Below are 72089 nucleotides of genomic sequence, written 5' to 3'. Positions count from 1 at the left end.
TACTTGATGTGTTGATGTTATGCCTTCAACATAGCATGATGGAGTGTATATATCATCAGATCTACAAATCGATGTCTCTCAACATTGGAAGATGGAGTAGTGGACGATATGACTCTAACATTGGAAGATGGTGTAGGTTCATAATTCAATTCTCTTCTTGAGCGTAACAGTCTCATTCGTTCTCTTTTTCTTTCCAATTCTTCCTCTTTGTTTTTTTGTACTGGTGGTTCTTGATTCTCTTTGAAAGTCAATTCTTGATTATTGATTTGCAATTTTCTTTGCTCACATAGTAATTTCATTTTATCTCTTTTAATTTCCAAATCTCTCTCCCTATCTTCATTTGTTTGAGTTTTTGGTTTCTTCCTTGGCATGATGATGATTTCTACATGTCAAATTATTCAAACATATGAATTACTTAAAATGTGTAAATTACAAATTATTCAAATACATATAAAAATTATAATTATTTGAATGAATACACAACATATATCAAATGACTTGTCAAATTTCTAACCATTTCAAAATAACATTTCATTCAAACATACAAATTTCAATGAATTCACTATATATTAAACATGTCGAATTATAATCAAATTTGTATCTATATATCAACAAACAATATTTAAAATAGATTGCACTAACCTTTTCTATACAAGGAATATTCAAAAAGTTTTTAAATCACGTATCCAATGATTGAATTTGGAGTTTGCTATGTTGAAAGTTGTGATTTCTATCAGAATAACAGAGTGCATAACAAGTCAAAAGCAAAAAAATGGATGAAATTGGCCCCAAAGGTTCTTTTTTACCCTTTTTAGGTGATTTCACATAGTGTGTACGCACTATAGCACGTATGCACTATAAAGCGACATCACTCCCCATCATCCCTACTCTCTCCCATCCCCTACCCTCTCTCTCTGCCTACTCTCTCTCTCCCTCTCCCTCTCCCACTCCCTCTCCTACTGCCTACTATATATCTCTCAAGTTCTCTCTCTCTCTCTCTCTCTCTCTCTCTCTCTCTCTCTCTCTCTCTCTCTCTCTCTCTCTCTCTCTCTCTCTCTCCTCTCTCTCTCTCTCTCCCATCCTTTACGAGCTCTCTCTGCCACCACCTACTCACTCTCACATTCTCTCCCATCCCCTACTCTGTCTCTCTTACAAACACATTCCCATCCCCCCTCTCTCTCTCCCTCTCCCACTGCCTACTTTCTCTCCCTCATCCCCTACTCTCTCTCTCCTCTCCCATCCCCTACTCTCTCACACTCTCTCCCATCCCCTATTCTATCTCTCTTACACACACACTCCCATCCCCCCTCTCTCTTACCCTCTCCCAACACCTACTTTCTCTCCCCCATCGTCGTACTCTCTCTTTGCCACCCCCTACTCTCACACTCTCTCCTACTACCTACTATCTCTCTCTCTCTCCCTCTCCACTCTCACTCTCTCTCCCATCCCTTACTCTCACTCTCTCTCTCTCCCATCCCCTACTCTCTCACACACTCGCCCTTCCCCTAATCTCACACTCTCTCTCCCATCCCCATACGAGCTCTCTCATCCACCACCTACTCACTCTAACACTCTCTCTCATCCCCTATTCTATCTCTCTTAAACACACACTCCCATCCCCCCTCTCTCTCCATATCCCACTCCCTCTCCCACTGCCTACTTTCTCTCCCCCATCCCCTACTCTCTCTCTCCTCTTCCATCCCCTACTCTCTCCCATCCCCTACTTTGTCTCTCTTACACACATTCCCATTCCCCCTCTCTCTCTCTCTCACTCCCTCTCCCATCGCCTACTTTCTCTCCCCCATCACCGTACTCTCTCTTTGCCACCCCCTACTCTCTCTCACACTCTCACACTCTCACCCATCCCCTACTCTTTCTCTTTCATAGACACACACACTCTTATTCCCCCCACTCTCTTCTCTCCCATCCCCTACTCTCTACATCTATCACACACACTCCCATCCCCCCTATCTCTCTCCCTCTCCCTCTCCCACTCCCTCTCCTACTACCTACTATCTCTCTCTCTCTCAAGTTCTCTCTCTCTCCCTCTCTACTCTATCTCTCTCCCATCCTATACGAGCTCTCTTTGCCACCACCTACTCACTCTCACTCTCTCTCCCATCCCCTACTATGTCTCTCTTTTACACACACTCCCATCCCCCCCTCTCTCTCCCTCTCCCACCGCCTACTTTCTCTCCCCCCATCCCCTACTCTCTCTCTCCTCTCCCATCCCCTACTCTCTCACACTCTCTCCCATCCCCTACCCTGTGTCTCTTACACACACACTCCCATCCCCCCCCCTCTCTCTCCCTCTCCCACTCCCTCTCCCACTGCCTACTTTCTCTCCCCCATCCCCTACTCTCTCTCTTTCATAGACACACACATTGTTATCCCCCCACTCTTCTTCTCTCCCATCCCTTACTCTCTATATCTATCACACACACTCACATCCCCCTTATCTCTCTCCCTCTCCCTCTCCCTCTCTCTTTCCCTCTCCCACTCCCTCTCCTATTGCCTACTATATCTCTCTCTCTCAAGTTCTCTCTCTTCCTCTCTACTCTCTCTCTCTCCCATCCCTTACTCTCACTCTCTCTCTCTCCCATCCCCTACTCTCTCTAATTCTCTTCCATCTCGTAATCTCACTCTATCTCTCTCTCCCATCCCATATGAGCTCTCTCTGCTACCACCTACTCTCTCTCACACTCTGACACTCTCTCCCATCCCCTAATCTCTCTCTCACCCCCATCTCATACGAGCTCTCTCTGCCACCTCCTACTCTCTCTCAAACTCTCACACTCTCTCCCATCCCCTACTCTATCTCTCTTATAAATAAATACACATTTCTATTCCCCCCCCCCTCTCTCTCTCACAGTCCCTCTCCCACTACCTACTCTCTCCCATCCCCTACTCTATCACTCTTACACACTTCCATTCCACCCATCTCTCCCTCCCACTCCCTCTCCCACTGCCTACTTTCTCTCCCTCGTCGATGTACTCTCTCTTTGCCACCCCCTACTCTCTCTCACACACTCTCCCATCCCCTACTCTCTCACTTTCATAGACACACACACTCTTATCCCCCCACTCTATTCTCTCCTATCCCATATTCTCTATATTTGTCACACACACTCACATCCCCCCTATCTCTCTCTCTCCCTCTCCCACTCCCTCTCCTACTGCTTACTATCTCTCTCTCTCAAGTTCTCTCTCTCCCTCTCCCATACTATATGAGCTCTCTCTGCCACCACCTACTCACTCTCACACTCTCTCCCATCCCCTACTCTATCTCTCTTACACGCACACTCCCATCCCCCCCTCTCTCTCTCCCTCTCCCATTCCCGCTCCCACCACCTACTTTCTCTCCCCCATCCCCTACTGTCTCTCTCATCTCCCATCCCCTACTCTCTCTCTCCTCTCCCATCCCCTACTCTATCTCTCTTACACACACACTCCTGTCCCCCCCCCCCTCTCTCTCTCCTTCTCCCATCCCCTACTCTCTCACACTCTCACACTCTCTCCCATCCCCTACTCTATCTCTCTTACACACACATTGCCATCCCTCTGCTCTCTTTCCCTCTCCCACCTACTTTCTCTCCCCCATAGTCATACTCTCTCTCTGCCACCCCCTACTCTCACACTCTCTCCCATCCCCTACTCTCTCTCTTTCATAGACACATGAACTATTATGCTCCCACTCTTCTTCTATCCCATCCCCTACTCTCTACATCTATCACACACACTCCCATCCCCCTTATCTCTCTCCCTCTCCCTCTCCCCCTCTCTCTCCCTCTCCCTCTCCCACTGCCTACTATCTCTCTCTCAAGTTCTCTCTCTTCCTCTCTACTCTCTCTCTCTCTCTCTCTCTCTCCCCCATCCCTTACTCTCACTCTTTCTCTCCCATCCCCTACTCTCTCTCACGGTCTTCCATCTCATAATCTCACACTCTCTCTCTCCATCCTATACGAGCTCTCTCTACCACAACCTACTCTCTGTCATACTCTCACACTCTTTCCCATCCCCTACTCTCTCTCTCTCTCTCACCCCCATCCTATACAAGCTCTCTTTGCCACTTCCTACTCTCTCTCAAACTCTCACACTCTCTCCCATCCCCTACTCTATCTCTATTATAAATAAATACACATTCCCATTCCCACCCCCCCTCTCTCTCTCACAATCCCTCTCCCATTGCCTACTCGCTCCCATCCCCTACTCTATCTCTCTTACACACTTTCATTCCACCTCTCTCTCCCTCCCACTCCCTCTCCCACTGCCTACTCTCTCTCTCTCTCTCTCTCTCTCCTCTCTCTCTCTCTCTCTCTCTCTCTCTCTCTCTCTCTGCCATCCCTCTGTCATTGCCTACTCTCTCTATCTCTCTCTCTCCCCTCTCTCATTCCCTACTCTCTCTCTCTTTCACGCACACACACACACCCATCCCCCCTCTCTCCTCTCCCATCCCCTACTTTTCCTCTCACTCGCTCTCCCTCTCCCACTCCCTCTCACACCACGTACTCACTCTCACTTTCACTTGCACTCTCTCTCCCCCTCTCTACTCTCTCTCTTCTACCCCCTACTCTCTCTTACATTTTCACAATCTCTCATATCCCCTACTCTCTCTCTCTTTCTCTCTTACACACATTTCTATCCCCCCTCTCTCTCCCTCTGCCACTCCCTCTCCCATCACCTACTCTCTCTTCCATCCCCTAATCTCTCTCGAGCTACTCTATCTTCCCCCTCTCCCATTCCATACTCTCTCTCTTTCACACACATGCACTCCCATTCTCCTCTCCTCTCTCTTGCTCTTCCTCTCCCACTTCATATCCCACTGCCTACTCTCTCTCCCCCATCCCCTACTCTCAATCTCTCTATCCCAACTTGTACTCTCTCTCACACTTCCTCTCTCTCCCACCCCCTACTATCAATCTCTCTCCCCCATCTTGCACTCTCTCTTTTCCACCCCTACTCTCTCTCACACCTACTCTCTCGCATCTTGTACTCTCTCTGCCACCCCTACTCTCTCACACTTCCTCTCTCTCCCATCCTCTATTGTCAATCTCTCTCCCCTATACTGCACTCTTTCTTTTCCACCCCTACTCTTTCTTGCATCCTATACTCTCTCTACCACCCCTACTCTCTCTTGCATCTCGTACTCTCTCTGCCACCCCTACTCTCTCTTGCATCTTGTACTCTCTCTGCCACCCCTACTCTCTCATACTTCTTCTCTCTCCCATCCTATACTCTCTTTGCCACCTTTACACTTTCTCACTTTCTCTCTCCCATCTTGTACTCTCTCCCCTCTCTCATCCCCTACTTTCTCTCTATCTTTCACACACACACACATATAGCTATTCCCCTGCCCCCCCACACCTAGTTCTTCTTTTAAATTTAGGTGTTGATAATGTGTGCACCCTATAGTGTATATGCACTATAGCGTGCACGCACTACTTAACGCAAACTTAAATAGTGTGTGTGTGTGCTATAGGGTGCACACACTATTGAAAGCTTTGCATTAAACCCAAGCCTAAGGCTTGGTTTTGCCTTGGAGATCCAACCCACAAGTTTGGATTTTATAAACAGGTCCGAGACGTGTTTTCCAGCAAACATACCAAAAATGATTGCTTTTTCTTGTGTGCTCCCCCTCAAGATTCCTCATGGTTGGGTATCGATAAGATCAGGTTACATAGCATTATAGGTCTCTATGTTAGCTATCTAACAAAATGATTTATTTTTAATTTGAACTATTTCAAACCTTCCATCTATAATTTCTTTTGAATGTATGTTCATTTTTTGTTAAAAACCACCATGTACTAATTAGGCTATAGATTTTAGCTCGTTCATCGAATTTTGGAACAACTTAGTTTTTTAGAAAGTAGACTCCATTCTACACACTTTGAAAGAAAAGTTTTGATTTTAGGTTAGTTTTCAATTATTTCTAGGAGGAGCACACAGATATTTCATGTTTTTTGGATGTGTCTAGTTAAAAAAATTCATTTAAAAAAATACACATTATAAAATTACTCGAAAAATCTAGGATAAACTACATAGTGTTAAGTAACTTTTGATCAGAGCGATTAAAGAATTTCAAAAAAAAAAGTTAAAATTTTAGGGGGGCCACACTTTGTACTGTGCTATGTTTTTTTGTAATAAATAGTACCACTTTTTGTGGCCCCCTTTTTTGAAGACCTAAAACTAAACCATTTTGAAAAAAAATTAGTAGTTTAGAAACTAGATTCAAAGGACTACGACTTTTGTTTTTTGTCATATCTTAAAATTTTGAGCGTAACTATCTTCAAATTCTTGTTGAAGTTCAAAATTTGCAGATTTCAGGAAAAAGGTGTCCACTTATACCCCCCTTTTGGAACCACAACTTGATGCACTTACCCTAATACAATATTATTTATTATTATTTTTCTATTTTAAATGCATTTTAACTGTTTTCAGCTTTCTACTAATGACATTACACATCACACCATCAAATATATCCTTCTTAGTAGTAAATACTAATGATTGGTTAAATTACACATAAGTATTTTTACTATATACACACATTATTGTATCAATACATTCTTGTGTGTGTGTGTGTGTGTGTGTGTGTGTGTGTGTGTGTGTGTGTGTGTGTGTGTGTGTGTGTGTGTGTGTGTGTGTGTGTGTGTGTGTGTGTGTGTGTGTGTGTGTGTGTGTGTGTGTGTGTGTGTGTGTGTGTGTGTGTGTGTGTGTGTGTGTGTAAGAATGTACTGATACAATAATGTGTGTATATACTAAAAATACTTATGTTTAATTTAACCAATCATTAATATTTACTACTAAGAAGGATATATTTGATGGTGTGATGTGTAATATCATTAGTAGAAAGGTGGCGAGAGTTAGAATGAATTTTAAATAGGAAAATAATAATAAATAAAATTGTATTACATAAACCTAAAGAAACCAAGTTGTTAGTCCCACCTATCTATAGGTCGAGTGTAACAACTAGCATGCCAAGTAATATTCAAAACATGAAAAAGATGCAAATTCATTTAGTAGGTCACAGGTTGATGATAAATATGTATTTAAATTATATCAATAATAAACAGTTCCCTCTAACAAGAGATATTATATTATTATCATACAAAAAATTCAACCAAATTGTTGAATACAATAACTATTATTTGATAAGAGATTTTGACAAATTTGTTGAATATTTTCATATGTGCATAAGGTAACAAATAAGTCAAACAAGAATTTGAATTGTGTGCACTTTTCACTAAACTAGATCATTAGGTCAATTAGAACAAATCATAGTATACCAAATGAGAAGAAATTCATGACAAGAACTCTAGACACATGTTTCACAATCGATAAACAAAATATGATAAACAAAATCGATTTCTTTACTAAAATTTCATCCTTCAAGAGACAACTAATTGGTAGAACAATTCTCCTAACTATCAAATTGTTCCCATTTATATCCTCTCAAATGGGTCACTAACTAAATTATTAGTTTTATACACACACACACACACACACACACACACACACACACACACATAAATTTATTTATTTTAGTTATTTTTTTATTTAAGTTATCATTTTTATTTCCTTTGGTCATTATTAGTATTAAAATGACTATTTAAAATTTAAGTTACATGTATTTGATAATGTATCTTCTTAAGCTATATTAATTTGATATGTGTATTCTATGCACTAAATATTACATAATATGATTTCATATAGATATGTGACATATAACTACATAACGATATAGTTATGAACTCCTTCAATAAATTATTATTATTATTTATTTTATCTTATCAATTGATATTTATTTACTAACTACCTTATTTCTAACTACTAATCTATCCCTTACCTTTCACCTACTAACTACCTTTTATACTAACACCCATGCTAACTACCCTACTAACTAACTCCCTTAACATTCTTATTAATTTTCTAACTCATTAATTAAATCTTGCATTTATCCCTCCCAAGAAAATTTCTAAGATCCTCATCCCTAGACTCACGCACCCATTTGCTCTTCCCAAGGTAAAAGACAAAGAGGCTATCCTTCTATGGCACCAAGTGGAATGTCATGTCAAGGAAGCTTATACCTCAAGGTAATTCGACTTAGGCTTCATTTTATACTTGGACACACTTTCTCTCATCCTCTCCAATGGGCACCTAAAATCAAGGTTTGAGTAGTGTCAGATCAGCAAAAGTCTTGTCATGTATGTAACATGTGCTCACGTAACCCAAGGGATAAGACCATCTAGTGGGTCCCATGACCACTTTCCTTGCGAGTTCCCTTGGTCTTACTTGACCATAATACTAAGGTGACGCCCAAGTAGGATTTGGTTACCAATAAGGAAGTTGGTAAAGTATATCATCTTTTTTATTTTTTTATTTTTCCATTTACGTTATTTTATTTTGTTTGGGTTCTTTGTTTTATGATTATTTAATTTTTTATTCTTTTTCGTTTGTAAGGTGTTATTAGTGGCTTTAGTACAACCCCTTAGGATGATGTGGATTTTCTTGGGGTAAGGATTAGGAGTCGTATGATTTCTAATCTACATGATAACCCTTCAACTCATAGGCTCCTACTAGGGATCCAAGGCATATTCCTATAATATATTGGTCTAATGGGAATGGATTTATTTTCCATTCACATACATTTTCCAGAGAGGAGATAATACACCTACAACAACTCTCTTTTTTTGTGGGTTTGTTTTAAGCCATGTCATATATGGATTTTTTTTTCTTCTATTCTCATAATAGGATCTATTAGTGCTTGACACCCAAATGAACTAATCTTCATGCCTATAAAATGAACTATCAACTTGCTAACTTTCTTCCATTTCATAATATATATCTTTAAAATACAACCATTTAAGCACTAAATAAAATCAACTATATCAAAGGGAGCCAACAACTATGAAATTTATTTCACCAATTGAATTATATGGGAAAATGTCCTATTTTTATGATGCTTACTACTACATCAAATTACAAAATGTAAAATTTTGAATTCAATTTCTCTTACAAGTAACTATTTGCAATTTCACAATCACTCAATGTAAAGACTTACAATGGATCTTTCTTATAATACAACTTCTAAATCAATCCTTACATTTTTTAACAAAGTACAATAATCTAAAAAATTTATGTTACATCACATTGAAATAACAATGGAGACTTGAAATCACAACACATTTAAGATTACATGAATAATAATCTCTCTTTGCACATTTGAATCATTTCAACTTTATCAAGGGTGAAACCCTAATGTCTCCAAACAATGCATCTTCACACAACCTGCACATAACACACAAACTAGGAACCACAGAGGCACACCTCCCATCCTAGGCTTCTATGAAGCCACCCATTGAGTAGGGGAAACAAGAACCAAATGGGTTATACACATACATCACTTGCAAATACATGAGAACACACCACATAACACTAAACAATCCGTCCCATGGCTTGCAAATTGATTCACTATAAGAATCATAAGAACATTGGGTAGAGGTGGGCTCTTCAAGAGGAGATATGCCATGTCAATACAACTCACACACACACACACACACACACACACACACACACATTGAATTTCACCATGCCTCAACAAGGCTTGCATCATACATGATTCTCTCCACAATTTCTACTTATCACCCCCAAATTCATATCTCAACCTATCACCCCCAAATCATAATATCAGGACAATGGCTTCAATGGAGCCCTTACTTCATGAAAAATTTTCCCTTCTCTCCAAGAGAAGTGTCTCTCTACTACATTGTTGATCCCAACTAAGCCCTTCACCCAAGGCTTCTCTTCCCTCCCAAGGGTGAGTGAAGCCTTCACAGCCATGAAAAACATTCAACATTCACATTCAAACAAGAAAATCAAGAAGAAAACAAAACCTCAAAGAAAATCCTCAAGAACACATAGCACACTCACATTTCCACAACACAATGCCAAAGTCCATAATGCAAGATTCACAACACAATGCATACTCCATTGACAAATCCTTCACACTTGCAAATTTACTTTGCCATGCTAAAAGAAAGAAAGGAAAGAAACATATTTTGAGACACCAACCTTGGTATAAGCTAAGGTAATGATGGTTGTAGTAGAGCTCCCTCAATCTCCCTACAAAACCTAATTGTCTCTAAACTTAGAGAGTGGGTGAAAACCCACTAATTTGACCAAGCCTCCTTAATAAGGACTTCCCACTAGCTATTTTTAGCAAGGACATCAAGCCACTTCCTCTTAAAAACTTGTCTCCCTCTAAGTTTACTATATTTGGATTAGTGGAACATGGGAGAAACACATGTGATAACTCAAATTTCGAATTGATGGAAGAATGCATGGGTAAAGGGGACCCCTAGGCTTTCTAGGTACTCACATGGTCAAAATTAGGTCCCTAACATGATGTACTATCATATGGGTAACTTATTTTTACCTAAAAGACACTTTGGGACCACATAATGACCCCTCAAAACCCTAGCCAAGTCCAATTTCGAATTTCCTTTGATTATGACCCATCCTACCCCTTGTCAAGTGGGTTTACTCACTTATTAACAAGGTACTTAATTTTAGGGTAAATTGCCACCATGATCAACACCCTAAATGACATGTCAATGCACACAAAATCCACAAGTGTCAAGTGACACATAAAAGCACATTCCACATATAGTAAAACTTACATTTATGAAATAAAATACATCACAACAAGGCTTTTGAATCTTCCAAAAATTCGCCTTGGTTAAACTATGTTCACATAGGTTTGGAACTTGTTTCAACCAAGAATTTCCATGGTTCCACTTCCTGGACATTAAACTTGACCATCAGTAGTCCAAGGAGGTCATATAAAACATATACATATAATTTCAAATGTTACAAGACCTGTATTAACATAATTCAATTAAATTTCCTTTCCTAATCATTCCAACTATTAGAATGTCAAAATCTGCATATCATAAATCATCATAATCAAAACTACATATCACAAATCATCATAATCCAATTAACATCTATCTACATATCATAAATTATCATAATCAAATTAATATTTTGCATCACATCATAATCTAATTCTATCATGTCATAAAGTTGCATCTGTATGTGTTTGATCATCCCATTCACAATATTAGGTTCTATTGCATAACAAAATCTATCCTTTGACATTTAACATTATAATTTGACATTTTAAACATTTCTACAAATTTAGTTTCTATTAAAGTAATTGAAATAATTTAGAACATGAAATGGAATTATTAATTAAATCAAGTAGATCCTAATGTGCAGATCATTAAAATGCAGATATTAAAATAACATAACCCTATAGTCTCGAAGTATATCAAAACATCAAATTAGAAGTATCATAATGCAAATATGTCATCTATACTATGGCAGACTAGGTGAGGCCTTACAATTATATTTAATAATAATATAATACTATATATTTTAATATAATAATAATATATTAATAGATTATATAATAATAATAATCATATATATTACTATATAATAATAATCATATAATATTACTATATATATTTAATAATAAAAATTATAATATTTATTACTAGATATTATATTTAATAATAATAATAGCCATATATATTACTATATTATATTTAATAATAATAATCATATATAATAATAATAGTCAATAATAATAATGATGTCCACACTTCCCAAATTTTGGTTTCCCTCCAAAATTTAAGCTATAAATCTTTGGGAAAAAATTTGGCTGCCACTTTTTGAATACCCTATTTCATATTTCATATCGGGTACCTAATTAGGCTTGGTATTTACAAAACCTATTTGGTCAACTCAAAAAATGTGTTTAAGATAGGTTTCAGTGACATTTAGACTTTGAGTAGCTATCTGACAATATTTTTTCCATCAAAATTCAATGAAATGAAAAGGATTTTTTATAACACTCAAGATATCATCGATATAATTTCCATTATATTCCAAGTATTTATTAGTTAATTTTTAATGAAGATGTATGTAAACTGTTGATTAACATACTGATTGAAAAATAGCTATAACTTTCAAATGGTATAACATTTTTGAAAAATCAAAAGTTGTGTCACATTCTATGCTTTGCCTAGTATAAGAAAAAAAATTGAATTAATTTTTTAAAGTTTTCAATTATTTAAAGTGGTTAGACATGAAATTTTTTGTTATTCTGGAAAAGTTATAGTAGAAAATTCATATTTAATTATTTATTTGGAATAAAAATACCCAAAAATATGCATCACCTTTGGGCATGAGTCTACTTTTTTTATCTATAATTATATTTAAAAATATTATCATTTGATTTTTATTAAGGTTGTCAGACATACGCTTACTTTTTATTTTCGCCCTGACATTTTTGTAGTATTGCATTAAAACCCAAAATTTTGATAAATTAAATAATTTTTTCTCTAAATAAGGTCTAGAAGCTTATAAACTAAATTCAATTTCCTAAAGTGTTACAAATTCTTTAGAATAACTTAGAGGGGGAGGAGGGGGGTGGGGGTTGGGGGGTGTGAATCAGTTATCCAAGGTCCAATGATGTCCAATACAACTTTTTCTACAAATCCTTGATGGCACTTAACTGAAATTATCATGCATGCAATTGAACATTAAACAACCATGAAAAGTAAACATGCATCACACCATAACACTAAGGATTTGATGACCCAGAAACCCTCCAAGAATAAGAAGGTAATATTGGGGTGGGGATGATACCCACAAAATAATTGCGCATTTGATTTCAACCACTTCTGATGGTCTGCCCTATTAAAGGCTATAATACATTGTTAAATGTGACCTTGTTAAAGGATTTAAGAACATTCAACTTGGAATGTCACCCTATTAAAGGATTTACATAGAGCTATTAGGCTAACCCAAGTCCATGGGATTTACAGTCACCTTCTCAAAAGAATCTTTCATCCCTCTCTAAGGATCTCCTATCCTCCTCCTAAGGATCTCTTTATCCTTCTCTTAAGGATCTCTTTATCCTTCTCCTAAGGATCTCTTTGTCCTTCTCTTGGGGATCTCTTTATCCTTTTCCTGAGGCTTATCCACCTAGCTATTAAGCTAACCTAGCAATGTAGGGTTTCAATATCTAATACAATGATAAGAAAGTATTAGAAGGGTTTCGACCTAATACATATTGCAACTTCAACCTTGCAGATTTTAGATCGCTCTTCAATCCTTTTCTTTTCTTGGCTTTCCTCCCTTGCAATGCTGACAACTTGTTCACCCTTCAAGATCTGTCTCCTTGAGTTCTTCCACTCATTATGCCAAAGCACTGTATGGTCACTTGATCAACTCAGAGTCTTGATGCTCTGTTCTTACTCCTCTTGGCTTCTTTGCATGACCACACTTATGACCAACTCCCTCTCATGCATGTGCATTTGATCTCTGACCTATAACTCCTTATAAAGAAATTCTATTCTTGTTTTCCCACTCAAATCTTAATTTGTTCTTGAGAAAATGATATTTTTTCCCTCCAAATTATTTCTTCTAGAAACTTCATGATAAATCCATTAGCATTCGCCTTGAAAATGGTTTGCATGGATTACATAGAATTCTGTGACATCTACTCATCATCCTTATCACAAAATTTGATGTAACAAACTTATCGCTACTGATCTGGCAAATCTTTGACTTTAACAAATAATGCAGCAACTTGGCATCATTGGTTTACTGATGCTCGGCTCCTTCTTTGTTACTTGGCTTCTATTATTATTTATTGGCACTCAGCACCTATAGTATTTTTTACTTTGCTCGGCACTTGAAGACTTACTCGGCATCCATTATCTTTTTTTGCTACTCGGTACCTAAAGAATTTTGTGTTACTCGGCACCTAATCTTCACTCAGCACCTCAAGACTGCTCGGCACCTAAAGATCACTTGGCACACACTAAGTTAAACATGCTCGTCTTTAACTGAGAATCTGTTCGGCACTAACTAGAACTTAGTTAATCCTTACATCTTTGATATGTCTTAGTGTGTCCATCCTCTGTGTCTTAGAGTATGTCATCAATACACTAATTCATCAATGGCTTAGCTGATCCTTATACTTCATTACGACATCATAACTTCAACCTTTCTCTAGGTACTCTAGCTACATCTTATTGATTGCCACCTACTTGTCAATCAACTAATCAATAGTATTTGGATCACTAAAGCAATTTTCATTCCTGTAAGTCACAAGTTTGACATTAATGACAAATAAATGATTGAAAACATTCTTTACCAGTTCCATTATTCTTTTCAATCATTTCCAACAATCTCCCTCTTTGGCATTGATGGCAAACCAAACTGATCAAATGATTAAGCTGATCAACTTAGTTACCACCAAAATTTGAATCCTTTGTTTTGCTTCTCCCTCTGGGCTACTGCATCCTTACTCTGTATTCCTGATCCTTCATATATATATCTCACTTTTACTTTATATTGATCATTTTCTCATATATCTCCCTCTTTGACATAAATGCCAAAGATGTAGTGTCTTCAACATGCTAAATAGAGACTTTGCATCTTCATGTTTTTCTCCCTCTATCACCATACTTGTGATTGATCTAGAGTTCCTGCTCCTATTTTCATTCTCTGCGTCATTCTTCTGATATTTCAATTATCTACTCTTGTTAATGCAGGGCAGCTTTTATGTTGCTTTAGACTGCTTGAGTTAGGGGCATTACCCCCAACTTGCCTCTAAGATATTCATAAGAATCCTTGGGCAATGGTTTGGTGAAGATATCTGCAATTTGTTCCTTTGTGTGAATGTACTCCATCTTCACTTGTTTTTCTTCCACCAATTCTCTAACATAGTGATGCTTGATTGCAATATGTTTGGTTTTTGCATGCATCACTGGATTCTTGGATATTTTTACAACACTTATATTAGCACAATACAGTATCATAGGTTTGGTTACCTCTTCTTTCATTCCTTTCAATAGATGTTTGAGCCACATAATGTTTGTACAATTGACTGGTTTTGCCACATATTTTGCTTTTGCAGTCGACTGAGATGTGCATGTTTATTTCTTGCTAGTCCAAGTAACTAGCCTTTTACCTAAGAATAATGCTCCTCCACTTGTGCTTTTTCTGTCATCAATTTTTCCTCCCCAATCTACATCTATGTATGCATTGAGCTCAAACTTCTTATTCTTTTTGTAATATAGGCAAAAATCATCAGTTCCTTTGAGATACCTCATTATCCTTTTTACTACCATGAGATGATTTTCTCTAGGATTGGCAAAGAATCTAGCCACTATTCCAACTGCTAGTGCTATGTCTGGTCTGCTATGTACAACATATTGTAGTTTTCCAATCATGGATCTATACATTGTTTGATTGACTTCAATTGATTCATCATTTTTAGATAGCTTATGTCCTATTGCCATTGGTGTGATGGCAGGTTTGGAGTCTTCCAATCCAAACTTCTTGAGTATCTCCTTGATGTATTTTGATTGTGTCACAAATATGCCATGTTTTAGTTGATGCACTTGCAATCCTACAAAGAACTTGATTTCTCCAAACATAGACATTTCAAACTCATGTTTCATTTTGTCAGCAAAACTTTTGCACAGTACTTTCTTTCCTCCAAAAACTATATAATCCACAAATATTTTAGATACAATAATATCCTTACCTTCTTCTAATTTGATGTACATGTTGTTGTTATCATTAGTTCTTTCAAATCCTATTTGCACCAAATACTTGTGAAGTCTCTCATACAAAGCTCTAGGGGATTTCTTTAATCCATATAGAGCCTTATGTAGTTTACATACCTTATTTTTTGTTCTTTTCATCAACAAAACCTTTTAGTTGCTCTATGTAGACTTCCTCTTCAAGTATACCATTTAGAAATGCAGACTTAACATCCATTTGATAGACTTTAAATCCTTTGAAGGCTACATATGCCAATAAGGTCCTTACTCCTTCCATTCTGGCAACTAGAGCAAAATATTTTCCATAATCTAGTCTTTCTTCTTGTGCATATCCTTTGCAAACAAATCTTGCCTTGTTTCTTATGATGTCACCATTCTCATCTAACTTGTTTCTAAACACCCACTTGGTTCTAATCACATTCTTATCAACTGGTCTTGAGACTAAGGTCAATGTCTTATTCTTGTCAATTTGTTCTATTTCTTCTTTCATAGCATTATATGAATCATCATCTATTATGCCTTTACTTACTATTTTTAGTTCGATTTTGCTAAGCAGACATGTTTCATTTCTGAGTCTATTCCTTGTCATTGGTCCTGCCTCTTTGTTTCCAATAATTTGATCTGCATGATGACGTCTTTTCACATACTTTGCCAATATAGGTTCTTTCCTTGTTTACATGTTGTCTCTTTCAGAATCTGTATCCTCATGCATATTTTCATCAAGTATTTGTTCATTTTCTTCTTGTTGGTTGTTCTCAGAATCTAAATGAACATTTTTTGTATTCTATAGCTCGACTTTTGAATGTTTCTATTGTTCGGCATTCACTATCTGTGACTCGACAGATACTGGATTCTGTTTTTGATTATCATTCTAAGTTGCAACTTCACCATTATTAGGTATACCTTCATAAAAGTATACAAAGGTCTTGTATTCTTCTACTTTCTTGGTGTTCTCAACACTTTGAACTTCTGCAAGCTCATCAAATTTCACATTTGTGCTTTCTACTACTTTGTTAGTGTTACCATTCAAGCACTTATAACCTTTGCTTCTAATAGAATAACCAAGAAATGTTCCTTTCTCACTCTTTGCATCAAACTTTCCATTTCTAGAATCTTTATATATATAGCATTTGCATCAAAATATTTTGAAATGTTTTACATTAGGAGAATGCCCATACCACAATTCAAAAGGTGTTGCATTTGTACCTTTCTTGACTTGAACTCTATTGAGTGTGTAGACTGCAGTACTTACAGCTTCCTTCCAATACTTGAGTGCAACACTTTTCTCCATCATTAAGGTTTTGGCATTGTCAATAACTGATCTATTCCTTCTCTCTGCTATACCATTCTAAGGTGGAGTCCTAGGTGCTAATGTCTACCTTTTGATTCCTCTTTCATTGCAAAACTCTTCAAATTCTCTTGATGTGAATTCACCTCCTCTATCAGATTTGAGACATTTTAGGCTCTTTCTAGTTTCTTTCTCAACTCTGGCCAAGTACCATTTGAACATGTGTGATGCATCAGATTTTTGTTTTAGGAACATGACTGTCATAATTCTTGAATAGTCATCTACAAATAGCACTATGTATCTATCACCTTTGTAGCTTTGTACTTCAATAGGACCACACGAGTTAGTATGAACTAACTCTAATACTTCATTAGAAGTATAAGTCTTTCTTTTAAAAGTTGACTTGGTCATCTTCCCTAGTTTGCATTGTTTTCACATGGTGTTATTAGGTTTCTTCAACTTTGGTAGACCTCTGACTTTCTTCATTTTGCTGATACTTATTAGATTGTCAAAATTTACATGACATAGCCTCTTGTGCCATAACCATACATCATTAGTTTGAACAATAAGAAAAGAAGCATCTTCCATGTCTAGGTAAAACAAATTACTCTTAGTTTGATCACCTTTTCCTAATAGACTTCCTTGCGAATAATAAATCTTAGCAACTCCTTTTTCAAATTCAACCTTACACCCTATGTTGCCTAACTGTGAGACACTTGACAAGTTATAATTCAATCCTTCAACATAGTATGCATTATCACATGATATCTTTTCGGTAAGTTTGATACTACCTTCCCCTTTGATCTGACATGGTGCATTGTTACCAAATCTAACATTATTTCCTTCATATTGAATAAAGGTAATGAACTTACTTTTGTCTCCAGTCATGTGATGAGAGCATTTGTTGTCTATGATCCATTTGTCATTTTTGTTCATGCAAGTTACCAGTGTAGTTGCTTCATCTTCATCTGATTCATCTTTCATAGCCACATAGACTACTTCATCATCATTCTCGTCATTCTTCTTCAACAATATAGCATCTTTTTCCTTTACCTTTGTAGTCCTTTTATTTTCCTCTTTATTTTTCATGAAGTTTCCTACATCCTTGTAATTTTTCTTTTGTGTGCATCTGGCTACAATGTGACCAACTTCACTACAATTGAAACAAATGATTGGTAGCTTACCTTTGAATTTTCCTCTTCCTCTATGAAACCTTCTTGCTACTAATGCCTCTAATTGGACCACATCATCTTCATCAGTGCTATTGTCACTGGATACATACTTTCCTTTTCCATTCTTTTTCTTTGTTTGAACCTCCTCATTGCCTTTCATTTTCATCTTAGCTTTGAATGCAGGTTCAAAAAATTTTGGCTTGTAGTTGTCAAAGTTGGATAGCTCAAAGGTAGTGAGTCTTACAATTATTCCTTCAAATTTCACTATGTTTCCTGGTACACACCTTAGCTCTTGGATAGCTGATACTCTTATAGCATAGATGGGAAGCAAAGTTCTCAAGTATTTTCTACATAAAATTTCTTCTGCTAACTGTCCTCCTAGGCTTCTTATGGCACTGACTACTTCCTTCATTCTTGCACCATATTGAGCAGCATTCTCTCCTTCCTCCATTTTCATATCATGAAACTTTCCTCTTAGGCTCTCTTGACATTATCATCTCCTCCATAGATTCTTGATAATGTTTCCCACATCTGATGTGAAGTATCGCATCCTTTGATGTCATCATTGTTGGAATAATGATACATTTGTCATTAGTTACAACACTTATTTGATTCTGAATGCTTACTGAGTTCATCACTCAATTTACAGTTCATACCAAGCATTCGTTGGTTACCAAGTATGTTCAGTAGTGTTTACTGAGTCAGGAAGGTAAACAAAGGATTTAGTATTTACCGAGTCAGGAAGGTAAACGAAGGATGTAGTGTTTACTGAGTCAGGAAGGTAAATGAAGGTTTCAGTGCTTACCAAGTGAATCGAACGAGTTAGTTTCTACCGAGTGACACAATGTTTACCGAGTCACCAGTGGTTACCAAGTTCCAAGCTACTCAGAGTGATTAGTATGGACCGAGTCCCTACCTCTACTGAGTGCATGACAATGTCGTGTAATATAGTGGATGCCAAGTGTCAGAAGGTCACCGAGTGAATTTGAGGAACCTGAGTTTTCTACTATCTGGCCGACTCAGTAATGTTTTGTCCACTTGTGATCAACCGACCTTGTTGCTGTAAATATTGGAATGGTATATATGTAATGTATTGTGCCATTTGCAATATAGTGAAGTAAGAATGTAATTGAGCGAATTGAAAGAGAATCAGCAGCAGAGTATTCAGCAAGGTTATCAAGGAGCAGCAAAAATATATCCATCACATCAAGTGATCAGTACATAAGATCTAATCAACAAACCAGTTGCAAGCAGATCCACTGCTTCATCTTAACAGTTGAATCAGTTTGTAAATCCTTTAACAGGGTAGACTTAAAAGTCTTTTGTAAATCTCCTAACAGAGTGCATACTTCATTGTATGTGTGTAAATCCTCTAACAAGGTGGATCTAGCAGTCCTACTTGCTCCTAATAGGGCAGATCACCACAAGTGATCATTGTAAGCCTTAACCGGCCAACTTTATACTGTAGTATTGAAGTTTCGTGGGCATCATCCCCACCCCAGTTTTACTTCCAAATTGAAAGGTTTCTGGGTCAACAAATCAGTGTGTTAATATTTTCATGCGTACGGTAATGTAGATGAATGAATGGTGAATTTGTTATTATGCTGAATTGGTTTAAATTTTCTTAAAGTTTACTGATTCACCCCTCCCCTCTCAGTAACCTTGTTAGTCTTGAATATTTCCAAAAATTGGTATTAGAGCATTGTGGTTCTCAGGATAAAGTTTAAACAACTTGAGCAAAGATCAAGGACAATGGAGATATTCAGACTTGACAAAACTATTGAGAATGAGAAGCTAGATTTGGAAATGGCCATGATACAACTCAAAAAAAGCAAAAGAGCATCTTTCTCTATCCCTAAAAAGAAGGAAAGATCTTGCAAAAGAAATGAGTGATCATCAGTATACTGAAACAAAAATTGAAGATCTCATCCCATCAAGTAGTTTAAATGAAGCTAATGAGGCAGACAAGGCAATCAAAGAACTTCTACAAAAGAATGGATCTTTGCAAGAAGAAGTAAGGATGCTAAGATTGGAACAAGAAACTCAATCAATAAGATTTTGTGAAATTATGGAGCAGAGAAACATGATGCAAGAAGAAATAGAAAGAAGGGACAATGAAACTCAAAATCAATCCCTTGAACATGAAGATCTAGCAGATCAACTATCCAATGCAAATGAAGAAATCAGGATTCTCAAAGCACAAAGTGAAAGAATGAGAAATGAATTGAATATTGAAAGACAAATCAATGAAAGTCTAAGAAGAGACCTAAGATCTGAAAGGCAAATCAATGAAAGCTTGGAAAATGATCTAAATGTTGAAAAACAAGTCAATGAAAGGATGATGAAATCTCAAGAAGACATGAATCAATTGAATCAGCAAAATGAGCAAAATTTTTATAAGCAAAAAGGTAAAGCTGGTCTTGGATACAAGGAAGAAGGTGAATCTTCTGAACAAGGTACCCAAAGGAATCAAAGACGCACTTGTAATCATTGTGGCAAGATAGGTCATACATATAACAAATGTTGGAGTAATGATAAAGGTAAATTCAATGGCAAATGTTTCAATTGCAATCAGCATGGTCACAAAGACAATGAATGCAAGAAGAAACCAAAGTTTGAAGGCGAATGTCACAAATGCAAGAAACAAGGACACAAGGCATCTGAATGTAGATCAAAATCATTCAATCCAGCAAAAAAAATTGTCAAAGCAATATTTGGTTGGGATTACAATACTTGGTGCAGATGTCACTATTGTGGAGAATATGGACACATAGGAACAAATTGTAGAAGGCATCACCTAAGGAAGAAAGATACAACCATAAGATGTTATACTTGTATTGGACTTGGTCATATAGCCAAGAATTGCATGAATATAGGAAAGGTTGAAGATGAAAAGAAAACTAGAGCTGATAATATTCGAAAGCAAATGAAACAACAGTGGATTCCTAAGTCTACCGAGCAAGAAAATTCAAATGATGGAAATGTCACTCTAGAAGTGGGTGACTCCACCATTCCTAATTAGACTTATCAAGAAGGATAAGGGATTGCATCTTCAAGCCATATCCTAAGCAGTTCTAGAAAGAAGGAGTGGAAATGATAAATCAGTATTGCAGATACAAGTCATAATTCACAGTGTTGCATCTACCAAGTAAGGTTGGTTTTCAGACTTTACCGAGCTTGGTCAGGAAAATAAGAAAGGTTTTGTGTGTTCACCAAGTTGCAAGGTTTACCGAGTAAGTCGGTGACTATTTGTAAAACCCTAATTCTCAGCTACCTTCGTACCCGAGCATTAATGACAAGATTTCGATCAAAAAGGCAGAATTTGATCTCATTTTTCATCGTGAATTCAAAGTTCACAGAGCAAATATATTTTCAAGTGCATCCAAGCGAGTTCAAGTGATTTGAAGCGATTTTCTAGCGAAGAATTTTTGTTACAAAATCATTCTCTCATCGAGCAGTAATGGCATCCGCAAGCACCAGTGGCAATAAGGCGAAGAAAGGTTTTGAAATGCTTGTGAAGGGAGTCGAATGGAAGGAACCCAATTTCAAAATCGTTCCTACCATCATTGAATCACTCGACCCACATGGAGCTCAATCGCAGATCCCTCCAAAGGTACTTCTTATCAATGATATTCGTACTCATTTCAAGTGTACTGTGCAAGAAATAGGGACAATAGATATGGATAGTACCCTAGCCGAGTTATGCGTGGATGGAACCCTAAAACCTGAGTTTAAACATTTGGAAACCAAAGGTTTAACCCATATCCTGCATCTACCAAGGAGTTTCCAAGTGAAATGGGTAAGGTATATCTTAAGCCATGTGCATAATGGACAATTGTGGTTAGAGAAACCCATCCTCATAATGAAGAATATGATCCACAAGATCACGGGTTTACCAATGTTGACCAAAGCCAAAACCACCAAAACCCTAACTCGAGATGAACTTCAAAAATTAACCCAAGCTGTATGGGATGGCAAAGGTTTAAAGCTTAACAATGTTTCAGATATAGAACTGAAATTTGGTATTTGTGTTATTGCATACAAACTGTATAGTTCCAGTAGGCTGAATAGTGTAACCTGTGAGGCTGTAGATTTGGCATATAAGATTGTGAAGAAAAACATGGAGTTTGACCTAGCTGATGTGCTATTAAGACAATTGAATAAAAACATGGATAGCATAAGGACTGCAAAGACAAACCCCTGTAAATTTGGTTCTTTGCTAGTTTGTTTATTTTTCTATGTACATAAATTCTTTCCATCTAAAGGTGTAGTTGTATGGAGGAAAGATACTCCAATTTTGTATCAAATAAATGAGTTCATAGCAGAAATGGGTATCAATTTTGACAAGGTAATGGATAATTATTTTGAAGATTTCAAGGAAAGGATGAACAATAGGTTCAGGATACCTCCGAAACTTGTTGAAGATTATAAGGATGATGTATGTTTCATGGTTGACTGTGACAAAGTCTACATCCAGGCAGTCAAACCCCAAGTGGCATGGGTAAAACCATTGCCCTATGAGCTAAATATTGATGATGCCATAGATATCATTGAGGCATTGGTAAATGAACCAGTGGATCCCAAGTTGCCTACATTTGGAACCTATGAAGAGGCAAAGGTTAGAATAGAGCTTGAAATCAAGCTTCCTCAAGCAATCTCTAAAGGCAAGAGAAAGATAAAAAAGTTGAAAGCTGATACTGGATCTCTTATGCTTACCAAGGGCAACAGTGAGGATGAAGAAAAGGAAGAAGAAGAAGAAGAGGAGCCAGAAAAGGAAGCAGAGCCAGCAAAGAAAAAGGGTAGGGTAATCATTACCAAACCTCGGGCGGTGTTCACAAGGAGAACTAGGAGAGGCAAGAAAGAAGTTGTGTTCAACAAACCTCCTCTAACATTTGAAGAAAGGATGAAACAACTAAGGATTGGTGCAGGAATCAACAATTTCAAGGCATTGAAATATGAAACCAGAACTCCTGCTGAGCAAAAAGAAATTGAAGATTTGATAATGGAGAAGTTGGGAACCTGGAAATTCTCCCCAGGCCAATTTGTTTCCCAAATTCCTGCTGAACTATTTGATAAAATAAAGGTGAGATGGGAGAACACCGAGCAAACAGTTAACGACATTTTTGAGCAAAGATTAAGAGAACTGGTCCCCAGCCTAACAGATGCAGAAATCAAAAGGGCATTGAAGGATCTTGAAGGCAGAATGAATATGAGATTTAATACATGTCTCATATTGCTAAAAAAGCATTGAGCCAGTTGTTAAAAATGCAACTGATGTCTGGAGTGATTCATATAAACTGCATAAGACAACTAAGGAACCCATAGAGATCAAGGATGATGATGACAATGGTGATGATGAAGAGGAAATGGATGGTGGCAACACCATTTCCATGGAAGTAACTGATGAAGACCTTGAACAGGTAATGAAAAAGAAGGAAGAAGAAGAAAAGGAGGAAGAAAATGTTAAGGAAGAGGATGATGTAGTCAAAATTGCAGTAGCTGTCATTGCCTCCCTTCCTCACTCTCCACCAAAGACTGTAAAATCTACTATGGAGATAGGATCTTAAAGCAAGATTGTGAGCACAACAGAGAAATCCATTGCTCAATTTCCTCTAGTCTCCTCTCAGCTCCAGGTTTCTACAATGCAAGTGCCAAGCACTTCATCTACCGAGTTGGCAATCACTTCTTCAGTTACTGAGCTTCAAAACACATCATCAGCCACCGAGTCATCCACTGCAGTAGTTACTTCATCGAGTATATCTCTTCCACCTGCAGCTTGTACAGTAAGTCTTCCAAGTTTCTTATCAATTTTGTCTTCCTTAGCCACATTGGCCCCAATTTTTGCTCCAGTCAGTTCTCCAATTGAAAATATACTAGTATGTACATCATTTTTGAGTAGTACATCATTTTTGGGAAGTATATCAAGTTTTGATATAGCCAGCACTTCTCTTAGTTTACCTTTAGTTGTTCCCATTCCAGTCTTGACTGCTAGTCCTGCATCATCAACCATTGTATCTACTTCAAAAGGAAAAGAGGTAAGTATTGCAGATAAACCAAAGACACCATTGAAACTGCTGCTTACAGGCAAAGTATTAGATGGTGATATAGATTTGGATGAAGAAATTGTCATTCCAAATATTAATCTAGAAACCGCTACAGTTAATGAACTAAGATTGGCTAGTCAGCGTCTAGAGCAAAAGGCACAGCAAATGCAGCTAAGGAATGAAAGGGACAGAGAATTCAACATAATTGAGAGTGCTAAAAACATAATAACTGAGGCTATAAGTGTTGATGTGGATTCATCTCAACACATTTAGTTGCAGCTAGAAGAAGCGGTGAATAAATTTAATGAGGATATCTCAGGACAAGAAAGGTTAATGGAGAAAGCAAAAAGGAAATTTGAAAATAAGGTGCTTGAGCACATTGCTCAGCACTTAGCAATAAAGCAGGATGAATTAACCTCAACTTTGTCTAACATTGAAAATTCTTTTAATAACGTAACCTCACTTTTTGCAAAACTTTGTGATGTTACCGAGTATACAAAGGAAATAAGAGAAAAGTTAAATAAGATAGATAAGGATCTGAAGATAAGTGCCCAATTGTTGAAGCTTGACCCTAGCTCAAGCTCATCTCATCACCTCAGGATCAAATTTTTGGCAGAGAAGCAGGCAGAGCTACTCAAAGAGGAAGGAAGGATAAGGTCTACACTACTGGAAATCCAGAACATGATCCTTCCCATCATGAACACAATGTAGAAACACATTGCATATTCAAAAACATTGATCCATGATTATAACTTCTCTGTTGCAGACCATGTGATTGAACTTTCTACAGAAGTTCAAGTAGCTCTCTCCACATGTAAAATCCTACAAGACAATTGGGATAAAACTCTGCAACTAATTCTTCAGGTACATTCTGAGTTTATCACACATTTTGGTGTCTCCATGTAAATACATTCTTTATTCTTTGGCATTATTGTCAAAAAGGGGGAGAAAGTAATATATAGAGGAGAATCAGACACAAAAGGGGAGAAGGTAATAAACTAATAAAGAAATAATGATAGCGGTGATAATATGAATAAAGACATATAACTCATGTAAAAACCTTGTGTATAATGTATGGGGGAGTTATATGTAAGGTAGCCCATGTATATTCAGCACACCAAAATCAAGTCAGTTTTGTCAGATCTTGTATATAAATTTTGGCTCATAAGTGTTTTTGTCACTAATGCCAAAGGGGGAGATTGTTGGAATAATGATACATTTGTCATTAGTTACAACACTTATTCAATTTTGAATGCTTACCGAGTTCATCACTCAATTTACAGTTCATACCGAGCATTCGTTGGTTACCAAGTATGTTCAGTAGTGTTTACCGAGTCAGGAAGGTAAACGAAGGATTTAGTATTTACCAAGTCAGGAAGGTAAATGAAGGATCTAGTGTTTACCGAGTCAGGAAGGTAAATGAAGGTTTCAATGCTTACCAAGTGAATTGAACGAGTTAGTTTCTACCGAGTGACACAATGTTTACCGAGTCACAAGTGGCTACCAAGTTCCAAGCTACTCAGAGTGATTAGTATGGACCAAGTCCCTACCTCTACTGAGTGCATGACGATGCCGTGCAATATAGTGGATGCCGAGTGTCAGAAGGTCACCGAGTGAGTTTGAGGAACCTAAGTTTTCTACTATCTGGCCGACTCAGTAATGTTTTGTCCACTTGTGATCAACTGACCTTGTTGCTGTAAATATTGGAATGGTATATATGTAATGTATTGTGCCATTTGCAATACAGTGAAGTAAGAATGTAATTGAGCGAATTGAAAGAGAATCAGTAGCAGAGTATTCAGCAAGGTTATCAAGGAGCAGTAAAGATATATCCATCACATCAAGTGATCAGTACATAAGATCTAATTAGCAAACCAGTTGCAAGTAGATCCACTGCTTCATCTTAACAGGTGAATTAGTTTGTAAATCCTTTAACAGGGTAGACTTAAAAGTCTTTTGTAAATCTCCTAACAGAGTGCATACTTCATTGTATGTTTGTAAATCCTCTAACAAGGTGGATCTAGCAGTCCTACTTGCTCCTAAAAGGGCAGATCACTAGAAGTGATCATTGTAAGCCTTAACCGGCCAACTTTATACTGCAGTATTGAAGTTTCGTGGTCATCATCCCCACCCCAGTTTTACTTTCAAATTGAAAGGTTTCTGGGTCACCAAATCAGTGTGTTAATCTTTTCATGCATACAGTAATGTAGATGAATGAATGGTGAATTTGTTATTATGTTGAATTGGTTTAAATTTTTTTAAAGTTTACTGATTCACCCCTCCCCTCTCAGTAACCTTGTTAGTCCTGAATATTTCCAACAATCATACTCAGCATAGCTTAGTGTTGAAACAATATCTAACATTGCTTGATTGTGCTCCTTCTTCTTGCTCATGTCATCTACAGTGAGGGGTCCTACAAGGTTTACATGATCAACTATGATTGAGGTTTGTGCATAGTCACCTATTGATCCGAGGTGTAGCTTCATCAAACTTTGCCATGCAACAAAGTTGTCTTTGTTTAGGTTGGGAACTTCTCTCTTGGACATCTTGATCTTCCTGCTGCTAGTACCCTGAAACAAATCAAAAGTTAGCACTTATACCAATTGTTAGAATTCTTTAGAATAACTGAGAGGGGGGGGGGGGGGGGGGGAGGGGGGGGGTGAATCAGTTATCCAAGGTCTAATGATGTCCAATACAACTTTTTCTACAAATCCTTGAGGGCACTTAACTCAAATTATCATGCATGCAATTGAACATTAAACAACCATGAAAAGTAAACATGCATCACACCATAACACTAAGGATTTGATGACCTAGAAACCCTCCAAGAATAAGAAGGTAAAACTGAAGTGGGGATAATACCCACAAAATAATTGCGCAATTGATTTCAACCACTTCTGATGGTCTTCCCTGTTAAAGGCTACAACACATTTTTTAAATGTGACCTTGTTAAAGGATTTAAGAACATTCAACTTGGAATGTCACCCTATTAAAGGATTTACATAGAACTGTTAGGCTCACCTAGGTTCATGGGATTTACAGTCACCTTCTCAAAAGAATCTTTCATCCCTCTCTAAAGATCTCCTATCCTCCTCCTAAGGATCTCTTTATCCTTCTCTTAAGGATCTCTCTATCCTTCTCCTGAGGATCTCTTTGTCCTTCTCTTGGGGATCTCTTTATCCTTTTCCTGAGGCTTATCCACCTAGCTGTTAAGCTAACCTAGCAATGTAGGGTTTCAATATCTAATACAATGATAAGAAAGTATTAGAAGGGTTTTGACCTGATACAGATTGCAACTTCAACCTTGCAGATTTCAAATCATTCTTCAGTCCTTTTCTTTGCTTGGCTTTCCTCCCTTGTAGTGCTAACAGCTTGTTCACCCTTCAAGATCTGTCTCCTTGAGTTCTTCCACTCGTTATGCCAAAGCACTGTATGGTCACTTGATCAACTCAGAGTCTTGATGCTCTGTTCTTACTCCTCTTGGCTTCTTCGCATGACCAAACTTATGACCAACTCCCTCTCATGCATGCGCATTTGATCTTTGACCTATAACTCCTTATAAAGAAGTTCTATTCTTGATTTCCCACTCAAATCTTAATTTTCTCTTGAGAAAATGGTATTATTTTCCCTCCAAATTGTTTCTTCTAGAAACTTCATGATAAATCCATTAGCATTCACCTTGAAAATGGTTTGCATGGATTACATAGAATTTTGTGACATCTACTCATCATCCTTATCACAAAATTTGATGTAACAAACTTATCGCTACTGATCTAACAAATCTTTGACTTTAACAAATAATGCAGCAACTTGGCATCATTGGTTTACTGATGCTCAGCTCCTTCTATGTTACTCGACTTCTATTATTATTTACTGGCACTTGGCACCTATAGCATTTTCTACTTTTCTCGACACTTGAAGAGTTACTCGGCATCCATTATCTTTTTTTGCTACTCAGCAACTAAAGAATTCTATGTTACTCGGCACCTGATCTTCACTCCGCACCTGAAGACTACTCGACACCTGAAGATCACTTGGCACACACTAAGTTGAACTTGCTCAGCCTCAATTGAGAATCTATTCGGCACTAACTAGAACTTAGTTAATCCTTACATCTTTGATATGTCTTAGTGTGTCCATCCTCTGTGTCTTAGAGTATGTCATCAATACACTATTTTTTCAATGGCTTAGTTGATCCTTATACTTCATTACAACATCATAACTTCAACCTTTCTCTAGGTACTCTTGTTACATCTTATTGGTTGCCACCTCCTTGTCAATCAACCAATTGATAGTATTTGGATCACTAAAGAAATTGTCATTCCTGCAAGTGGGAAGTTTGACATCAATGAAAAATCAATGATTGAAAACATTCTTTACCAGTTCCATTATTCTTTTCAATCATTTCCAACATAAAGATTCTTTTCTAAAAAAATTTTGATATAAAACCCATAACTACTTTAAAATTACAATGTGTCAAGTTAACATAACCCTAATTTGTTCGTTCTTCACTACCACTTAAGCCATTAGTTTGGTTGATCATCATCTTGCATGCGTGCGCATGTGCACACATAGACATGCACGCACGTGCGCGCACACACACGCACACACACACACACACACACACACACACACACACACACACACACACACACACACACACACACACACACAACAAAGTCCAATCACAATACCTTTCTCATATTAATATTGGAAAATAATTTAATTAATTTTTTTCTCAATACATAAAATTAATTTAATCCATGTACAAAAAATTCCATAAAATATCATAATATAATTTTCACGAATGAAAATTATCTAAATAAATCATGACAACATAGGCTAATAAAATAAAACCCATTTCATACTAGATAGAGAGTAGCCTTTAAAGAAGGAATACCTTTCTTAAAATAATTTTATGATTAATAATAACATTTGATAATTATTAATTAGAATCTTAGTTATCATTGGGGTGCCTCTGGATAATTTCTAAAATGTCCAAAAGATGATTTTAGCAGTTATCATGCATGCAAACGCATGAATAATATTTATTGATCTAAGATGTCAAGTTGCTTCAAATAAAATTCCTCACTAAGAAACTTTCCAAAGGTCAATATTAAATAATACTAGTCTAATAAGCACATGAGGACATAATCAAATTACGATGGAAAAGAATATGTGTTTTGATGAAAAGATTAGTAGTCTCAACAAGAAATTTGGTACAAACACACTCTGTTATGTGAAGAGAATGTATGGCTGACAAGTACATAGGTATTACTGGAGCATCTAGATATGTCTTTTTTATAATCACTATTTTTTTGCATTAAATAAATACAGATTACAATAAATAAAATGCAAAAAGAAAACTACAAGTAAGGACTAATTCCAACAATAGATTACAAAGCAATACATATAGTATATAATAATTGGTAATTAGTTGCTTACAGAACTAGAACTGAGAGCTACATCAACAATAATACAATATAAACCTTCAGAAAAAGAACACAAACCACATGCCACAAACACCTTCCTTGTGCTGAGAAGACACATAACATGGTGTTTAAATTGATGACACCAGAAATCTCTCTTTAAATACTTTTTAGTTGCTGCTTGTAACTAAGACAAAATTGAAGTCATGCACTAACTAATGTCTAAGTAAACCCCTAAAAATGTATCTTCCTAGTGAACATTGATAAGATTATTTAAGATAATGTTGCACCTATAGTGCCAAGACAAGAACACGTGTCTGACACCATTAGTAATCAAATTACCATGCAACCCCACACCAAGAAGGGCCTCTTTCCAATTCAATTTATTCTAAAATATATATGGTCAATCAAATTGAAAAATACTCCATTATTTCCTACAAAATTCACATCTCCAAAAGATGTGCTCATACTTTCTTACTTAAATGGAAAAATGGACAATTGATTGGTTGAATCATCATACATTTCAACATATCCACAACATGCAACTTAAAATGTAAAATATTGTACATAATTAATTATGCATACTATAATCACTATGATCACCAATATAATGAAAAAATGTCCAAATAGATGTATAGTACAAAAAAAAAACACTTAGTTGGCTCATATAGTACTATATAGTTTTTTTAAATACATAATGCAACATAGAGTTACATTTTACAATGAGAGTAAACTAGAAAGCTTTCTTTACAGAATGCATTTCTTCTTGGGACTATACATTTGAAACTAGATGGTATTATTTCCATCTATGAGACCTTTATCTCTACGTCATTATTTTCTCAAAGGAAATGTGCTTACATGGATAATTGTTGTATGCCATTCCACCATTTTTCTTTTGGTCTAGCAATAAGGGATGAGTACAAGAAAATATCAAGAATGAAAATTGATACAACAAGCAATCAATAAAACTATCTTGAGGCCATTGTTTACTTTTTGGTGTTGAAAAAAATTGATAAATTGTGTATTGTCTTTGATGTTACACAAAATTTCATATCATTGCCAGTCAGTGTATGTCAAGCTCACTCAAACGATGAAGACAGTTTCCTATGTTTGCCGAACATTCCAAAGTTTTCCGAGTTTAGAAGACAGTGTCTACTAAGTTCACTCAGTCATCAAAGGAAATTTCACAGAAGTTGAGTGTTAACCAAGCTCACTTGGTTAATGAAGACAATGTTGGATGGAACCAATGTTAATTGAGCTCACTTGATTACCAAAGAAACTTTATGAATATGCAGTGTTAACCGAGTTCACATGGTTAACACAAAAAAAAAAAAAAAAAAAATTGAGTTAGTGTCTACCGAGCATGGTTGGATAACAAAGGATTTTCTTGTTTTGGCATATTGAGTTCAATTGATTTAGCTATTGGTTCAAGCTGAATGAGAAGATGAATATTAAGTATTCTAAGTTGTATTCAAGCTGACTTGAAAATGTGTAAGATATAAATATAAGTTCAAGTTGAGGATTGAATAAGTGGAACATAATAGAAGATTTCATGATGCTTAGAGGAGCAAGTTAGAAGGATAAGTAGAATATCCTTGTTGAGCTACAAAGATACATTTGATCATGAAGGATATTTAAGCTAGAATTGAGATCTATAATCAAAAATGTAGTTGCATCAGAAATCAAGTCATCTCATTGTTACTCTCTAACCATTGTAGAAATTATCTAAATCTCTTAATAGAGTTGGCTTAACAACTATTTGTAAATCCTCTAGAACAAGGTAGCATTTCTAGATTGAAGTTTCTAAAGACCTAACAAGGCCACTCCTAACAAGGTGATTAAACCCTCTAATAGGGTCACACCTAATAGTGTATTTTGTAACCTTTAATAGGGTTAGCTCCTAATAGGGCTTACTTTAGAAGAGTGAAAATCAATAACTAGTTGCAATCGGTGGTTTTTTTCTAAATTGGGTTTCCACATTAAATCTTGGTGTCACTTGTATTCATGCTATTTATTTTATGTGTATGCAACTAAGTTAATCTTAAGGTTAATCACATTAAGATCATTTTATTTAGTTATTATCAAGTTACATTATTTTCTAGTGTAAACCGAGTGCATGTGTGTTTGATGAGTTATAGCAGAATATAGTTTAATGAAAGTTTTGATTTGTATTGACATCTAAGGGATCTGGGATTTTTCTTTTAGCACCTTATTCACCCCTCCCCCCTCAGTTACTCCTCTTATGTTTCCAACAATTGGTATTAGAGCTTTTGGTGCTTGCAAAGAAGGTTTTAAAGACCTAAGCTACAGATCAACATGTTTTATCGAAGGGAGATCCCAAAGCTGAACAAAGATAACTTCAAGGCATGGCAAGAACTCATGAGGCTACACTTGGCAACCATTGGAGATTCAAGGATAAAGAATATAGACACCAAATGCAAGGCTCCTACTAGAACTATGTTTGTTGAAGAAATTGCAGAGAAGAAGAGTCATAATATCATGATGATTGATATTGCTTCATTTCTCAACTATGTCAAATTTGATGATGTCAAAGATTATAGAACTACTTATGAAATGTGGATCAAGCTAAAAGCCATCTATGGAGGAGATGACAATGTAAGGAGAGCCAAAGCTAAAAGTCTTAGAGGATGGTTTGTTTAGATGAAAATGAGAGAGGATGAAAACAATGCAGAATATGTTGAAAGAATTAAAGCTAGTGTTAGTGCTATCAAAGCCTCTGGAGGAACAATTGAAGATGCAACAATAGTAAGCAACGTACTTAGAAACCTTCTTCCTAACTATGTAATTGGAGTGCCTGCTACTCAAGAAATGAGATGTGATCCAAATAACAATATAACTTTGAATGATCTAGTGGGAAGATTTACAGTATTTGAATTAGATAACTGTGATAATCATACTCCTAGTTCTAGCAATCTTGAGTCTACATTTGAAGCCAAGATATCACTCAAGAAGAAAGCTAAAAGATCTAAAAGAAAATAATCTAAAAGTGAAGAGAAAGATAGTTTTGATAGTGATCTTGAAGCCATTGAAGCATTACTTGCAAGAAGGTATCACAAAGGCAAAGGAAAGTATAAAGGTAAGATTCCTCTAATCCATTTCTCTTGTGAAGAAGTTGGACACATTGCTCCAAGGTGCCCAAATAGAGAAGATAAAGATGAAAAGAAATATAACAAGTACAAAGGCAAGAAGGATTTTCAAAAACTTCAAGGACTATGAGGACAAAGGTAAGAAAACTTATTTTATGGATAAAGATTTCGATAGCAGTGAAGATGATGAAATGGTTTATATTGTTTTAAACAATGAAATTTAGTTCTTGTTTTAGCAAAGGAGATAAAATGAAATTTAGTTCTTGTTTTAGCAAAAATGATACATGGATTATTGATAGTGGTTGCTCACATCATATCACCGGTGATTTAAAAAAAGTTTGAACACATGGACCATTACGATGGTGGCAGTGTGAGATTTGGAAATAATGAACCTTATTGCATAAAGGGAAAAGGTTGTATCTCATTAACTAATGTACTTAAACGTGAAAGTGTTTATTAGGTTGAAGGACTAAAGCATAATCTACTGAGTGTGGCATAGTTAAGTAAAATTTAATTCAAGGTGTAATTCATGAATGTGAAGGCCAAGCTACTTGGAAAAGGAAATCTTGTTGGGTCTAGAAAACAAACAAAAGATAACCTATTCTACCTAGATCTTAGTGAATGTTCATGTTTTATTGCTCAAGTAGAAGAAAGTTGGATGTGGAATAAAAGGTTGTGTCATGTGAACTTTGATAATCTAGTCAAGATAAGAAAAAATAGAAGAGTACGAAATATTCCTAGTCTGAGGAAACCTATATGGGTCTATGTGAAAATTGTCAAATTGGTAAGATGGGTAGGCCAAGTTTCAAAAGCAAAGACTATCATTCAGAAGAAGTATTGGAGCTAGTACATACAAACTTATGTGGACCTATTGGAGTAGAGAGCTAGAGTGGAGATAAGTATTTTATTCTATTTTTTTATGATTATTCTAGAATGATGACTGTAGTGTATCTAAAAGAAAAATCTGAAGCTTTTCAAAAGTTTAAGTGGTATTTAGAAAGAGTAGAAAAAGAAACTAGAAAGAAGCTAAAATGTTTGAGATCAGAAAGAGGAGGTCAACTCATTCCCAATGAGTTCAATGAATTATGCATTGAAAAAGGAATTAAGAGACAAGCATCAACCCGTGGTACACCTTAGCATAATGGTATCGCTGAAAGGAGGAATAGATCCATCATGGATTTTGCAAGAACTTTAATGATAGAAAAGAGTGTTGCAATCAAATAATAGAAGGAAGCAATTAGTATTGTAATGCATACCTTAAATAGAGTACAATTGAAGAAAGACTCAAATCAAACTGCTTATGAAATATGGTATGGCTACAAACCTAATGTAAGTTACTTGAAAGTATTTGGTAGCAAATGTTATATCTTGAAGGAATCTAGGAAAGGTCAATTTGATGTCAAAGGTGATGAACAAATATTACTAGGATACTCCTGTAGAAGTAAAGAATACAAGTTTTTGAACCTAACTACTCATTGTATCACCTAGTTTAGTAGAGTAAAATGAACACTAACTATTAAGGAAAGCATTAACAATACTAAAATGAGTAAACACTTAAGATAGGACCGATTTTTTATCACCACAAATGGAGGCAAACCAAGAATGGTAAGCTCCAAATGGTATAACACAATGATGCAATAGATATGTCCCTGATTTAAGGTATGTATGCTCACAAGTATAGCTCAAGCTTAGATGGATGGATGGAGTGAATGAGGCAAGGTTTCAACAATGGAGTCATGGAGTGATTTTGCCATTATAATGGTATTTCAGTAGTTTATGAGCTCTCAAAATAGCATTATAACTTTGCATGGAAGGTGGATTGATTTTAGTGAAGGGAGAGGGTTCAATTTATAGGCCAAGGGTTGGAGGAATGGAGGGTCAAGATGCAAGGATGGGGAAATGGTTAAGGAGGGTTCAGATTGAATGAGAGGAGAGCACATGGATTGTCCTTGTTTAGCACCAATCAAAGAGTGACACATGTCACAGGGAGAGTGGGTGGAGGAAAGGGCATGGATGAGTCAAAAAAGGAGGCTCAAGGCTTTAAATGGCCCTCATAAGTGCTTGTAAGAGCAATGAATGAGCTTGTAAGAGTCATTCATGGCTTTTTGGTTGGGATAAAGTTTTATGGTTGGGATATTTTGAGGGAGGAGACTTTGGTTTGGCTTAGGAAAGTCTTAAGCTCAAGCTCACTTAGGGAATGTGACAAGGTTAGGGGGGGATTAGGCTTGGGTTAGGATTAGATTAAGGATGTTAGAGATGTGTAAGTGGATGACATTCATGAGGCTGGGTGAGTTAGTGGCTAAGCTAGGTTAGTATGGGTGGATGGGGTGGATTAGGCTAGTGGAGGGATTTAGGATAGTTTAGGGGCTATTAAATTTGAGGAGTTTTTTTATTAAAGTGATTTTAATAAATTTGGGATTTGGAATTAGATAGGATAGTAGGATTAATTGATAAATAATGGGTTATTTGATTTATCAATTAGGACTATAGATGATTAATTAAATTAATTAGCTAGGGGATGGAAAAGGATTAAATAAATAGGAATTTAATTTAATGATGCCTTTAGAGATAGCTAAATAGGATTACCAAAGCGGTGTAATCAATTTTTAGGTGTCTACACTCATAAGATCATAGAAAGTGCACATGTGAGAATTGATGAATTTGCAGAAAAAGAGTGAAGAGGAAAACAACAAAGAACCTAAGGATTATAGAAGGTTTGTTTATTATGAACTTGATACATTGCCAAATCTATTTGGAAGATAGGAGGCCTCATCTCTCGAGTCCCCAAAATCTCCAAAAGGTACCAAGTTGCAACCAATGCAACTTGAGTCACAGTCTAAACTTGAGTCATAGTCAGAAGCTACCGAGCTAGTGCTAGAGAAAACTAAGTCAAATGGACCTAAGTCACAGATAGTGGAACCTAAGCTTGATATAGAAGATCATGAAGAGGTTAGTGGAACATACTCTAAATCCAAAGTACATGTGTTGGCAAGATATGTTAGAAAACACCATGCACTTGATCAAATCATTGGAGATAAGTCAAATGGAACAATGACAAGAAACAAATTGGAAGGTACATGTTTTCTTCCTAAATGTGAACCCAAAAATGTTAAAGATGCTTTGGATAATGAAAGTTGGACTAAAGCTGTGAATGAAGAAATAGAATAGATAGAGAAGAATAAGACTTGGGCTCCTATTTCTAGACCCAAGGATAAAAATTTAATTGGTACAAAGTGGGTATTCAAAAATAAGCTATATGAAGATGGAAAAGTTTCAAGAAACAAAGCAATGTTAGTTTGTAAAGGTTATTCTCAAGAAGAAGGTATTGATTATGGTGAAACGTTTGCTCCTATTGCAAAATTAGAAGGTGTTAGAACTTTATTGGCATATGCAACACACAAAGGATTTAAAGTTTATCAAATGGATGTAAAATTTGCATTCTTGAATTAAATTCTTGATGAGGAAGTCTACATAGAACAACCTCAAGATTTTGTAGATCCTAGCAAAAGAGATATGGTTTGCAAATTACACAAAGCTTTGTATGGTCTCAAGAAAGCTACCAAAGTGTGGTATGAAAGACTTCAGAACTACTTGATAAAGATTGGTTTTCAAAGAACAAATGATAAGAACGATATGTATATCAAAGGAGGATCAAATAAGAAGATTGTGTTGGCAGAAATCTTTGTGGATGACACTTTATTTACAAGAAATGATGACTTATGCAAGGAATTTTCAATAGAGATGAGTAAAGACTTTGAGATGTCCATGTCTGGAGAGATAAAATTCTTTGTTGGATTGCAGATCCATCAAAAAAAAGATGGCATCTATATTATGCAATCCAAATATATCAAGGAGATACTAAAGAAGTTTGAAATGGAAGATTCAAGAAAAGTTAGAACACCTATGTCTACTGGACATAAGCTTTCCAAAAATGATGATTCCAAAGAAGTAAATCAAACCATATATAGATCAATGATTGGAAAATTGTAGTATGTAGTGCACACAAGGCTTGATATTGTATTAGCAGTTGGTATGGTAGCAAGATTCTCAGCAAATCCCAAGGAAAATCACATGATGGCAATCAAGAGAATCATGAGATATCTAAAAGGTATTGAAGACTATGGATTAAGGTACAAAAAATAAGGCAATTTAGATTTGAAAGAATTCATAGGCACTGATTGGGTAGGAAGTGTTGATGACAAAAAGAGCACACATGGTGGAGCATTCTATCTTGGTAAAAGACTAGTATCTTGGACAAGAAAGAAGGATAATTTTATTTCTCAGTCTACTATAGAAGCAAAATATGTGGCAACAATAGTTAATTGCTCCAATGTTGTTTGGTTCAAGCAAGTGTTGGTAGGTATGAAGATTGAAATCAAGGATCTAGTGGTTATCTTCTGTGATAACACTAGTGCAATTAATATATCCAAGAATCTTGTGATGCATACCAAAACCAAGCACATTGCTATAAAATATTATTTTGTGAGACAACTGGTACAAGATAAAGAGGTAAGATTGGAATATATGAATACCAAAGAGAAAATTGGAGATATATTCACTATGCCATTACCTAAGGATGCATTTTTGTACCTAAGAGGCAAGTTAGGAGTCATTTCCCTATCTAAAGCTCATTAAATGTAGTTTAGTGATGCATCAACAAAAGCATGTTGAAGATCAGACATTGATGCAGTATTGACAAGGCACATTGCAATTGAATCAATACATGAGGTACATTGATATTCACTAAATATTGTCTTTGGCATGAGATTGCAAAGAAGGAGAAGTTTGTTGTCATATCTCACAGAAATTTTATTAAAAATTTAGAGATGTCAAATAAGGAGAACTTAATCTGATATCAAAGAAGGAAATTTTGCTATCAAAAGAAGATGTTGAAGTTAGAGTTTTGCTGACAGGGGGAGAACCTAAGGGCAGAGGGAGTTCACATTGATAGAGGGAGTTCTCATGGATGAGAATCAGAATGAAACTAGGGATATGTTCCTTATTTTATTCTTGCTCAAAACAATTCATTGTATTATGATATGTTGTGTTGTCATCAATGCCAAAGAGGGAGATTATTAAAAATAATTGATTGTGTATTGTCTTTGATGTTACACAAAATGTCATATCATTGCCAGCCAATGTATGTTGACCTCACTCGGGAGAGGAAGATAGTTTCCTGTGTCTGTCAAGCATTCCAAAGTTTTCCAAGTTTAGAAGAAAGTATCTACCAAGTTCACTCAATTGTTAAAGGAAAGTTTACAAAAGTTGAGTGTTAACCAATCTCACTCGGTTAATGAAGAAAATGTTGGAAAGAACCAGTGTTAACCGAGCTCACTCAGTTACCAAAGGAACTTTGTGAATGTACAGCGTTAACTGAGTTCACTTGGTTAACACACAAAAATTATTTCTAAGTTAGTGTCTACCAAGCATGGTCAGCTAACAAAAGATTTACTTGTTTTGGCATATTGAGTTCAATTGATTTAGTTGTTGGTTCTAGTTGACTAAGAATATTAATATTAAGTATTCTAAGTTGTATTTAATTCAGCTTGACAATGTGTAAGATATAAATATAAAGTCAAGTTAAGGATTGAAAAAGTGGAACATAATAGAAGATTTGATGATGCTTAGAGGAAGTGAACTAGAAGGATAAGAAGAATATCCTTGTTGAGCTACAAAGATGCATTTGATTAGGAAGGATCAAGTATTCAAGTGAGAATTGAGATCAGTAATTAGCAATTCAGTTGCATAAGAAATTAGGCCATCTCATTGTTACTCTCTAACCATTGTAGCAGTGATCTAAATCTCTTAATAGAGTTGGCTTAATAGGTATCTATAAATCCTCTAACAAGCTGGAATTTCTAGATTGAAGTTGCTAAAGATGTCTAAAAAGGCCACTCCTAATAGGGTGATTAAATCCTCTAACATGGTCCACCTAACAATGTGTTTTGTAATCTTTAACAGAGTTGGCTCGTAATAGGGCTCACTTCAGAAGAGTAAAAATCAATAACTAGTTGCAATTGGTGGTTTTTCCCAAATTGGGTTTCCAGGTTAAATCTTGGTTCACTTGTATTCATGTTATTTCTTTTATGTGTATGTAACTAAGTTAATCTTAAGGTTAATCACACTAAGATTAGTATATTTAGTTATTGCTAAGTTATAGTATTTGCTAGTGTAAACCGAGTGCATTTGTGTTTGTCGAGTTACAACAGAATACTATTTAATTGGAGCTTTGATTTGTATTGACATCTACGGAATTTGAGATTTATTTTTGTAGTAAGTGATTCACCCCTCCTCTTTCAATTAGTCCTTTTATATTACCAATAGTTGGAATGTCTCAAAAAAATTGTAGTGTCTAAAAGTCTAATATGTGTGTTTTATCCTTGTGGAAATAGATGTAGGAATAGGTTTTGATTATGGAGTTTTCCTTGCAAAATTCACAAGAGGTAAAAGTGAGAAAAAGGCACTTAATCTCAATTTCATTGATCTCTAACTGAAATCTTGACAATGTCAATGTTGTTGAGGTTTAGTTTCTTAGGAAAACAATCCTACCAATTAGCCATTTGAAAACCTTGTGCATATAATAATTGTCATGAGCCCAAATTGATGTTCAGTAAAACATATACTTTAACGCTCAAGACCCTAACATAATATATTAATGACTAAGTGAAGAATATAATGTACGATGAATTAATTAAGAATTGATATTATCTATATCAAATGATTATAAGTGACAAAGAAACCATTGAATAAACTATCATGATACTTTATCAAATAAGCAATTATCTTGATTTAATTTTGGAACCTTCCCTCAAGTGCACACATGCCTCATGTATCCGCTTGAACATTTTGAAATCCTCAAAGACAAATCCATTTTCTTCGGCTAATGTTGTAATCATGGCCTTTGAGAAGACTTTATGCCTTATTAAAATTTGATCTATATTTTCTCTCTTGATAGTTATTTCTAACTTTGGCAATGATAATAAATTCTTAAAATTTGAGCATATGTTACCTTTTGAGTATTCATAACCTTAATAGTTTGGAGTGTTCAATTTTATAACATGCATAAATAACTAGTTTTTTTTTTTGTTTATTCTTATTTTCTAAATAGTGACAACCACTTAAAAGTTGTGTGCTTGATATTTAAGCATACACTACCTCACTAGATTATGCTCACTCACCTTTTGAGCATTAGAAACCACATTTAACTTAAGGTTGCTCATTTTTTAAACATAAAAAACTTTTTATTTAGGATTTTTAAAATTTTGAGCAACAAGACATAACTTAGACTTTTTCATTAAAAAAATTCAAAAAGACACTCATTTTGAGGATAGGGATTTAAGGAACATTTACATAGTTTAAGTTATTTTTAAATTGTTTTAAAAAATAACTTCGAGTTTTTATTAAAAATGTAAAGGTTGAACGAATATAGTTAGATGAAGAAGACTATAATTAAACCCAATTTTCAAAATAAATAGATGCACAAAAAATGAGCAAAACTATTTTAGAACCAATTCTCACCAACTTTGTTGTGAGACAAGTGTGGAAGAGGCTAAAAGAGCCTTGAGAAGATAGAGTTTGTATGTTTTACAATTTTTGGACTATGGAAACACTTTATTTTACCATTTAATACATATAAGAACAAAATGAACAAATTCACAATTATTTTATTTGATTACTCTTGGCACAATTTATCCAGCAAAGAATGCATTGAGAAGTTTGGAGTGATTAATCGTTAACTTGCACAAGAAAAGAACTAAATGACTTGCTTTGACATGTTCCACATGCTGTGTTTAGACTCATAGATGAAAAAATTATCTTTTAACAAAAAAAATAAAGATCCCTAGGCTTACCAATGAATTCACTAGGGAAAGCTACCCAATTATCATCTATAGGTCCAATAATCATCACATTTTTGTCATGTTTGCCCTTCAATTACTATTATGAAAGAGTTCAAAAATGAAATCACATGTACCAATAGTCGAACACAAATGTATAATAATCGATCATTTTATACCTTTTTTAGTCTATGATTGACCTATTTTTGCATCTCTATTGAAATATTTGTTGAAAAATATTTGACATTGTTTGAGTGCATGACTATTAACACAAGAACACAATAGATATTAGACAAAACTTCAAAATTTTCATGTTTTTAAAACATTTGAAACTTGACAATTTCTAAATCAATAAATACTGCAAATGAAACATTAACTTTAAATTGTTAACTCACATATAAATAAAATCTGCTAGATAAACAGCTACTAAATAGCTACTAATTAGATACCCTTGATATGATTTTTAAAGGATTATTGCTTATTTTAAGCACTCCATGTGTGAGTGACCCGCTTGTCCCTCTACTCGTGAAATCAGTTCACCATTACTTGGATACCCATGCTAAATCAACTGCGGGCGGGCGGTTTCTGACGTAACTGCGCCGCTCCTTCGACGTGAATTTCTTGCGTCGCTTGACGTCAATTTTGCGTTTCAGTAATCATATTTTTCTATTCTTTACTGACGGCGATGTTTGCTTTTCACGCCTGACAACCCTGAAACATCAGATGCCCTGCATTGTAAAGTGTTTCCCCTTCATTGGATTCCCTTGGTAATTTGATTTTGTGCGGTTTCGACGCAACTTCGCTCACCGACGTTGTCGGGGAAAGATATTTCCTTGCTTTTAAGCACTCAATGAGTGATTGACACGCTTCGCCTTTTTCTGTGTCCTTGCCTGGTCTCTTCTTGTAAGCTTCGCAAGTCACCTTCCTCACATTGCCTGGTTTCCTACGCGACTTCCCCGCTCACTGGACGCGGTTCATTTGAGGGTTTTAAATGCCAGTCGTTGAATTCGCTCTCTGCGACTGGCGTCATTGATCGATTTCATCCTCTCTACTTGACAACTCCAGATCCACAGCCCTGCTGCTTCAGATGGAAGTGGGTGAGTCTTCCACTTGCAGTGCTCGGCAGAATAAGAGAAACAGAGAACACCCATTTCATGGAATTACACCGCAAGCAGCTGCACCATCATGGCCAGTGATGAAGAAGGGGCCATGGGATGTCTTCATCAACCATCGCGGTTGTGAGACGAAGCACAAATTGGCCAGCACTATCTATCACACCCTCGATCTGGTTGGGATACACGCTTTCCTAGATGTGGAAGAGCTGGAGTTGGCCGACTCCATACCAGAGGAAATAAAAGAGGCAATGCGAACAGCCGGACTTCATATTGCTATTTTCTCAGAGAGCTATGCGGAATCTCCTTGGTGTCTTGCAGAGCTATGCTGCATGCTCGAAACTGGCACTCCAATTGTTCCAGTCTTCTATCACGTGGAGCCCAATGATCTCCGACGGGTGGCTCAGAATAAAGGGCTTTATGCTCCTGCATTTTCACAATACAAAGAGAAGGGCAGGTACCCCACAAGCAAGCTGGAGGAGTGGATAACGGTACTTGAAAGAGTCTCAAATGTTTCTGGGTACGTGCTCAATGACAAACACGGCTAAGAATCCTGCCTCTCGCATTTATCAAAGTTAGTTTCAAACCATTTTCATGATACGCATATTCTTCTGTCATATATATTTTGGTTTCCTCGTATTTATTTTCATCTTAAATGTTCAGTGATGAAGGGATGCTGTTGAAGAGCATAGCATTGTGAATTCTGTTTTGAGAGTGGTAAAAAAAGAGCCGTTGGAGGTGGCCAAACATCCGGTTGGAATGGATGAAATCGTAGAAGCCTTTGAAAGAAGTCGACAAAAATATGTTGAGAATGAGGAGCATGTGCAGATTGTGGGGATGGTAGGCTTTGGCGGCTCAGGGAAAACTACTCTCGCGAAAGAGCTTTACAATAGGAAAAGCTCTTCCTTCCATCGTTCCAGTTTTGCCCATGACGTGCGAGACGCCGCATCCAAAAATTCTTTGCATGCCAAGCAGAATAAGCTGCTCAAGGACCTCCGTATTCAAGCTGGTCCATTTGACAACAAGGAGGAGGGCAAAAGAACTGTCGAAAAAAGCTTGAAATCACTTAATGCTCTCATTGTTTTGGATGATGTAGATCACGACGACCAACTCGATGCTCTGTTGCCAGCGAAGGAGGGTCTTGGGTCGGGCAGTTTCGTCATTGTTACGACACGTGACGGGGATGTACTTGCAAAATGGGGCGTCACGTCCATTTACAAGATGCAACCCCTGCATAGTCCAGTTGCAAAGCAGCTGTTCTGCTGGCACGCCTTCTTAAACCCTTCCCCAGAGCAAGGTTTTGAAGATTTAGTTGAGAGATTTATAGTCGTTTGCCAGGGGTTGCCTTTGTCTTTAAAAGTCATTGGTGGGCAGCTTTACGATAGAAAGTCCAAGGATTATTGGGTCTCTCAGCTAGATAAGATCCGGAGAATATTGCCCGAGGAAGTTAAGGAGAGGCTGAAAGTTAGTTACGATGCCTTAGACGAAGAGGAGAAAGAAACATTCTTGGATATTGCTTGTTTCTTTATTGATGAAAGACCAAGTTTGGCAATTTCTGTGTGGGACAGATCGGGCTGGAGCGGTGTATGTAGTTGGGAAAAGCTTCGCAACAAGTGCCTTGTGGGGGTTGTTAACTACGGCAGAGAGCGTATAAGGATGCACGATCATCTCAGGGACCTGGGTAGGGAGATTGCAAAGACACATTCGCCATCCTGAATCTGGTCTAAGAGACAGGGTATGCACATTCAGGTAAGATTAAATATATTTTCAGTAAATATTTTGTCACTAATCATATTGTTGGAGCCTTGTATGTCTGGAAAGTCGTTTCTTTCTTTTTTCGCTAATTGAAGTGAAGCTGTGTTGTGACCTTTTTTAAAATTTAGCCGGTTCAGGGGATAATAGCCACCACACTTGATTCTTGGGGAGGATACATCCCCCAGCCTCTCAAGCAGAATATGGAGTTAATGAGATCTCAAATGTTAGGATCGGATTACAGTTTCTCAATATTGAAAGAAATGATGATTTAACCAGAGAATGTGGAGAGCCAAGAAGAGGCCTTCTTTGGCTTCGAGAGTCAGGCTTTTATGAGCAGCCCATAACCATTCCACCGTGGCACTCACTCGACAACATCAGAATTCTAGAGATTATCGAGTCTTTCAAATTGGAAACTTTGTGGGACGACGGGCATGTAAGAATTTAGCTTTGGCTATTTTTCAATTAATATGAATGGCTCCGTTATTTTTAAATGCTTTTGCATTTTAACTCACGATGTACGTTTATTGATTGTGTTCAGCCTCCTTTGCAATTGAGAGAGTTTCTAATTTACAAGGCCTTCAATCTCCAAGGTCTTCCCAGGTCAATAGGCCATCTGAAACATTTGAGAAGACTTTGCTGTAACTGGTCCCGTCTATCGAGCCTTCCGGAAGAGTTTTGTCAGCTTGAGTCGCTCGAGTATCTTGACTTACAAAAATGCGTCAATCTATTAAGTCTACCTGACCATTTTGGCGATTTGGGAAACCTGCGCCATATAAATTTGAGAGGCTGTACGAAATTAAAGAGGTTGCCTGTGTCTTTTAAACACCTGAGATGCCTCGAATATCTCTCTTTATCTGACTGTGCCGAGCTCATCTTAGAGTTAGATAATCTGGAAAACATACAAAATCTGAAGGATTTTAACATTTCAAATTGCCACAAGTTGCAAGTATTGCCTCGCAATCTCACAAATCAGGCTTCTCTCAGAGAGCTTGCTTTCATGCGCAACTATAGCTTAGAAGAATTACCAGCTAGCGTTGGTCAACTAAGCAAATTGACAAAGCTCGTAATTCAAGATTGTTTCAGGTTGCGTGATATGCCGAGTTTGGCGGGATTAGTCTCCCTAAAAAGTCTTCGAGTCAATGGTTTCCCTGAAATAAAGAAAATAGCAGGCATAGAACATTGGCAACGTCTGTACAGCCACGAAAATGCACTTTCATACGCAGGAGAGAACTTAGTTATTTTTTTTAAAAGTTCGAAAAAGCAATGTAAAGGAAGTGCATTTTCGTGGCTGTATAGCAACGGGCTAGAATATTTGGCATCACTGGAGGAGTTGGTTGTATGCACACAGTGGAGGGTACCTGGTATTGGTATGCAGAGTTTGGAAGGCAAGGACAGATTGCGGGAGGTGAATCTGCTAGCAGAGTCCTTAGCAGTGTTTGATGCTTGCATTCAAAATATAGATATTGAGGTAGTGCAGGATGCTTCAAATCTGAATTTATTATTCTAAAATTAAAAGTTTTCTGTTAGCTGAAGTGTTCTTGGAAACCAATTGCAGAAATGGCCATTGACAACGACAGTATGTGGAAGGATCTTAACCCGGTGTTCAGTCCATTTTGGATTTGTTCACATTTCCTGGTCTTGACGTGGTTGGCCCTTATGTCCATCCAATGGAACTGAGGAGCTTAGTATGCCGCAAGATAAATTTTTCCAGTGCAGCTATAGCATGTTCTCTTGTCCGTTCTCGGCAACGTCCGCATCAATTCTGGGAAATATTAAAAGCTCCCCCCGTTCTTTGTTTGGGGAAGGGAGAATGGATAGTCATACAAGTGTTCGGAGAAGTTTCCACTCGAGTCATTAATGTTGGACCAATGCATGTTTTCGACAATTTTCGTGGGTGGTTACTAACTGGTGACAGAGGTAGCGTTGTTCATGGTCTTAAGCAACTCTTCCAAACTCTTTGCGCAACTACTTCTTTGAGCTGATATTTTGTTAAACAATTTGAAAGTTATAGAATTACTATTATATATATATATAATAAAAATTTGAAAGTATTGTATATGTTGAGATGAATAATAGTATTTTTAACATTTTGTATCATATATACAAATCTGATATGATATGCAAATCTAACTAATTTTTAGAGTTCCAATCTCAAATGTACATAAAACATTTGCTCTTTTCTCACTTTAAAATTTTCATTCAAATCTAACATAAAAAATAATTTTGGCTATTTACTATTCTATATATTATCCTTAATATAAATCATTAGATACATTTTTGTGCTCTAAATAACCAAATAGCTAGCCACCAAGGTTAGAAAATTGATTTGTCGAGTCATTCTAACATTTGTGTCTAGTAGGAAACCAAAATGTAGTAGCTCTAACTGATTTTTTTTTCATATCATGAGAGCTCAATTTGACATTTGAAAAGAAAACTTATGAACAACAATGTAGAGGACTCTAATTAAAAGGGAGCTATATCTACCACCATTCTCATTCATGTTCAAAGACACTTTGAATTCCCGTCACACAATCTCTATTTGTTCACTATTCCACTCTTTATAATCCTTAGTTTTCATTCACAATCTTGCAAACTCATTACTACATCACCGACTTTAAAGTTTGTAAAGTGAATCTTACTCTACTTAGAAAGCTTATTATCTCTTCAATTGCAAGCCTAGTAGAATGTTGTCAACATTTTCTTTTAGTTATGGTGTTAGTAATATTGGCAATCCTTGTATTAATAGCATGAAATGTAGTCTACAATAGTGATCACTTAATTTGTGGTCAATATTCTAACATGGACCTAAGTATGGTGTGCAATGCATAGAAGTTGTTCAACTTGACTTTCTCTTATTTCTAGAGTCCTCTTAAATGATCACCATTTCGTGAAACCTTATGTTGGTCTTCACATTCACATGGTCACCATTGTTCACTGCCTCAAATATATTTTCATAATTTATGGTTGACATTGATTATAGTTGTGTTTCTTATAAAGAGAACACCTTGTTTTGGTAGCTGCAATTTTGGGGATTTGGAATCCCTATTTGTTGATATAGTGGTAGATTTAAAGTTTTGTTTATACAACCAATTGTTACAATAATTTATTGGTATTTTCTTTCTTTCTCTATTTATCAATCAAGTTTTTTGGTTCTTTTCTATGCCTTATTTTTTACTCTAAAAACACTAATATGTTGTATCAAAGTTGGATAATTGGTCTATCTAGTAGGCATGAGGCTTCTCAAAAGGAAACAGAAAAATAAGGGACAAACAAAATTTAGATGAAGAGGATTTGCACATAGAGGAGGGAGTAGTTGAAGATGCAGCCAAAAAAATAATAATAAAGGAAAATGAAGTAGTGACTGTTAGGAACCTGTGTGTTCCTTCTGTTTATTTTGTTAGAGTAGTGTTGTTGGACGCATATGCTTTGTAAGTCGTCCCGTGAGTATATTTTATTATCCCACATGCATAGGTAGTATTACTTTTCTAGATCGTACTCAGTATATAAGAATAGGTTGAGACCCTTAATGGGCACGGACGAATTTATTGTATTGAGCTTGCTCAAAGGAGGTTACCCCCTCGAAGTGGCCTGCGATCAGTAGATTCATTCTGAGTTCTGCTATCACTTTGTATTCTGTTATTTCGAGCATTCTCACGATATTGCTATAAGGAGGTTCATCACATCTGGTATCAGAGCACTCTCTTGGGCTCGCTGGGTGGAAATTACATCAAATTTTTTTTTTTGTCGTGGCCTTCAGGTTCCTCTCACTTCTAATATCTCTTGTTATTGCAATAACTCTTTTCAGTTGTTCTGTCTGTGAGTGAATTTTTATAAGTCGACTGTTCAAAAAAAAAAAAAAAAAAAAAAGAGTAAAATTTTTTCTGTTTTTTAGTCGTAGCTTCCTTGTTTGCTTTCTGTTTCTGCTCATACTTCCGCAGAACGTCTGCAATATCATTTCGCATACTTCCTTCCTTGGCGACCCAACCCCAAATTTTACATATCAAAGCCCTAAATCCCTCATTTATCTAATTTTAGGGTTTGCCCTATCTTTTTCACCTCTCATCCAATCGCCACCAAACTGAGCCACAAGATTCCATTCCTCATTTTGCTTCCTTATCCCTCTTGGACTGTTCGCCTCATTTCGCCTCCCTACCCTTGAAACCCTCATTTTTCTGTTTCCCTTGTCCCTAGATAGTCTCCCACCACCCGTCGAACACCCATTTCCTATCTGAGTTTTACCCAAATCCAAGTTTGCCGTTACTAAAAAAGTTTTTGTTTCTCATCTTCTACCCATTTCAAAAAAAAAAAAAAAAAAAAAAAAAAAAAAAAAACCTTGCTTTATGGTTGTTACGCGTACAGGAGCAAAAATCATGGAAGAAGAAATGGCATCCCTCAAAACCAAACTTCAAGATCTGGATGACAAAATTCTGGGTCTTAACTTTCAGCAGTCAGCCATGAGCCGAAACCATTCAGGAGATACTGGGTCCTCTTCTGGCAATTTCCGTGGACCAAAGCTTGATTTTCCACGCTTCGATGGTTCTGATCCGACTGGATGGATCTATAGGGCAGAGCAGTATTTCAGCTTGCATAATACTTTAGATAACCACAAAGTCCCCCTTGCATCTTTTCATTTGGAACATGAAGCTCTTCAATGGTTCCGTTGGTACATCAAGGCTAATGTAGGCCCAACATGGAGAGAATTGTGCACCCTCATTTTGGAGCGCTTTGGCCCTAGTTCCTTTGATGATTTCATAGGAGCACTCACTAAACTGCGTCAAACAGGCACTGTAAGAGAATACCAGACAGAGTTTGAAAAATTAGCTAATCACACAGAGGGCTTGTCTGAGGAATTCTTCCGTAGTTGTTTTGTCAGTGGTCTGAAGGATGCACTTCGCTCAGAAGTCAAAATGTTTCGACCTACTACAATGATGGAAGCCCTTGGGTTGGCTAAGTTAGCGAAAGACAAGATTAGTGCTCTACAACGCTCCAGATCTAATTTTGTTCCATTCAGAAATACAGGTTCTCACAACCCTCCAGTCATACCAGCTCCCAGAACTACTCCGATCAAGCACTTGTCTGAAACAGAGATGCGAGTCAGGCGAGACAAAGGGCTTTGTTATAATTGTGATGAGAAATGGTCTCGGGGCCATAGATGTGTTCAGCAAAAGCTCTATCTCTTGGATGTGGATTCTCCACCGGAACTGGAAGAATATGTAGATGCTCAGGAAACAGTGGATGATGAGGTTGAGCCTCACCAGCCTGAACCTCCTTCACCAGAAGCTCCACCAGAGATATCTGTCCATGCTTTGGCAGGAGTCACTACTCCACAAACCATGCGGGTCCAGGGTTTCTTCAAGAAGATCCCTCTTACTATACTCATTGATTCTGGTAGCACTCATAACTTCATTGATCCACGAATAGCCAAACAGGCTGATTGCTTTATCCATCCCTGCTCTAGCTTTGAAGTCATGATTGCCAATGGGGGCACTTTACCTTGTAAAGGGAAATGTCGCAATGTGCATCTCTCTATTGGCGATTATAACATGCGCTCTGACATGTTTGCCTTACCCTTAGGTGGCTGTGATGTGGTTTTGGGTGCCCAATGGTTACGCACTCTTGGCCCCATTCTCTGGGATTTTGCTAAACTTTGGATGCAGTTTTCAGCATCATCAGTTCACACCGTATGGAAAAACTTCTTAAGAAGAATTCACATGGTGTCATCGCTCAACTCCATTCCATTCAGATGCAGCCATCAGCAGTCTCTAGCACTCCTGCCGATCTTTTTTTGGACAAGTATTCTGGTGTATTTGCTGAACCTGTGGGATTACCTCCTTCTCGTCCAGAGGACCACCGTATTCAGCTCCTTCCTGGCAGTGTTCCGCCCAACATCAGGCCCTACCGCTACCCATTTCATCAGAAGACCAAAATCGAGATACTTGTCCGTGACTTACTGAAGCAAGGTATTATTCGCCCTAGTACCAGTTCCTTTTCTTCTCCAGTTCTGCTTGTTCGCAAAAAAGATGGGTCATGGCGACTCTGCATTGATTTCCGAGCACTTAATCATCTCACTATAAAGGACAAGTTTCCCATTCCAGTTGTTGATGAACTTCTTGATGAACTTCATGGGGCTCATTTTTTCTCCAAGTTAGATCTTCGTTCTAGGTATCATCAAATTCGGGTTAATGAGGAGGATATACCTAAAACTGCCTTCCGCACACATGATGGTCACTATGAATTTTTAGTCATACCCTTTGGCCTCACGAATGCTCCTTCAACATTTCAGGCAGTGATGAATAACATATTTCGGCCATACCTCCGGAAATTCATTCTGGTCTTCTTTGATGATATCCTCATATATAGCAAAACTTGGGATGAGCATCTCCATCATCTGGAGCTTGTCTTGCAACTTCTCTCTGATCATCAACTCTGTGCAAAACTATCTAAATGTGTGTTTGGCCAGGAGGAAGTGGAGTATCTCGGGCATATTGTTGCACACCATGGAGTGCGGGTGGATCCTACAAAAATAGATGCCATGAAAACTTGGCCGCATCCTAAAACTCTCAAGAGCCTTCGGGGTTTTTTGGGGTTGACTGGCTACTACCGCAAGTTTGTCAAAGATTACGGGAAAATTGCAGCACCATTGACAGCTCTGTTAAAAAAGGATGCCTTCTCCTGGACCCCTGTTGCTGAGACTGCATTTGAACAACTGAAACAGGCTATGTGCAGTACACCTGTTCTCGCAATGCCAGATTTTTCCAAACCCTTCACTATTGAGAGTGATGCTTGCGGCAATGGATTGGGTGTTGTTCTCCTGCAAGATGACCATCCTATTGCGTTCACTAGCAAAGCCCTCTCTGGTAAGAATCTAGCCCTCTCTACTTATGAAAAAGAAATGATGGCTATTTTGCATGCTGTACAGAAGTGGCGGCCATACCTCTTAGGGAGTCATTTTTGCATCAGAACCGATCACCAAAGTCTAAAATACTTCCTGGAACAACAGGTATCCTCTCCTACACAACAGAAATGGGTCAGCAAACTCATGGGGTATGATTATGAGATCACCTACAAGAAGGGTAAGGAGAATATTGTGGCAGATGCTCTTTCTCGCACATTTGATAATCAAGCTTCCCTTTCCGCTATTTCTATGCCCATTCCCAATTGGTTAGCGTCTGTTCAGCAGGGCTATGACAGTGACTCTTCTTTATCTCAAATCATTCACCAGCTAGCCAATAATCCTTCTGCTATACCACATTACTCTTGGGATGGTGCTTCTCTTCGATACAAGGGTCGGCTAGTGCTTCCTCAGAACCCAGCTCTACATCAGGCTATTTTTTATGAACTCCATGCTTCTCCTTCAGCAGGGCACTCAGGCTTCCTCAAAACTTATGAGCGAGCAAGGAGAAACTTCTTTTGGAAAGGGATGAAACAGACGATTCAACAGATGGTGGCTGAATGTGATACTTGCCAACGCCACAAGGGTGAAACGACCCTCCTTCCTGGCTTGCTCGAACCATTGCCCATCCCTACACGGATTTGGACTGATATTTCTATGGATTTCATTGAAGGGCTTCCTAAATCCGGTGGCAAGACAGTGATCTTGGTTGTGGTTGATTGTCTCTCGAAATATAGTCATTTTTGTGCCCTCAGCCACCCCTATACTGCCTCCTCTGTTGCACAAATCTTCATGGACCAGATATTTCGTCTTCATGGACTCCCTTCTTCCATTGTCTCTGATCGTGATGCAACTTTTACCAGTCATTTTTGGACTGAACTGTTTCAGAAAACTGGCACCAAACTAAAGATGAGTTCGGGCTATCACCCACAAACTGATGGTCAAACTGAAATTGTCAATAAATGCTTGGAAACTTATCTTCGTTGCTTCACTTCCGAACAGCAACATCAGTGGGCCAAGTGGCTCCCTTTAGCTGAATGGTGGTACAATACCTCTTACCACACTGCCTCTAAAATGACTCCATATGAAGCAGTCTATGGTCAGGCCCCTCCAGTGCTCCTTCCCTACACTCCCAACAGCTCACCAGTCCAGGCAGTTGACATAGTTCTCCGCAGTAGGGATCAGATTCTTCGTACCTTACAGGATAATCTTCACATGGCCCGTAATCGGATGAAACAGCAAGCAGATCAACACCGTTCTGAGCGCTCATTTCAAGTTGGGGATATGGTTTTTCTTCGTCTACAGCCATACAAACAATCCTCCCTAAAGCTGAAAGGGCGTCATAAGCTGGCCCCAAAATTTTATGGGCCTTATAAGGTTCTGCAGAAGATTGGTTCAGTTGCTTATAAACTGGAACTTCCTCCTTCTTCCCGCATTCATCCAGTCTTTCATGTTTCTTGTCTAAAGAAAGTTCTGGGTACCACTGTCAGAGCACAAACTACTCTCCCTGAAATGGATACGGAAGGATCCATTATCCTGGAGCCGGTGGCAATCATTGACCAGCGCACTCGCCAGCTTCGCTCTCGCTCCATCTCTGAGGTCTTGATTCAGTGGCATGGCATGCAACCAGAGGATGCTACCTGGGAACCCCTTCTTCAGATTCAACAACAATTTCCACACCTTAAGCTTTGAGGACAAAGCTTTTTTCTAAGGGAGAGGGGATGTTAGGAACCTGTGTGTTCCTTCTGTTTATTTTGTTAGAGTAGTGTTGTTGGACGCATATGCTTTGTAAGTCGTCCCGTGAGTATATTTTATTATCCCACATGCATAGGTAGTATTACTTTTCTAGATCGTACTCAGTATATAAGAATAGGTTGAGACCCTTAATGGGCACGGACGAATTTATTGTATTGAGCTTGCTCAAAGGAGGTTACCCCCTCGAAGTGGCCTGCGATCAGTAGATTCATTCTGAGTTCTGCTATCACTTTGTATTCTGTTATTTCGAGCATTCTCACGATATTGCTATAAGGAGGTTCATCACAGTGACATTGAAAGCACTAATCAAATCATGAAAAGTTACAAATTTGGTACATTTAATTATGAAAATGAATGCCATAAATATTGTACTTTTGTTCAGTATAGCTCAATACTTGCTAGTAAAAACCATATGCATTGTGCAATACTTTTTAAATAATCTTTGAAAATGTACAGAAGAGTTGTGGTAAAATAACACTAGGGGTAATAAAACATCTTTGTCTAAATAGACAAATCTCTCAAAATTTAAGTATTACTGAAAGCCAATTAAGATGTAAATGTTATTGGTGGAAAGACATCATTTCAATCTAAACAAATTAACGTTAGATAAAAATCTTGTAATTTGTCTAGATTAGATCATAATTTCTCATGTATAGGATAATGTAATTTGTTGATTGTAGGACAATTTATTGAAAATAGATATTATGTTGATTTTGAAAATAATTGATGTATTTTTATTACTAAATGATAACAATAAGAGTAGAATAAATTGTTAGAGAAAAAGGTTAATTCAATTTCATTATTTAGATCACCTTTTCTCCCTGCTTAAAATTTCACTTTATGCGCTTTATTGCATTCTCTATTTAATAATTAATTAGTAATTATTAAATAGCTTTTACCTTTTAGGTTACCCTTTGTAACTTTTTAGGTTATTCTTTTGAGTTTCAATTTCTTTTTATAAAAATTGATCTTTCGTAATAATCTGTATCTTTTCTCTATCTGAGAATACAATTTGCATATTTTTAGAGAAAACCCTTGCCTCCTTTTGTCTTTTTCTTCTCTGTGACAGGGTTTCTACATGCAAGTATTCAAGGGCTTCGTGGATTTTTTTGCACATGTGCTCAAATCCTTCATGGTATCAGACCTAGATCTATTGTAGCTTGTCCAATATTTAGAGAAAAAGGAGAAAGAGGGTTTGATAGATCAGATCTGGAGTTTTTTCAGGTATTTCTTGAGAGAACAAGGTGATCACTAGATTTTGGAGCACCTTGAGGCCAAACAGACCTCGCTGATGGATTCAAAAGGTGTCAAAACCCTTGTTTACATATAAAGTTCATTCATTTTGGACAACGTTGATATGGAAGGCAGAATTACTTTTATGTAGTAGGGTTGTACAACCTCTACACACACTTCGATGCAAGATTTATTTTTTTAATTGCATTAAAAAAAATTGCTTGAGTTTTTGACCCGCTATGGTCAACTAATCATAGTGGCACCACTACAGTTACCATTGCGATCATCGCTTAGCAGCTCCACCAATGGCTGTGCTAGCAAGTCCAACCAACCATCCCACCATTGCCGCTTCGATCGATGCTTTTTTTTAAAAGTTTATTTTTACTTTTTATTTTTGTAAATAATTTTTTTGTTGCATTTCTAGGAGCCTTGTCATTTTTTGACTATATCTTGAGCATAAAGATGTCTTTTTTTAATCCAAAAGAAGCACCAGAAAGTTGGTTCTAAGATAGAGATAATGACATAGGCTTTTTTGGGTTTTGATGTAGTTTGGTTGCTTGTTTGGACAATTAAAGCTGAAGGTTCTATTTTTCACTCTGAAGGGCATATCTTGAGCATCCCAACTCTGTTTTTTGAAAAAAAAATTTAAAAAAATTGGAAAGTTGGTTCTGTTCTCTTTCCAGAAATGCTATTTTCTCTTCTAAATTATGGTCAAAGCTCTTTCTATTATGGTTTTTTCTTTATTGCACTATGATGGATATCTTGGGTGTTTCAGGTCTAGGGATCATTTTCGTGGCATGAGATTTCTTCTTTTGGGTTGTATTATATGTTGTAAAAGCTCTTTGCCTTTTCTTATCATTTTTTATATTTTGTAAGCATGTTTATGCAAACACACTGAGATAAAGTATCACTCCTTGAATTTTCAGGATCTTTCTCATAATTGTGACTTATTGTACTTGAACAACATTATAAAGTGTCACGAGAGAATAGTTGTTTTCTTTTTAGTGCCCTCTTTCTTTGTCAAGTGAGTATCCCTTTGACAAAATTAGCCCCATGATGTGTTCATGACATGCGCCTTTATAGGTGTCTGTACCTCTTCCTCACTCTCAATGTTCTTGGTTCTTTCTATTTTGCAGGAGTTATTGGCCCACTTTCTTAGTTGCCTATCACCTCACCCTAGTTTTCTCTAGGGGGTTTCTTCTATTATTTCTCATGCTTCCTTGATTTGGAGTGAGCTATGTATTTAGTTTTTTTCCTATGTACTAGGCGGATGCAATGGGTAGGTACCTATGCATTTTAGTGAGATGGATCATTTACCATATAGACACTCTTTTTTTTTTCCCTACTTTGTATTCAACCTTCCATGTTCGATTGATCAACTCTTCAAGCTTTGGCATTCTTAAATACAAGACCAAAAAGCATTAAAACCCCTACTAATACCCATGATAAGAGCAATCACAACTTATATTTAGACATAAAGAAAGGCCAAAGATACTACTAACATTTTTTGTGAAGAAATAACCAAATGAAAGGTGAACAATGATTTTAGGAAGTTTTAAGATATTGCGCATCTTCATCTGCCCATTAGGATCCTTAAGAGGTAATCTAGGAATCAAAATCCTCCGAAGGAAACATTTCATTTTAGGTTCAACATATCTCCCCCACAAATTATAAAAGACCTTTGTCCATGAATTTGAGTCCCAACTAACAACTAAACAAGAAATGGCATGCTCAAGAATAGAGTCATGCTCAAACATTAAGGAATACATGCACTTGTCTTTAATGTTGGGAAAAGATGTGCCGACAAGCCAAACCAAAATAAAGGATGTTTGTCCAACCACATGCTAGTATACTGAGAGAGGGGGTGGGGTGTGATTTTGTATACTCACTATTTTCTACGTTTCACTCTTTATCACACTTCACACTATCTCCATGCTTATGCTAGCTACAAATTAACCTGTTAGGATTGATTAAAAATAAGGAACATGAACATAGAAGCACATAACACATTTCGATCTCATGGAAAACTACCTACGGTAAAAACCACAATGTTTCATTTGATCCTTAAAAATCTTACACTCCCCTTAAGTGCACTCAATCATATGTATGGGTATGTGCAAGATCATGGTGTACCAAACTATGGCCTTAAGTGGCAGTCAAAAATTAGCAAATTACGGTTATGTCAAATTGACACATAATTTTAAAGTGCTTATGGACTTTATTTCAAAAAATTGTAAGAAAATAATCTGTAGGAAATTGAATGTACTTTCTAAACTACTAGGCCTTATCAAAAGAGAAAAATAATTGATTAGTCAAAAGTTTGGATTTTAATGTAGTACTATGAAAATTTCAGGGCAAAAATAAAAAGTAGCTGTATGTCTGACCACCTTAATCAAAATCAAATTATAATTTTTTTTTAATATGATTATAGATATAAAAAGTAGACTCATACCTGGATGTGATGCATATTTTTTGATATTTTTAGTCCAAATAAATAATTAAATATGAATTTTCTATCAAAACATTTTCGAAAAAAAAAAAAAGACACCCGTGTTTGACCACCTTAACTAATAGAAAATTTTACCAAATTTATTATTTTTATTTTTTTCTTATACTAGGCGAAGCATAGAATGTGACGTAACTTTTAGATTTAAAAAATGTTATACCATTTTAAAGTTATAGCTATTTTTCAATCAGTATGTCAATCAGCACTTTACAATAATCTTCATTGATAATTAACTAATAATTACTTATCGAACTCAGAATTTGACAGCAATAATATTGATGGAATCTCAAAAGCAATATTAAAAAACCCTTTTAGTTTCATTCAATTTCGATCAAAATAACATTGTGAGATGGCTACCCGAATTTTGAGTGTCACTAAAACCCTCCTCAAATATATTTTTTGGGTTGACCAGGTAGGCTTGGTAAATACCAAGCCTAATCAAATATCTGATATGGCTCGGTGACTTCCCATCCATTTTCGGAGGGAAATTTCAAAAGGGATTTTGTTTAAATTTTAAATATGGAGGAAGACAAATTTAAAGTGAAATAAACATAAAACAATAACTTTAGACAATTTTAGAAGAAATTATATATTTCGTGAATGTGTGAACATTAATATTATAATTATTATTACATTATACTAATATATATATGATTATTATTATTAAATATAATATAGTTTTAAATATAATAAAGTGATATATATGATACACATTATTATTATTAAATCTATAATCTAGTAGCATATATAATTATTATTGTTATATAATCTAATAATATATTATTATTATATTAAAATATACAATATAATATAATTATTAAATATAATATTGACATGTAATGGGACGAAGGGGGTCATAGGTGACCCTATCACCCCCTTTGACCCATAAGAATGATTCTAATATGTCCCTACGGGTCCTAGGACCCCTAGGGACATTTGTCATCATGTAATAGGTCAAAGGGGATCATAGGTCAGCCTATGACCCCCTTCTACCCATATGAAGCATTCTAATATGTTCCTAGGGGTCCTTAGACCCCTAGGGACATATGTCATCATTTAATGGGTCGAAAAGGGTCATAGGTCAACCTAGGATCCCCTTTGACCCATAAGAACAATTCTAATATGTCCCTAGGGGTCCTCGGACCCCTAGGGACATATGTCATCATTTAATGGGTCGAAGGGGATCATAGCTCAACCTATGACCCCATTTGACCCATATGAAGCATTCTAATATGTCCCTAGGGGTCCGAGGACACCTCGGGATATATCTCGTAATGTAAAGGGTCAAAGCGGATCATAGGTCAACCTATGACCCCCTTGGACCCATAAGAACGATTCTAATATGTACCTGTCCCTATGGGTCCTAGGACACCTAGGGACATATGTCTTCATTTAATCAGTCGAAGGAGATCATAGGTCAACCTCTGATACCCTTTGACCCATATCAATAATTCTAATATGTCGATAGGGGTCCTAAGACCCATAGGGACATATGTCATCATTTAATGGGTCAAAGGGGGTCATAGATCACCCTATGAGCCCCTTTGACCCATAAGACTGATTCTAATATGTCCCTAGGGGTCCTACGACCCCTAGGGACATATATTGTCATGTAATGGGTGGAAGGGGGTCATAGGTCATCCTATGACCCCCTTTGACCCATAATAACGCTTCTAATAAGTCCCTCAGGGTCAAAGGGGATCATAGGTCAACCTATGACCCCCTTCGACCCATAAGATCAATTCTAATATGTCACTAGGGGTCCTAGGACCCCTAGGGACATATGTCGTCACTCAATGGGTTGAAGGGGATCATAGGTTAACCTATGACCCCCTTTGACCCATATGAAGCATTCTAATATGTCTCTAGGGGTCCTAGGCCCCATAGGGACATATGTCATCATGTAATGGGTCGAAGGGGGTCATAGGTTCTAATATGTCCTTAGAGGTCCTAGAACCCCTACGGACATATGTTTTTATGTAATGGGTCGAAGGGGGTCATAGGTTGGACCCATAAGAACGATTCTAATATGTCCCTAGGGGTCTTAGGACTCCTACGGACATATGTCATCATGTAATAGGTCGAAGGGGGTCATAGGCCAACTTATGAACCCCTTTGTCCCATATGAACGATTCTAATATGTCCCTAGGACCCCTAAAGACATATGCCATCATGTAATGGGTTGAAGGGGGTCATAGGCCAACCTATGACCCCATTTGACCATTAAGAACGATTCTAATATGTCCCTAGGGTTCCTACGACCCCTAGGGACATATGTCTTCATGTAATGGGTCAAAGGGGGTCATAGGTGACCCATAAGAATGATTCTAATATGTCCCAAGAGGTCTTAGGACCCTTGGAGACATATGTCATTCGGTAATGGTCAAAGGAGGTCGTTGGTCAACCAATAACCTCCTTCGACCCATATGAAGCATTTTAATATGTCCCTATGGGCCTTAGGACACCTAGGGACATATGTCATCATGTAATGGGTTGAAGGGAGTCATAGGTCAACCTTTGAATCATAAGAATGATTCTAATATGTCCCTAGGGGTCCTAGGGACCCTAGGGACATATATCGTCATGTAATGGGTCGAAGGGGATCATAGGTCAACCTATGACCCCCTTCAACCCAAATGAAGCATTCTAATATGTCCCTACAGGTCCTAGGACCCCTAGAGAAATATGTCATCATTTAAAGGGTCAAAGGGGTTCATAGATCAACCTATGACCCCCTTTGACACATATGAATGATTATAATATGTCCCTAGGGGACATAGGAGCCTTAGGGACATATGTCATCATGTAATGTGTCAAAGGGGCTCATAAGACACTCTATGACCCTCTTTGACCCATAAGAATGATTATACTATGTCTCTAGGACCCCTAGGGACATATGTCATCATATAATAGGTCGAAGTGGGTCATAGGTCAACCTATGACACCCTTGGACCGATAAGAATGATTCTAATATGTCTGTTGGAATCCTAGGACCCCTAGGGACATATGTCATCATGTAATCAGTCAAAGGGAGTCATAGGTCAACCTATGACCCCCTTTGACCCATAACAACGATTCTAATATGTCCCTACGGGTCCTACGACCCCTAGGGACATATGTCGTCATTTAATGGATCGAAGGGGCTCATAGGGTGACCCATTTTGAAAAATAAGAATGATTATAATATGTCCTTAGGGGTCCTAGGACCCCAAGGGACATACGTTGTCATTTAATGCGTCAAAGGGGATCATAGGTCAACCTATGACCCCTTTCGACCCATAAGAATGATTCTAATATGTCCCTAGGGGTCCTAGGACTACTAGGAACATATGTCATCATTTAATGGCTTGAAAAGGGTCATAAGTCAACCTATGACCTTCTTCGACCTATATGAAGCATTTTAATATGTCCTTAGAGGTCTTAGGACCCTTAGGGACATATGTCATCATGTAACAGGTCGACGGGCATCATAGGTCAACCAATGACCCCCTTTGACACATAAGAACAATTCTAATATGTCCTTCGGAGTCTTAGGACCCTTAGAGACATATGTCATCATGTAATGGGTCGAAGGGGGTCATAGGTCAACCTATGACACCCTTTGACCCATATGAAGCATTCTAATATGTCCCTTGGAGCCTTAGGACCCCTTGGGCCATATCTCATCATGCAATGGGTCGAAGGGGCTTATAGGTCAACCTATGACCCTCTTTGACCCATAAGAATGATTCTAATATGTCCTTAGCGGTCCTAAGAACCCTAGAGACAATGGTTCACAAGGGGTCATAGGTAAACCTATGACACCCTCTGACCCATAAGAAAGATTCTAATATGTCTTTAGGGGTTCCAAGACCCCTAGGGACATATGTCGTCATGTAATGGGTTGAAAGGGGTCATAGGTCAACCTATGACCCTGTTTGACCCATAAGAACGATTCTAATATGTCTCTAGGTGTCATAGGACCCCTAAGCACATAGTTGGTCATGTAATGGGTGGAAGGGCATCATAGGTCAACCTATGACCCCCTTTGACTCATAAGAACGATTCTACTATGTCCCTAGGGGTCCTAGGACCCCTAGAGACATATGTTACCATGTAATGGGTCGAAGGGGGTCAATGGTCAACCTATGACCCCCTTCGACCCATAAGAACGATTCTAATATGTCCCTTAGGGTCTTAGGACCTCTAGGGACATATGTCATCATGTAATGGTTCGAAGAGGGACCCCCTTCGATGCATATGAAGCATTCTAATATGTGCCCAAGGCCTTACGAACCATAGGAACATATGTCATCATGTAATGGGTCAAAGTGGGTCATAGGTCAACCTATGACCCCCTTTTACCCATAAGAATGATTCTAATGTCTCTAGGAGTCCTAGGACCCCTAGGGACATATGTCATCATATAATCGGTCAAAGGAGCTCATAGGTTCGACCCATAAGAACGATTCAAATATGTCCCTAGGGGTCCTAAGACGCTTAGGGACATATGTCGTTATATAATCGGTCAAACGGGACCTATAAGAACAATTCTAATATGTCCCTAGGGGTCCTAGGACCCCTAGGGACATATGTCATCATGTAATGGGTCGAAGGGGATCATATGTCAACCTATGACCCCCTTCAATGCATAAGTATGATTCTAATATTTCCTTAGGGATCCTAGGACCCCTAGGGACATATGTCATCATGTAATGGGTCAAAGGGGGTCATACATCAAACTATGACCCCCTTCGACCCATAAGAACGATTCTAATATCTTCTTAGGGGTCCATGGACCCGTGGGGACATATGTCATCATTTAATGGGTTGAAAGGGGTCATAGGTCAATGTATGATACCCTTTGACCCATAAGAACGATTCTAATGTGTCCCTAGGGGTACTAGAACCCCTAGGAACATATTTCATCATGTAATGGGTCAAAGGGGATCATAGGTCACCCTATGACCCCCTTCGACTCATACTAAGCATTCTAATATGTCCCTAGGGGTCCTAGGATCCTTACGCACATCTATCATCATTTAAAGGGTCGAAGGGCATCATAGGTAGACCTAGGGACATATGTTGTCATTTAATGTGTTGAAGGGGGTCATAGGAAGACCTATGACCCCCTTTGACCCATATGAAATATTCTAATATGTCTGTAGGGGTACTAGGACTCCTAGGGACATATGTTGTCATGTAATGAGTCGAAGGTGGTCATAGGTCAACCTATGACACTCTTGGACACATAAGAACGATTCTAATATGTCACTAGGGGTCCTAGGACCCCTAGCGACATATGTCATTATGTAATGGATCGAAGGGGATCATAGGTCACCCTATGACCCCTTTGATCCATAAGACTGATTATAATATGTCCCTAGGGGTCATAGGACCCTTAGGGATATATGTTGTCATGTAATGGGTCGAAGGGACCTATGACCCCCTTTGATCCATAATAACGAATCTAATATGTCCTTAGGTGTCCTAGGACCCCTAGGAACATATGTCATCATGTAATGGGTCGAAGGGGATCATACGTGAACCTATGAATCCCTTCAACCCATAAGAAATATTCTAATATTTCACTAGGGGTCCTAGAACCCCTAGGGACATATGTCATCATTCAATGGGTTGAAGGGGTTCATAGGTCAACCTATGACCCCTTTTGACCCATATGAAGCATTCTAATGTGTTCTTGGGAGTCAGATGTCATCATGTAATTGGTATAAGGGGGTCATAGGTCAACCTATGACAACCTTCGACCCATAAGAACGATTCTAATATGTCTCTAGGGGTCTTAGGAGCCCTACGAACATATGTTGTTATGTAATGGGTCAAAGGGGGTCATAGGTTGGACCCATAAGAACGATTCTAATATGTCCCTAGGGTTCCTAGGACTCCTAAGGACATATGTCAAAATTTAACGAGATGAAAGGGGTCATAGGTTGACCTATGACCCTCTTTGATCGATATGAACGATTCTAATATGTCCCTAGTACCCCTAGGGACATATGTCAACATGTAACAAGTCGAAGTAGGTCATAGGTTAACCTATGACCCCCTTTGACCCATAAGAACAATTCTAATATATCCCTAGGGTTTCTAAGAACCCTAGGGACATATATCTTCATATAATGGGTCAAAGTAGGTCATAGGTCAACCTATGACCCCCTTTGACCCATAAGAATGATTCTAATATGTCCCTACAAATCCTAGGACCCCTAGGGACATATTTCATCATGTAATGGATCGAAGGGGGTAATAGGTCAACCTATAACTCCCTTCTACCCATATAAAGTATTTTAATATGTCCCTACAGGCCTTAGGACCCCTAGGGACATATGTCATCATGTAATAGGTCGAAGGGGGTCATAGCTCAGTCTATGACCACTTTGATGCATCAGAAAAATTCAAATATGTCCTTAGAGGTCCTAGGACTTGAAGCGACATATGTCATCATATAGTGAGTCGAAGGGGATCATAGGTCAACCTATGACCCCCTTCAACCCATATGAAGCATTCTAATTTTTTCCTAAGGGTCCTAGGACCCCTAGGGACATGTGTCATCATTTAATGAGTCGAAGGTAATCATAAAACTACCTATGACTCCCTCTGACCCATAAGAAATATTATAATATGTCCCTAGGGGTCCGAGGACCCCTAGGGACATATGTTATCATTTAATGGATCGAAGGGTGTCATAGGTAAACCTATGACACCCTTTGACCCATAAGAATTATTCTAATATGTCCCTAAGGGTCCTAGAACCCCTATGAACATATTTCGTCATGCAATGGGTCGAAGGAGATCATAGGTCAACCTATGATCCCCTTCGACCCATATCAAGCATTCTAATATGTCCCTAGGGGTTCTAGGATTCATAGGCACATGTGTCATCATGTAATGGTTCGAAGGGACCTATGAGCCCTTTCAGCTGATAAGAATGATTCTAATATATGCTTAAGGGCCTTAGGACCCCAAGGAACATATGTCGTCATGTAATGGGTAAACAAGGGTCATAGGTCAACCTATGAACCCCTTTGACCCATAAGAACGATTCTAATATGTCCCTAGGGGTGCTAGGACCCCTAGGGACAAATGTCATCATTTAATGGGGTAAGGGGCTCATAGGTCAACCTATGACACCCTTTGACCCATAAGAACGATTCTAATATGTCTCTAGGAGTACTAGGACCACTAGGGACATATGTCATCTTTTAAAGGTTCGAACCAAATCATATGTCAACCTATGACCCACTTTGACCCATATGAAGCATTCTAATATCTCCCTAAGGGTCCTAGGATCCCTTGGGACATGTTTCATCATTTAATGGGTCAAAGGGTGTCATAGGTCAACCTATGACCCTCATGGACTCATAAGAATGATTCTAATATGTCCCTAGCGATCTTAAGACCCTAAGGGACATATGTCATTATTTAATCAGTAGAAGGGGGTCATAGGTCAACCTATGACCCCCTTTGACCCATATGAAGCATTCTAATATGTCCCTAGGGGTCCTAAGACCAAAAAGGACATATGTCATCATGTAATGGGTCAAAGCGGGTCATAGGTCAACCTATGACCCCCATGGGCCCATAAGAACGATTCTAATATGTCCCTAGGGGTTCTAAGACCAATATCGACATATGTCATCATGTAATAGGTTGAAGGGGGTTATAGGTCACCCTATGACCCCCTTTGACCCATAAGAATGATTCTAATATATCCCTAAAGACCACTAAGGACATATGTTATCATGTAATGGGTCGAAGGGGATCATAGGTAAACCTTTGACCATCTTTGACCTACAAGATTGATTCTAATATGTCCCTAGGGGTCTTAAGACCCCTAGGGATGTGTAATCATTTAATGGATCGAATGGGGTAGTAGATCAACCTAAGACCCCCTTCAACCCATATAAAGAATTTTAATATGTCCCTAGGTTTTGTAGGACCCCTAAGAACATATGTCATCATGTAATGGGTCAAAGGGTGTCATAGGTCAACCTATGACCCCCTTTGACCCATAAGTGCTATTCTAATATGTCCCTAAGGGTGCTAGGACCCCTAGGGACATATGTCATCATGTAATGAGTTAAGGGGGTCATACGTCAACCTATGACCTCTTTCAACCCATATGAAGCATTCTAATATGTCCCTAGGGGTCATAGGACCAATAGAGACATATGTCATCATTTTATGGGTTGAAAGGAGTCATAGGTCAACCTACAACCCCCTTGGACCCATCAGAACGATTCTAATATATCTCGAGGGGTCTTAGGACCCCTGAGGACATATGTCATCATTTAATGGGTCGAAAGGGATCATAACTCAACCTATGACCCCCTTTGACCCATATGAAGCATTCTAATATGTCCCTAAGGGTCCTAGGAACCCTAGGGACATATCTCATTATGTAATGAGTCACAGGGGATCATAGGTGACCCTATGACCCCGTTGGACCCATAAGAATGATTCTAATATGTCCATGTCACTACGGGTCCTAGGACCCCTAGGGACATATGTCTTGATTTAATGGGTCGAAAGGGGTCAAAGGTCAATATATTACCCCCATTGACCCATATGAATGCTTCTAATATGTCCTTAGGTGTCCTAGGACCCGTAGGGACATATGTCATTATGTAATGAGTTGAACGAGGTCATAGGTCACCCTATGACCCTCTTTGATTGATAAGACCGATTCTAATATGTCCCTAGGGGTCCAAGGACCCTTAGGGACATATGATGTCATGTAATGAGTCAAAGAGAATCATAGGTCACCCTATGAACCCCTTTGACCCATAATAACGATTCTAATATGTCCCTAGGGGTCATATGTCATCATGTAATGGGTCGAAGGGGATCATAGGTCAACCTATGATCCCCTTTAACCCATAAGAATAATTTTAATAGTTCACTAGGCATCTTAAGACCCCTAGAGACATATGTCGTCATTCAATTGGTCGAAGGGGGTCATAAGTGAACCTATGACCCACTTTGACCCATATGAAGCATTCTAATATGTCTCTAAGGGTCCTAGTACCACTAGGGACATATGTCATCATGTAATGAGTCGAAGGCGGTCATAGGTCAACCTATCACAACCTTCGACCCATAAGAACGATTCTAAGATGTTTCTAGGGTTCCTAGGAGTCCTACGGACATATATTATTATGTAATGGGTCAAAGGGGGTCATAGGTTGGACTCGTAAGAATGATTCTAATATGTCACTAGGGGTCCTAAGACTCCTAAAGACATATGTCATCATGTAATGGGTCGAAGGGGCTCATAGGTCAACCTATGACCCCTTTGACCCATATGAACGATTCTAATATGTCCCTAGGACCCCTAGGGACATATTTCATCATGTAATGGGTTGAAGGGAATCACCCATAAAAAAATTCTAATATGTCCCTAGGGTTCCTAGGACCCCTAGGGACATATGTATTCATATAATGGGTCGAAGGGCGTCATAGGTTAACATATCACTCCCTTTGACCAATAAGAATGATTCTAATAAGTCCCTAGGGGTCTTAGGACCCCTATGGACATATGTCATCATGTACTGGGTCAAAGGGGGTCATAGGTCAACCTATGACCCCCTTCAACCCATATGAAGCATTTTAATATGTCCCTACGGGCCTTAAGACCCATAGGGACATATATCATCATGTAATGAGTCGTAGTGGGTCATAGGTGAGCCTATGACCCTTTTGACGCATAAAAAAATTTCAAATATGTCCTTAGCCGTCTTAGGACCCCTAGAGACATATATCATCATTTAATGGATTGAAGGGGATCATAGGTAAACCTATGATCCCTTTCAACCCATATGAAGCATTTTAAGTTGTCCTTAAGGCTCCTAGGACCCCTAGGGACATATGTCATTATTTAGTGCATCGAAGGTGGTCATAGTTCAACCTATGACCCCCTCTGACCCATATGAACGATTCTAATATGTCCCTAGGGTTCCTAGGACCCCTAAGGACATATCATTTAATTGGTCAAAGGGGTTCATAGGTCACCCTATGACACCCTTTGACCCATAAAAATGTTTCTAATATGTCCCTAGGGACCCTAGGACCCCTAAGGACATATGTCATCATTTAATGGGTCGAAGGAGATCATAGGTCAACCTTTGACCTCCTTTAACCCATATGAAAAATTCTAGTATATACCTAGGAGTCCTATTTTCTTACGCGTCTTTAGACCCCTAAGGACATATGTCATTATGTAATAGGTCAAATGGGGTCATAGGATTACCTATGACCCCCATCGACCCATATGAAGCATTCTAATATGTCCCTAGGGGCCTTAGGATCCCTTGGACCATGTGTCATCATATAATGGGTCGAAAGGGGTTATAGGTCAACCTAAGAATAATTCTAATATATGGACCCCTAGGGACATTTGTTGTCATATAATTGGTCAAAAGGGGTCATAGGTCAACCTATGACCCCCCTTCACCCATAAGAATGATTCTAATATGTCCCTAGGGGTCTTAGGACCCCTAGGGACATATGTCCTTATGTAATGGGCCGAATGGGGTCATAGGTCAACCTATGACCCCCTTTGACCCATAAGAATAATTCTAATATGTCCCTAAGGATCCTAGGAGTCCTAAGGACATAGTTGGTCATGTAGTGGGTGGAAGGGGGTCATAGTTCAACCTTTGACCCCCTTCGACTCATAAGAACGATTCTAATATGACCCTTAGGTTCCTAGGACCTCTAGGGACATATGTCATCATGTAATAGGTCAAAGCGGTTCATAGGTCAACCTATGACCCCCTTCAACCCATATAAAGCATTCTAATATGTCCCTAGGGGCATTACAACCTCTAGGGACATATGTCATCATGTAATGGGTCGAAGGGGGTCATAGGTCAACCTATGACCCCTTTTGACCCATAAGAACAATTCTAATATGTCTAGGACCCCTAAGGACATGTCGTCATATAATAGGTCGAAGGGGGTCATAGGGTTGACCCATAAGAACTATTCTAATATGTCCCTATGGGTCCTAAGACCCCTAATGACATTTTAGAATCGTTCTTATGGGTCGAAGGAGGTCCTATGTTGACATATGTTGTTATTTAATCGATCAACGCTGGTCATAGGTCAACTTATGACACCCTTCGACTCATAAGAATGATTCTAATATATCCCTAGGGGTCCTAGGAATGCTAAGGACATATTTTGTCATGTAATGGGTTGAAAGGGATCGTATGTAACCCTATGACCTCTTTCAACACATAAGAATGATTCTAATATTTTTCTACAGATCCTAGGACCCTTAGGGACATATGTCGTCATGTAATGGGTCGATCTATGACCCCCTTTGACCTATAAGAATGATTCTAATATATCCCTAGGGGTCCTAGGATTCTTAGGGACATATGTCATTATTTAATGGATATAAGAGAGTCATAGGTCACCCTATGACACCCTTTGACCCATAAGAATGTTAAGAATAAGGTGTCTCAACCTTGTATAATTCCTATTCTTATTATTTTTTGTGTAAAATGTATTTCTTGCAAATAATGTTGATGTGTCGACATCTTGAATTGTGTGTAAGTAGATCATGACTAAAACGGTTATGACGGATTCCTATGACACATAAGAGCTATGTTAGGAAGATTCAATGACAGGTGAAGACATGTGGCAACTAAGATATTTGAGTACTGTTTACCTTTGGGAGTAGCCCTAAAGTGAAGCGCACGTTATAAGCATTTTTAGGGTTGCAAAGAGAAGCGATGCAAAAGAGTTGTATTGTTGGTACTATGAGTAGCTACTGGAGTCTTTTGTTATTGATGTTGAACTTGCATTGCAAGTGTATTGTAACCTTGTAGGTAAGATAATACATTGTAAAGGTTCTGAAGGAGTGGGCTTGTTTTATCGAAAGGTTTTTCCCCACCGAAAAATCCCTGTGTTATGTGTTCCTTTCTCTATCTAATTTTTGTATGCATGGTTGGCTGCAATATTGTTCTTTACATGATATTGAATCTGTAAGTGTAGAAGATTTTAATAGGATTTGCATCATACTTTCCTTATGAGATTAGTGTAGGAAGTTGTTTCCGCACCTGAGTTTCCTTACAAAGAATGATTCTAATGTGTCCTTAGGCATCCTAGAACCCCTAGAGACATATGTCATCATGTAATGAGTCAAAGTGGATTATAGGTCAACCTATGACCCCCTTTAACTCATATGAAGCATTCTAATATGTCCCTAGGGGTTCTAGGATCCCTAGGCACATGTGTCATCATGTAATGGGTCAAAGGGGTTCATAGGTTAACCTATGACCCCCTTCGACTGATAAGAATGATTCTATGCCTAGGGGCCTTAAGACCCTTAGGGACATATGTCATCATCTAATGGGTTGACGGGGGTCAATGTTCAACTTATGACCCCCTTTGACCCATAAGAATGATTCTAATATGTCCTTGGCAATCCTAAAACCCCTAGGGACATATGTCATCATTTAATACAATAAAGGGGTCATAGGTCAACTTATGACATCCTTTGACCCATAAGAATGATTCTAATATGTCCCTAGGGGTACAAAGACCCTAAGGGACATATGTCATCATTTAACAATTTGAAGGGTATCATACTTCAACCTATGACCCCCTTTCAACCATATGAAGCATTTTAATATGTCCCTAGGTGTCCTAGGATCCCTTGGGACAAGTGTCATCATTTAATGAGTCAAAGGGTGTCATAGGTCAACCTATTGCCTCCTTGGACCCATAAGAATGATTCTAATATGTCCCTATGGGTCCTAGGACCCTGAGAGAAATATATCATCATTTAATCAGTAAAAGAGGCCATAGGTCAACCTATGATCCCTTTTCACTCATATGAAGCATTCTAATATGTCCCTAGGGGTCCTAGGATGCCTAGAGACATATGTCATCATGTCATAGGTTGAAGGGGGTCATAGGTCAACCTATGACCCCCTTTGACCCATAAGAATGATTCTAATATGTCCCTAAGGGTCCTAGGACCCCTAGTGATATGTGTCATCATATAATGGGTTGAAGTGGGTCATAGGTCAACTTGTGACCCCTTTTAACCCATAAGAATGATTTTAATATGTCCTAAAGGGTCCTAGGACCTGTAGGGACATATCTCATTATGTAATGGGTCAAAGGGCATTATAAGTCAACCTATGACCCCTTTTGACCCATAAGAATGATTCTAATATGTCCCTAGGTGTCCTAGGAGCGCTAGAGACATAGTTGGTCATGTAATGAATGGAAGGGGGTTATAGGTCAACCTATGACCCCCTTCAACTCATAAGAACAATTCTAATATGTCTCTAGGTTTTCTAGGAACCCTAGGGACAAATGTCATTGTGTAATGGGTCAAAGGGGATCATAGGTCAACCTATGACCCCCTTCGACCCATTAAAATGATTCTAATATGTCCCTAGACCCCTAGGAACATATGACATCATTTAATGGGTCTAAGGGGGTCATAGGTCAACCTTTGACCCCTTTCGATCTATATAAAGCATTTTAATATGTCCCTAGGGGTCTTAGGACCTTTAATGACATATGTCATCACTTAATGGGTCGAAGGGGGTGATAGGTCAACCTATGACCCCCTTTGACCCATAAGAATGATTCTAATATGCCCCTAGGGCTACTAGGACCCCTAGGGACATATGTCGTCATATAATAGGTCGAAGGGGGTCACATGTTTGACCCATAAGAACTATTCCAATATGTCCCTAGGGGTCCTAAGACCCCTAATGACATTTTAGAATCGTTCTTATAGGTTGAAGGAGGTCCTATGTTGACATATGTCATCATTTAATTGGTCGAAGCAGGTCATAGGTCAACTTATGACACCCTTCGACTCTTAAGAATGATTCTAATATATCCCTAAGCGTTCTAGGAACACTAGGGACATATTTTGTCATGTAATGGGTTGAAAGAAATCATATGTAACCCTATGACCTCCTTCGACGCATAAGAATGATTCTAATATTTCTCTAGGGATCCTAGGACCCCTAGGGACATATGTCATCATCTAATAGGTTGAAGGGGTCATAGGTCAACCTATGACCCCCTTCGACCCATAAGGATGATTCTAATATGTCCCTAGGGGTCCTAGGATCTCTAGGGACATATGTCATCATTTAATAGATTGAAGTGGCTCATAGGTCAACCTTTAACACCCTTTGACCCATAAGAATGATTCTAATGTGTCCCTAAGGGTCCTAGAACCCCTAAGGACATATGTCATCATGTAATGGGTCAAAGGGAATCATAGGTCAACCTATGACCCCCTTTAACCCATATGAAGCATTCTAATATGTCCCTAGGGGTTCTAGGATCCCTAGGCACATCTATCATCATGTAATCGATCGAAGGGGTTCATAGGTCAACCTATGACCCCTTTCGGCTGATAAGAACGATTCTAATATGTGCCTAGGGACCTTAGGACCCTTAGGGATGTATGTCATCATGTAATGGGTCGACGGAGGTCATAGGTCAACCTATGACCTCCTTTTACCCATAAAAATGATTCTAATATGTCCCTAGGGGTCCTAGGACCCCTAGAGACATATGTCATCATTTAATAGGGTAAGGGGGTCATAGGTCAACCTATGACATCCTCTGACCTATAAAAATGATTCTAATATGTCCCTACGGGTACTAGGACCCCTAAAAACATATTTCATCATTTAATGGTTCGAAGGGTATTATAGGTCAACCTATGACCGCCTTTCAACCATATGAAGCATTTTAATATGTCCCTAGGTGTCTTAGGATCCCTTGGGACATGTGTCATCATTTAATGGATTGAAGGGTGTCATAGGTAAACCTACCACCCCCTTGGACCCCATAAGAACGATTCTAATATGTCCCTAGGGGTCTTAGGACCTGAGAAAAATATATCATCATTTAATCAATCAAAGGAGGCCATAGGTCAACCTATGATCCCCTTTGACCCATATGAAGCATTCTAATATGTCCCTAGGGGTCCTAGGATGCCTAAAGACATATGTCATCATGTCATAGGTTGAAGGGGGTCATAGGTCAACCTAAGACCCCCTTTGACCCATAAGAATGATTCTAATATGTCCCTAGGGGTCTTAGGACCCCTAGTGACATATGTCATCATATAATGGGTCGAAGTGGGTCATAGGTCAACCAGTGACCCCTTTCGACCCATAAGAATGATTCTAATATGTCCCAAGGGGTCCTAGGACCTGTAGGGACATATGTCGTTATGTAATGAGTCGAAGGGCGTTATAAGTCAACCTATGACCCCCTTTGACCAATAAGAATGATTCTAATATGTCCCTAGGTGTCCTAGGAGCCCTAGAGACATAGTTGGTCATGTAATGGATGGAAGGGGGTCATGGGTTAACCTATGACCCCCTTCAACCCATAAGAATGATTTTAATATGTCTCTAGGTGTCCTATGAACCCTAAGGACATATATTGTCATGTAATGGGTCATAGGAGATCATAGGTCAACCTATGACTCCGACCCATTACAACGATTCTAATATATCCATAAGGGTCCTAGGACGCTTAGAGACATATGATATCATTTAATGAGTCTAAGGGGGTGATAGTTCAACCTATGACCCCCTTCGACCCATATGAAGCATTCTAATATGTCGCTCAGGGCCTTAAGACCCCTTGGGCCATATGTCATCATGTAATGTGTCAAAGGCTATCATAGGTCAACCTATGACCCCCTTTGACCCATAAATATGATTCTAATACGTCCCTAGGGGTGCTAGGACCCCTAGGGACATATGTCATCATGTAATGGATCGAAGGGGGTCATGGTAAACCTATGATGCTTTTCAACCCATATGAAGCATTCGAATATGTCCCTAGGGGTCTTAGGACAAATAAGAAAATATTTCATCATTTAATGGGTCAAAAGGGGTCATAAGTCAACCTACGACACCTTTTGACCCAGCAGAAACATTCTAATATATCCCAAGGGGTCCTAAGACACTTGAGGATATATGTCATCATTTAATGAGTCGAAGGGGATCATAGCTCAACCTATGACCCCCTTTGACCCATATGAAGCATTCTAATATGTCCCTAGGGGTCCTAGGAACTCCAGGGACATATCTCATTATGTAATGGGTTGAAGGGGATCATAGGTCAAGCTATGACCCCCTTGAACCAATAACAACAATTCTAATATGTCCATGTCCCTCCGGGTCCTAGGACCCCTAGGGACATATGTCTTTATTTAATGGGTCAAAGGAGCTCATAGCTCAACCTATGAACCTCATTCACCCATATGAATGATTCTAATATGTCTCTAGGGGTCGAAGGACCCGT

General features: G+C 37.9%; 1 pseudogene across 1 annotated transcript; it reads left to right on the top strand.

Moving 5' to 3' along the window:
* Positions 1-23109: 23109 nt before the first annotated feature.
* LOC149545912 (disease resistance protein RPV1-like) lies at positions 23110-45530 on the top strand (annotated as a pseudogene). Its single transcript, XR_016354248.1, has 7 exons — positions 23110-23305; positions 24087-24307; positions 41610-42172; positions 42295-43383; positions 43518-43822; positions 43928-44857; positions 44945-45530. The product of XR_016354248.1 is annotated as a disease resistance protein RPV1-like (transcript).
* Positions 45531-72089: the final 26559 nt, after the last annotated feature.

Source organism: Cupressus sempervirens, chromosome 7 (genome assembly GCF_028749045.1).
Source record: "Cupressus sempervirens isolate cs-2001-9-10 chromosome 7, ASM2874904v1, whole genome shotgun sequence".
NCBI classification, from domain to species: domain Eukaryota; kingdom Viridiplantae; phylum Streptophyta; class Pinopsida; order Cupressales; family Cupressaceae; genus Cupressus; species Cupressus sempervirens.
Note: the sequence above shows the minus strand (reverse complement) of the source record. Positions and strands in the feature narration are given on the sequence as shown.